At 40.8% G+C, this 57,056-nt stretch overlaps 2 protein-coding genes across 2 annotated transcripts; both read left to right on the top strand.

Moving 5' to 3' along the window:
• Positions 1 to 3,868: 3,868 nt before the first annotated feature.
• On the top strand, positions 3,869 to 8,946 carry LOC131572379 (cell surface glycoprotein CD200 receptor 1-B-like). Its single transcript, XM_058825551.1, has 5 exons — positions 3,869 to 4,007; positions 5,857 to 6,171; positions 6,940 to 7,194; positions 7,964 to 8,063; positions 8,877 to 8,946. Exons 1-5 carry the CDS (start codon positions 3,869 to 3,871, stop codon positions 8,944 to 8,946), a joined length of 879 nt encoding a protein of 292 aa, XP_058681534.1.
• A 22,501-nt stretch (positions 8,947 to 31,447) lies between these two features.
• LOC131554705 (cell surface glycoprotein CD200 receptor 1-A-like) lies at positions 31,448 to 48,783 on the top strand. The gene is made up of 6 exons (XM_058800257.1): positions 31,448 to 31,565; positions 42,608 to 42,922; positions 43,686 to 43,940; positions 44,731 to 44,836; positions 45,792 to 45,840; positions 47,122 to 48,783. Exons 1-6 carry the CDS (start codon positions 31,478 to 31,480, stop codon positions 47,242 to 47,244), a joined length of 936 nt encoding a protein of 311 aa, XP_058656240.1. The 5' UTR covers positions 31,448 to 31,477; the 3' UTR covers positions 47,245 to 48,783.
• Positions 48,784 to 57,056: the final 8,273 nt, after the last annotated feature.

Below are 57,056 nucleotides of genomic sequence, written 5' to 3'. Positions count from 1 at the left end.
GTCAGAGAAGTGTAGCTGTGAGACCAGCTGGAGATGGAGTTCTGGGAGAGCAGTGAGGTGCATTTGGGACAGTTGGTTTATGTCCTGTGAACCTAAACTAGCCGAGTTCTTGAGTTTCATTTCCCCTTCATTTCCCTTCCCTTCATTTCCCTTTCCTTAAAAGTGGACCAAATGTTGTCACCAGGAAGCACGCTGGAAAGGACAGGGCGAACACACCAGCCTGCCTGCTTTCTTTTGTGACATTAACAGCACTACTGACTGTGTCTGAATCTGTGCTTCCCCTTAACGTACATCTTATCTTTTTTTCACTTGGAAGGTGGTGTAGGAACTACATCTACTAGGGTGTGGAGTTTTAAAGGCCAAATTATTTGTATAAAATGCTAAGAAGCTCTGCATTTTCCTCTATGCAAACTATGCAATTGGGGGCAGGGTGAAATGTCTCTAGTCCCAAGAAGGAAATCAAGGCCACAGATGTCTCAAGGGCAGGATATTCTGAGACTTTAACAAAAAATAGTTAAACAATTAAAATGCTCATTATACACATTAGTGGAAAACGCTTTTTTAAAGGTTCTTTAGTAAAGAAATGAAAGAGAGTCATTATTATTCATATGGCAGCTAACACTGCTAGCCACAGCTGAAGAGTCGTTTCCACCAGTTTTACAGAACTGAAATACTCTTTTCAATATCTGTTAAATTTGTTGGGCTTTTTTTTCTCCTGGACCCAAACTTATAACATCAGTATTAGAGAAAACCCAATTAACACCTCTGAAAGTGTAGTGGTGCTGTGAGGGTCCCCAGGATGAGGTGAGAGATGAGAATTTGACTCCAAGTTCTCAGAAGGCTGATTTATTATTATATTATATTATATTATATTATATTATATTATATTATATTATATTATATTATATTATATTATATTATATTATATTATATTATATTATATTATATTATATTATATACTAAAACTATACTAAAGAAAGAGAAAGGAGACATCAGAAGGCTAGACAAGAATGATAATAAAAACCTGTAACAGACTCAGGGAGTCTGACACAGCTGGCTGTGATTGGTCATTAAGAAAACACAATTCACATGGAAGCAATGAAAGACTCACCTACCACATTCCAAAGCAGGAAAACACAAGGAGAAGCAATCAGATAACTATTATTTACATTTTTCTCTGAGGCTTCTCAACTTCCCAGGAGAAGAAATCCTGGTAAACAGATTTTTCAGAAAATATCATAGTGACACTGAAAGTTAAATGTTTTGGGGGTCTTGGCTGTTAAGTGAAAAGAAAAAGAACTTTTCAAGGTGAGTGCTGTTGCTTGCTTTGAGCAGGAGATGGAGAAGAGAGCACAGCTATAACATGGGTCAGCAGCAGCATGAAGCCAATCTTTGCAAAACTCTGCTTTCTTGGGGCCTGAATCACTAATGACTGCTAGGAGCTTGCTCTGAAATGTCCAGGATGGCAGCTAAAACTAGAATTTGTTATGGGGGGTTCAGGGGGAGGCTAAGTCACTCTCCCAGAGGTGTGATGTATGTCCAGAGCCAGAAACAACATAAAGGAAACAGGATGTCATGGTGACTGTGAGCTATGAATTCAACTAAAGCAGGGTCTCAGAATGCAGAAGCCTTCTGAGCTGAAACCAAAACAATCTAACAGCAAAGGACACTTGAAACCAGTTCCAGGGCTGTGCTGGAGGTGATTAGAGAGCCACCAGGTCCAGCAGCACAGCTGCTTGGATCCACTGCCCGGGACACAGCAGTGGTCTTCTTGAAACAATACTGCCAGGCTGTCTGGCTCCAGTTTGAGTGTTGGACTGAGAGTCTGGGCTTTGAAAACCAAAAACCTCCCAGCAGTCCTCCCCCTGCTAAATCACGCACAGACTACCTTTCCACTGTCCACAGTCATGCAATAAGTTTGTGTGATGTGGACAGACTGTAATCCAGAGACTCAAATCCCAAAAGGCTAATTAAAGAAATACCAACATGATTTTCCAGCTATCACTTTGAATATCAGATATGAGGGAGAATCTTTATCAAAAAGCCCCAGACCCAAAACCGGTAGGCCTTTCCCCAGAATAACCAGACTAGGTTGCTCCCATACTGAAAGGAATTCTCCCCATTTATCAGGAGTTTTCCTGCCTTAGTTTCTAAAATGACCCTAACATTCTCCAGGTGCCTGGGTCTGTTGCTCCTGATTAAACCCCCAGTGATTAGGACCCTAAAATCTTCTGAGTTTCATGACTTGGACCATTATTTCATGCTGCCTCTGCCAGGTAGTTCTGAACTGCCTTACCCACAGACTGTATAGTTGAAACTATGGTATGTCTCACATCACAGGGATCTACATGTGATCTTTGCACCTTGGACCTGCCTTGAATCACGAGTAATGGTTGTTGCACTTCACTGCTAAACCACAAGGTGCTGGAGCAGAAGCTGTGTTGAGGATTTTTTTTCACGAGATTTTGCTTTTACTATGTTGAGCATACTTAAAGTGGTTAACTAAAAATATCCTTCCCCTAATTCAATGATAAAATTCTTATGTGAGTGTTGAAAATTTTATGTTGTTTGAAATAGTTGTTTGCTTGAAATACACAGAGTTGTTAGGCTGGAAACTGAGCTTTTTCTGAACTATGCAAATATGTTGTGTAAATTGAAGATGAATTGTAGTGAAATGTGGAGATAATAATCTGAATATTCAAGGTAGTTATGACTGGTAAGCCTAGGAGCTTAAATATTACTTTCAAATTAATAGCAAGAGTGGCCAGCCCATAGATTGGGCACTGGTGTGTGTCCAGAGCAGGGCAGCAAAGCTGGTGAAGACTCTGGAGAGTAAGTCATGTGAGGCTGAGGAAGCTGGGGTTGTTTAGCCTGGAGAAGAAAACACTTGGGGGTGACCTTATCACTCTCTTTAAGTATGTGAAAGGAGGTTGTAGCCAGGTGAGGTTTGGCCTTTTCTCCCGGGCAACAAGCCACAGGACAAGAGGACATAGCCTCAAGCTGTACCAGGGGAGGTTCAGGTTGAACATCACAAAGAATTTCTTCACAGAAAGGGTGATTAGACATTGAATTGGACTGTCCAGGGAGGTGGTGGAGTTACTGTCCCTGGAAGTGTTGAAGAAACCACTGGGCATGAAGAAACCACAAGGCAGTCAGTGCCATGGTGTAGCTGACACGGTGGTGATCAGTCACAGGTTGGACTCAATGATATTGGGGGTCTTTTCCAACTTAATTTGTTCCATGATTCTGTGGTATGAACTGTAACAGCCATATTACAACAAGGACTATGAGGCTGACCTAAATCCCCACTGACACTGATGTGGGAGGATGTGAAGATGATCATGTAGCAACCACTTGGTAATGGAATGGAGAGCCAGTAAAGAGTGAGAAGATCCCACACCCTAATGTGGCTTTGGGTCTAGACTGTCATGTGAGGGATAGGGAATCAAATTGTAAGGGTATAATTGCTCAGGAGTGTCTTTGTGCCTGGACCCTCTTTTGAGGTCGTTAGCTTGAACTGCCAGATGTCATAATTGATCTGTGCCAATAATCCTGCCAAGTGTAGACAAGAGCCTTGTGTTAAAAATTTTGTTAACAGCCAGATCCAAGCGAAACATGAAAAATCACACTGGTCAGGCTTTGTGCAAGTTCTGCTGTAGACTTTGTCATTCCACAGTAACACTGGGGACGGTGGGCTGGAAGACTGCTGGGAAGAAAGCAAATACAAATACCACTTCCTCTCTGCTCACCAATTCGCATCAGAGAAAGGCTCATGCTAGGAAGAAGAATCAGCTCTTTGTAGCTGCACTGTGGGACTCTCAGGAGTAGAGGAAGAACAGTGGCTCTGGCTTCAGGATCACTGGCAGGAATGCTGGGGAGCTCACAGCAAGCTGGACAGTGCAAGAAAGTCTTCTCATCCACAAAAGCAAGAGCTACTTTGAAAGTTGTCAGGAAGAGCATTTGCACCATTGTCCTTCTCACTATTGCTGCAGTCACAGGAACTACAGGTATTGGTGGTACTTTGGCACCACCTCTCTGTTAAGGGCAGGGGAGGAAAAGGCAGGGTATCAGAATGATATGTACTCAACTCTGCTTTGGGAAAGAAAAGCCTGGTTGAAGGGATCTTTACAAATTGCTGAAGGGACTTTTTGATGGAAAAACCAATAATCTGGAAATCAAAACGTTTCTAGCTGCAAATAGATTTTTTCTTTTGTCGACCAATAATGTGCTGAACTCGGGCTTTTCAATGCTTTGTTGAAAACTGATAATGATTTTCTTGGATTATAATATTTTTCATTATAATTAACAAATTTATTACAAACATAATTGATGCGAGGTTTTATGATCAGTATGATCACCCTGTCAAGCTCTACTCTTAGGTATTAGTGACTTGTGCTGACAAGTGAGGTATCATGAGATTTTATGACACAAGATTCAGAATGAAAGTTTCAGTAAGACTTAGAAGAGCGAATTCCAAAAATATGGGATCTGAGAATGCAGCTATAATCCTTTTCCCTCCTTGATCTACATTAATTATGCAAATTCCTGGTTCTTTTTCTAGTTTGCTTTTATTAGCACAGGTGGAACAGGTCACAAAGTGATCTTGAGTCTCTTGAGGATCTCTGCACCTAGCAGCAAACAGGAATGGGTTTTCTCTCCAGTGGAATGCCCTGGACTTCTCAACTATTTAATCTGTCACCACTATAATCAAGGAAATTGGTTATTAGAAGCTATGGAGCATCAGGGCAGAAATTGTCACCTGTGCTTGACTACATTAAAAGGACAGCCTATGTCCAGAACAAAAGTGGGGTGGATGTTTTCAAACTTTGATTCTGCTGTACGGGGCAATGATGTTGAGGGAAAAGGAAACCTGAGAGATTTTCTCCTCATACACAGCTTTCAGACTGTCACTAAAACCATTACTCAGCCAAAGGAAAGAGCAACTCCTTTTCCACTACTGACAGAGAACTGAGAGATCAGTGGTTTACTGTCCCAAAGTTTAATGGCCACCAACTAAAAGAGGAAATGAGTGAAGTGATAAAGAGAGGTTTGTTTGGACTACAGCTGTGGGTATTATTCCTATAAACCCAATAATTGTGAAGTTTCATTCACAAACATTGTGAAATCTAGGGATTGCTTGCTTTTAACTTCAGCAGAAGCCAGAGGACACAAAAGTCCCATTCCTTCAGCTACTCTTCACACTGGATTACAACCTGCTCTCAGACTCTTCTCTCAGTCTCACAAGTGCCTCACAAAAGAGGCTGCCTGTGTACATGTAGGCAACACTAATGCACATATAAGAATACCCTGAGCCATGAGGCAAAATTCTTCCCTCCCACACAAAGCTCCACCAGTGTTATGTGCACCTGTGTAATGCCTGAAAGGTGTAGACAAGGCCAAATCCCACTGTATGGGATTTCATATGAATGCAGAAGTAAAAGTTGTTTATTTTGTTGGCAGCAACAGTTAGAGAGAAAAGCCACTGTCGTGTGGCCAGATGCAAGAGTCACATTCCTGTATTTCAGGCCCCATGAGCAGCCCACTGGAGGATTTGCTGACACAAGCACAGCCTTTGGATGCGGAACCACTGAAGACAATGGGCAGGAGTAGGGTCCTGTTCCAGTATCCAGTCTTATCCACTAAGATGATCCTCAGTGGGAAATTTGTATTGCAGGGTTTGGCTGTGACAGGCCACTGGATCCATAATCCACGGCTGTAGGAAGAGATGACAGACAGCGTGCAGATGAGCACAGCCGTGGCCTCACGCTTGTTTGTAGCACTGCAGACATTTCCCTGTGAAGTCCAGACCACAACTCCTGGGCTCCCTCTCACACATTCTCTTTTTTTTCTCCTCAGGGCACAATTCCTCAGCCTTAGTGATGACTGTAGGTAACAGCTCAGTTCTCAACTGCTCTTTCAAAGGAAATATAACTCTGCTTAAATGGACAATAACCCCCAAGGCTGGAGGCCTGTGCACCTTGGTATACAGGGCTGATAAGAAGAAGACACACAGAACAACCTGCAGTGACAACATAAACTTGATATTCAGAGCAGATCTGCCTCCTGCCCTTGAGATATGGCAAGTGGGACTAGCCCAGGAGGGAAATTACAGCTGTGATGTGGCATCAGCAGAAGGGAATTTCCACAAAAGGTACCACCTGACCGTGCAGGGTAAGGAATGTGTAAAAGTGGAGCTGGTTTTTTTTTTAGACTAATGAAGGTAGGGTTAGATTAGATATTAGGAAGCTATTTGGTATTGTGAAGATAGTGCCACTGGAACACTGATTGTCCAGAGAAGCTGTCGACATCCCAGTGTTAAAGGCCAGGTTGGGTGGGACTTGAAGCACCCCAGACTTGTGGAAGGTGTCCCTTTGCATGGCAAGGTGGTTGGAACTAGAGGATCTTGAAGGTCCCTTCTAACCTAAGCCATTCTGTGATTCTTGCTGGGATAAACGCATGTATTTCATTGGGAGTATCTCTGTGTCTCCTTTCCCATCACTCTTCTCCCTTCTGCTGCTCCCTTTTTCCACTGTCCAGTTAGAAATGACAGGCACAAAGGAATTTCCCATGTACACACAGAGGATATGAATGGCTGTGATGAGGCTCAGCTGGATGGGGGAGAGTTGGGCAGAAGGGAAAAGAGAGCTGTTCTTCATCCCATGTGTGTTGGGCCTATGTTGTGGATGGGATGGGATGGGATGGGATGGGATGGGATGGGATGGGATGGGATGGGATGGGATGGGATGGGATGGGATGGGATGGGATGGGGTGGGATGGGGTGGGATGAGGTGGGATGGGGTGGGATGGGATGACAGCCCAGCCTTATTCTCCTCTTTTCACTGGGTTCAGTTCAGGTTCATTTTGGGCAGAGGACAAGACCAGCCCAGCCCGGCTGTGCCAAACTAACTGCATGCCTGTCCCCTTGTTGGTGCTTTGCAGCCCCCCCGAGGCTGAGCCTGTCCTGTGACGAGCAGGGCAGCCCCGTGTGCGAGGCAGCAGCGGGGAAGCCGCCGGCTCAGCTCTCCTGGGCCCCAGAGGGCAGCTCCACTGCAGAGGAGAGGTGCCACGACAACGGGACAGTGACTGTTCTCAGCAAGTTCACAGCATGTAGCACCAGTGTCACCAGTGTGATCACCTGCATGGTGTCCCACCCAGCTGGGAACTGGAACCAGTCCATAGCCTGCTGTCCCTCAGGTGAGCTTCCCTTTGTGCTTTCAGTGTTGAGAGCCCTGTTCAGCGCTCTGTTCATGTACCATGCAGACATGAGTGGCACTGGCAGGATTGCAACAGGAAATGTGGCAGCTGAGTTTCCAGTAAGAAATTTGCTGGGAGGGGGAAGGATAAACACAGGTACTGTCAGAACTATAAAACCCTTTGTGAAGTTGTAGGAAAGATGGATGCAGTGGATTTGCCATCCACCTCCAGGGATGAATGGAAAGGGGGGATTAATTCAGAAGGTCATGACACACAAATGTGTCAATGGTACGATCACCCAGATCAATGTATTGTAATCCAGTGGTGCCATTACATGTTGCTAATTGTTTGGTTACGTATGGGTTGTGACAGGAAGACTGAAAGCCAGTTTACAGCTCTCAAAGCTGGCTGGTAGGTGAAGGCTTTAGAGGCTGAATCTTAAGATGTGACTGGGAAGTTGTGTGCAGCCATATGTAATTGACTGAAATACTCATCCGGAAGAGAATGAGAGCTGAGATTTGCTGGGATGCACATGCAAAGTCTGCAGCAGTGCTGGGGCAGGAGTGGCCTTACAGTGAAAGACAAGCTTCCTCCATGAAGGACTTGGGGGGATCCCAGTTGTGTGTCTGGCACTGTATTTGAGCTGTCTTAGGTCATGCTCTGAAGTACAGCACACAGAGAGTATTGTCCAGGAGATGCCATCCTGGCAGAGGCACAAGGGAAGCAGGGTCTGTGAGATGTACCTAAAAGAGCATCTATTTCTCCTTAGGGAAGACTGGATTCTTTCTTCTCTGTGTCATCAGCCTTATCGGCCTTTTGAGTCTCCTGTTCTTGCTGGCTGCTTTTGAGCTTGACATCTTCTCTAATAGGTATGTATGGGACACAATACACATAAACCCCTTTGGCCAGTCCAGAGGAGCTTAGAAGGACTTCTGGTACTAATTAATGGCATGCACGGTCACCTCAGTCTGTCCCAAACCCATCAGTCCTGCACATGTTCATGGAGTTTTGTCCGAAGACTGGGACAGCTCAGTTGAGGCAGACATGAAGGGAGGGAAGTCCACACCTGGCTCTTCCTGCTGCCATAAATCATTCAGAAGAAAAAGTACAAAGGGAATGGTTAGGGGTTTTTCACCTGATGGAGGGATCTGAATAAACATTGCCAGGCAATGAAGATTAAAGAAGCAGCAAAATACCCATCTGAGCTCAGAGCCAGTCTTTTGGCATCCTTTTTGATAGGCAAAGCAAGCCAGGGAAGGCAGGGTCAGTATAGAAAGGCAGGAAATACTGCATGAGAGCTGAACAGGTCTGCTGCTGTTGTAACTGCTGGGAATTTCTGGCAGCTTGGCCGATTAGTCTGTCTAAGCTGGCCTCTGGCACAAGGTGCACTTGCTGCCTCGAATTCCTCTGCAAACACCAGAGGCAGAACTAACTGCTGTCTTTGAGTCACAATTTAGCTCCACTCTGTGCCAGGGCTCTTGGCACCTCTCATTTGGGTGCTGGCTGGATCATGACCAGCTCTGGTCATGCTCATGTGAGACCACAGACATGAAGCCTTATGGTATTGGGTTTCTCTAACAAATAAAAGGGAGGAATTCTGTTTTTACACTCCTAGAAACCAAAACTGCATTCCAACAACAGCCTTGTCCTCACATTTATGGTGTTGGTGCCTTGTTTCCTAGGACAATGTCAAACTGGTGCAAATCAAGGCAGTTCCCACCTGCAGAGGTGTCTGGGCTTGAGCAAAGATGAAAGAAAGTGCCGTTATATGTCAGTGATGCAGCCTGCAGCAAGAACTCAGCAAGAACCAGAGCTCTCAGAAGAAGGAAGCAAACATCTACAGTGCAGTCAGTGTAATTGTGCAGAAGCACAGCTTGCAAGCTAGATCCTCCCCAACCCTGCCAGCTCTGTCTTCCATCCTCTCTCTAGTGCAACTACAGGTGCTGTTACCATGCATGCAAGTATCAATCTTTCTGTATAAGGTCAAATCTAACATATATGCAATTGGAAATTAACTCATGTTGTATTAAATTAAGTCATTCCATTTCAGGTACCTTTTATTCTAGTATTTAAGTAGCATGTCTTCTAGAAAAAAAAAATCCAGAAAAAATGTTTATGTGTAGTGTGGAGGAATGACTACATGACAGAGGTCACCTAGACATTTTCATGTTAGCTGACTCAGGGCTGGAAAAGTACCGAACCTAGCTAATCTAGTTCCTACACCTGCAAAGCCATTGTAGCCTTGAAACATGGCTGTATTGTGATAAGAAGATGCAGTAATTAGGAAAGAGATATGAGAAAAGAGAGATGTAACTCCTAAGGTATGAGGAAGAGCTGATATTGTAGTATAACCAATCGACTGCTTAATTTACAGCATATGCGTGAACTTATTACTTATTGTGCATAAATGTCTGATGCTCTTATTAATAAATGAAGCTTGCTAATTCTCCATTGAGCATCTCAAGTTTCCCCCTGCATCGTAACAGTGTAGTAATTGAGCAGCAGCTTTCCCAGGATGACCACACAGGACTAAAGATAAATTTGAACAGCTCTCATTTTTGCAATAAAAATTTTGAAGTGTTTCACCACCAGCTACAAAAAAAAAAAAAAAAAAAAAAAGAGAATCTTTTTGAGCTTGAGCAGTTATTTCTGTGCTACACGAAGCACAGAAATTATTCCAATCCTGAGATCTAAGGCTCACTCTAATTTATCCCTTTGCATAATCCAGAGAGCTGCAGCCCACAGAACACAGGTCTTGAATGTTAATTATTTAAACACATCGTACTGGTCCTGTCACAAAGGAACCCTCGAGTTTAATTGTTCATCTGATGACATACTGCCATTGCTAAGCCTCTGAACCATGGAAGAATACTTGTCTAAGGCTGAGTTAGTTTGCAGGACAAGTGCAAGGAGGAGGAGAGGGCAGAAACCAGAGAAGTCTAAGCTGGAACACGACCTAGATCTTTGTTGTTCCTTCACTGCTTCTACCCAGGCCTGACCCCATCTCTCAAGCTTTGTGAGCCTCATTTCACATCTGAATCAGCTACTGAAGGACTCAGGGCCAAACCCCTCATCTAAACATCGAAGATCAAAAAATCCTACTTTTCAGCCTCAGCACAGTAACGTATGCAACAGTTATCCAGCTTAATACCTCAGAGGAAATGCTGTATCACTGCACTCCCTCTCCTGTGCAGCTTTTCTACCACTGACCTGCTGCCTCTCACCCTTTCCTGGTGCAGCCAATACACTGCTGTAATCCCTGCCTGAGGAGGCTTTTTGCAGGACACCAGCAGGATGCAGACGGTGATTCTGCTGGCTCAGCACCATGTTATTGCTCCTTTCACATTTACAGACCCAGCTCCATTCTGTCCATCTGTTAACATATGGAGCTGTTTGGTCACAGCACAGTCTGCATTCTGCAGAGCTGACATGCAATGTGAATGCACCCAGAGATAAGAGCTAGAAGAATAAACAATTCAGAAGCTAAAAACAATACTGCTAATTCTTTATGATAACCTAGCTACCTGGAGGCCAGCAAGCAGAAAACCACAGGGACTTTAGCAGGTACTTGTAGCTTTCCTGGTTCTGAGTTCTCATCAGCTGCCTGCCCGCAATTCGTGCTGAGCTCCATCTCCTCTGTGCAGCAGCTGAGAGCTCTGAGCAGCTGCCCCTGCACAGCTTGGTGCTCAGAGCTTCTCTGCTGGCAGGCTCGCCCTGGGGCTGGGCCGTCCGCAGAGCCGCAGCTCTCACGGCTCTCACGGGCTGTGTTACACACAAAGGGACCACACAGAGAGGGTCAGCTCCCTTCCCTCTCTTCACAGGCTCCAGGGCACATCACAGTTTCAGAGATATCAGCAAAAGATGTGACCTAGGTCAGCCACAGCCATCAGTGTCCGTGGTATTCAGGACATGTTCTTTGTGAGCTCCACTTACTGGGTGTCTTTAGCTTTTCTCCAGACTGGCCAGGTCTCCAACCCGAAGGAAAAATAGCTCATAGCTTTTGTTACAGTTTCCATTCAATTAAGTCAGGGTCTCTCTTTCCTCCATGAGGGTAAAAGAGATCAGATTCACATACCAGAGTCCACAGGGCTCTGTAACAAGCCTTACCCCTTCTCCTTGTTCTATTTACTCTCAAAGCCATCCCAAATCCTTCTGCCGGAGAGAGCATACAACAACCTGAGCATTCTGGAGTCAGAGTTTCAGCACAGGCTCCAGGGCAACTCCCAGAGCAGACAAGAGCATCTCTCCTTCCTCTCACTGAACACTGCCCTTCTTGCTGGTGTGTTCATTACATGATGATGACAAATTTGGTTGGCATGTGCTAGATTGAGTTTATAGACATGACTGCTGTTCAGCTGTTAATCAGCATGCAGCATACCCTGGGAGACATTTGGCATTATGGCATTTGTCTTCCCAAGCCACTGTTATGCCTAATGGATCCCTGTTTTCCTGGAGATGGCTCAACAGCCGTCTGTTGATAGAAGGTAGTGAATGAATTCCTTGTTTTGCTTTTCTACACATGCAATGTTGTTTTACTATTAAACTGTTTTCTTCTCAACCCACAAATTTTCTCATTTTTACCCTTCCAATTCTCTGTTCAATCCCACCTGGGGAAGTTGTTAATAAGCAAGTAGCTGTCAGAGGGCTTAGTTGCTGGCCAGGGTTAAATCACAACAGCAAAAAAAAATTGCATGCATTTTTTTTGTGGTACCTGTCTTTTGTTGTTGTTGTTTTCACATATACCAGTATTAAACTATTGTCTTCCTCAAAAAAAGCCAAACCAAAATAAAACGTAAAAAAACCCACAAACCCCAAACAAAAAACTATCCAAAACCCCTAATACCAACTAAAGGAAATAGGTTCTAACAAATTCAGGTTGTTGGCAAGAGTGATGCCCCTTGCTATTTCATCCATGACCCCGTGGATTGACCTGTTTGGGGGCAAGGAGCTGTCAGAGCTGGAGGTCAGGGAAATGCACACCAATTTCTTCTTAGCATTGTGGTCCCCACTGCTGTTGGACACTTGCATCAGAACCAGGCTGCTAATCAGCAGCTCAATGGAAAAATAAAAGAAGAATATTCACTGCAGGAGCTACAGTATGATGATATTGGCCTGTGTTCTCCAAGAATTGGAAGTCTTCCAGAAGGACAGGGCCAGTCAGGGTGTTGACTTCAGATTTCCTTGTCACAAGGTCACACTGCAAACTCACAGCAGAGAAAGTATCACAATGACCTTTCTTCATACGCTCTTGGAAGAAATGGGAAAAAAGAATTAATGTCATAGGGGTTTGTTTTTGGGACAACAAGTGGCAGGAAGCAGCTTAGGAAAATGTTCATCTTGTGTTAGGAAAACAAGAAGCCCCAAATCTAGAGGTTTCCAGTGACATATCCATGTGTGCCAGTTGCTCTTATGTGACTTTTTGGCCTGATGTAAACTGATGATTTCTCTGTGTTTGGGCACTCATAATTAGATTTTCCTCAAAAAAAAAAAAAAAGGTATGCAAAAGATTAATATTAATAAAATCTCATAACTGAAACTGCTCAGAGCAATGTGCATCAAACTGTGCTTTTTACTGACATGTAAAGTTGAGGACAGGAGGTTGTTCTGGAGCAGACTGCAGATCCAAGTGGCTGCTTGGGGCCCCTGCCCAGTGAGACACAGGCTGAGTTACATGCCTTCAACAAGGCATACCAGATTTGGGAATCATCGAGAAAAACAAAAGCATTTTCTGAACAAAACACGGTGCACATTTTAAGTGAGAGAAATTGTGCACTCCAGGAAATTAATACTTCTGTGAGGGCCTGTTGGTGTTTCATGCATGCCCCTGCAGCACTCTCACTAGTGATAGCATGGGCTTCAGCAGTGACTGTGTAGCCAAGGTAGGGACTGACTTGCTCTGGGCAGCAGGGAGAGCAGGCAATGTTGTATGCCTTCTCCTAAAAACTTTTGGCATGATCTTCTACAGCCTTCCTATGGACAAGCTGGAAAAATAAGGGCAAATAAGTGCACAGTGACATTGATGTACAGCTGCAGAGCTGGAAATACACCCTTATGATTAATGTTGAATTTATGAATGCCTCAATTTACTTCAACCAAAAATGCCTTAGAATTAAGTATTCAGATTCAACATTTAGAAAGACCTTTGAATCTTCCCTGAAGTCACCCAAAAAATAAAAAAATGCACAACCCCCCCCAAAAAAACCCCAAAATCCCACTGTTAATCAAGTGCTGTTTTAGCTTAGTTTAAACTCTCTGTCTGCCCTTAAAGATAAGTGTTGTTATTTGCCTGATTCATAAGATAGAGATTAAAGAATAGATAGCATATTTAGAACTGTTACCTTGGTTTTACATGTAACAAACACATGAGAAAGAACACTGGCAAGTCTATGTAGTCTTATGCACCAAGATATGAATAACCAGATTAAAAAATATCTGGAGGCTTACCAATAAATGTATTCCCATGCAAATGTAAGAGAAATAGAATTTTCAGTCCACTTTTGAAGCAGAAAAAACGTTGGAGGTGAAAAGAACATAATTTCTCGCCCACATTCACCCAGCTGCTTAATTGTTCTGTATGTCAACTCATGATGCAGCAGCAAAATATTGTACTCATATAGCACTTGGCATTATGCTGGTGAATGTAGTCCTGGGTGAATTACTTTCTATGGTACAGTCATTCCTAATAATGCTCTGATGAAGTGTACAGCCTGAGACTTGAGACAAATGAAATAGCCATGTAAATATAGAATCTTGGAATTTATTTTAATTGGATCATTGCTTTTGTTTCTTCTTCAAACCTAGCCTTTACCTCACCCTTATGTGCAGAAATAAAAGAAACATATTGTAGTAGCCCTGGTGAGTGAGCTTCTGTAGGAAAACAAATATAGCACAATGGAAGCCACTCAACAGATTTGAATCAGTTGAGCTTTGCACATCCTGTCAGGACTCACCTCATTAACAAGTGTACTTGTTCTGAACATTTCATTCAACTTTGAGCCCAAGCAACTTGGTACAGCCAGGAGCCATCACTAGTCCGGATCAAAATTTCCAAGTGCCACATAGAAGTTGCTCTGGTCGTTCCCTGCTAGGGTCTGTCATGCTGAGATTGCAGCAGTAACATCATCACTGCAGATGGGGGTATCCAGCCAGAGCATGAGAGAAAAGAAAGCAGTAGCATCTCTTTTAGAAGCTCCTTTCTACAAACCCAGCTACAGGTTTCGCTTCTCTCAATGACAGCAAGGCTCAGCATCACATCCTGGAACCCACAGGATCACAAACAGACTTTGGAGCTTTGCCCATTTGCAGATAATCCATTCTTGAACTCTCTTGGGGGAGGAAGGAGAGTGCACCTCAGACCAGGAGAACACACTACTCCAAGTTCCAGCATGGGGTCAGTGTCAAGCAAGTGAAAGGCTATCACCAGACCTTCTAATAAAGCTGCTTCCCGTGCAGTTTCTTTTCTCCTACAGACACCATTTGCCTCAGCTGCAGGTCATTCCAGTGAAGGCCCAGCCACAGATGGTCAAAATAACAAAGTCCCTTGTTAATTCTTTCTGCATAGTCTTTCCCTGTGGTTTGTGTACACTGCCACATTCTGACTAATTACTGACTGTAAAATAATGCACATGTGCTATGCAATGTTTGGGCCTTTTCTTACTGCTTCTAATTGCCTAATGTTCAAATCTTTAATAATGTGCATTTAACATATAACTTTCTTTGCTATTTTTTCCTATTATCATCTTGATATAGTATATAGTATGTTCACACTAATGGTGCAAAGTGAACAAAGAGTAGGTGGAGCTTCTTGTGAGAAAACAAGCCATTGCTTCTAACTTTCCATTACCAAAAGAGAGATCAGTAAGTTTCAAATCTTCCCTTGCCACAGATTGCTTATTTGCAAGGGAGAAAATCTGTGACCACAGGTTCTTTTAAGTTTTACTTAATGTATCTGTCCATCAGGGGATTTTGAGAAATCCACCCCCATATTTTCAGTGTGTCAGCTCTCCAGAGAGCTCTGTTCTATTTATCCTACGTTAGCAATACGTTGCTAGGTAAGCACCTCTTAATCTTCAGCATGTTTACTCTCACAATAGCACTTCTAATATGCATAGGATTATAGTTAGAAAACTACATGCAATTACCTGCTCAATAGAAAACAGGAAGTCTGAAATCTGAAACAAGGCTGAGCATAGGTTAGGCTACAGAGTGTGGCATCTTGATCCAGGGACCCTTTTCTTTCATGCAGTGGGCCTAATGGAAGTCATAGAAGTGGCTTCAGGACCTTTTGCTTAGTGAAATGTGTCACTTTGGAAAGGGATTAGATTAAAAAGGAGAGGCTAAAAAGCTTTATTCCAGAAAAGAATGTCCTGAAACATGAATAGGAGAAAAAGCCTTTTAGTCTGGTGAAATTATACCATGTTCTTTTCACAAGTAGGCTCTAGGCAAGCCTGTGAAGAATCATGAGTGAGTGCTTGTAGATAGGATGGGAACAATCAACTCTTAAGATTGTGCAAGAGTTCCCGTTATAAAAGTCTCAGTTTATAATATTATCAAATGTTATGAGTCTGGGCTGGAATTCACTGTGGTAAATATCTGCCTCAGCCTGATATTTTTTCATTTACTTTTTCATTTAGATTAACATTTTTCTCATACTAGAAAGTGTGGATAATATTTAATCTGAAAACCTGAAGCAGTGACATATCTGAGATTTGGTGGTAAATGTTTTGTAGTCTTTGCCTTTCTATTAGTGCTGAGTTCTCATAAAGGCCTGGCCAGAATTAATCAGCAGATAAAGACTTCATAACTGTACAATTCATATATTCAGTGCACTATTCACTGAATCTTTCTTCCCAAAGAAGACAGTCCTGTATGTTCCTTTCTTCCCAAAGGAACATCCAGAGAATGAAAGCACAGGTATAGTCCAGTGCTGCTATAAGATTTTATACTCAGATATGTGAGTGTAGACCCAGATCCTAGGAGTCTTGGGAAAAGCAATTATATAATTTTGAAACAGAAAGATTACTGGAGACAGGAAGATATCTGTATAAATTGAAATTCAAGCCAATTATAAGCTTTTAATTAGGTGCAAAATAAAAACAAAGGGCTAGGCCTGCCATTTCCAAAAAGGGAAATGGAGCAAGAGTGACACAGCCTTAGGTGAGTAACAGGGCAGAGAACAAGACTCTTTGCATTTCCCAAGTCAGGGGGATTTGGGATTGCTAGATTTGTCATGAGCCGCCAGGGTTCAGAGGAAAAGTCCCATAGGAATATCTCAAGAAGAAACCTATAGCCATGACCATCAAACCAAATCCCAAATAGTCATGAAGAGCAGGAAGGAAACTGAGGAAGAGTGACAAGCAAGTGTCACTCTTGTCACACCATTTAGTCCATATGCCCCATGCAGAATGAACTTGCTTTAGGAACTTGCTTATGAATTTTTTCCTTGTAGATCAAATAATCCTGAAAGAGAAGTCTGTGTGCCAGAAAGATGAAAAAGATGAAGAGCTGTGAAAAAACAAAGTCTAACTTTACCTGCCCTGTGTGGGTCAGTCGCTGTCCTGAGAGCCTGTGGCACTGAGATCCTTGGCTTCCACTTTACAGAGGTATTCCATGTAGAGACACTTTTCTCAAAAAATGGGTCAAACCCAGCAGAGCCAGTGGTTGAAGCAGAAAGTCATGACCCAGCTTTTCTTTCTGCTTTTTGCCTCTAGCTGTGTCAACACCATGACCAGTGGCAACTACTTCTAGCTGGCCCCTTCTAGCCATTGATGAGAAGGAGCAATGCACAGTTTCATTACTGGAATTACATGTGTCCATGTGAAAACCTTAATTTCATTAAGTATTTTGTATCTCACTCACTCTCTGGGAGGCCTCTAATCTGCCAATGAGTGTGCACCTCCAGAAGGGAGACATTGCAAGGATGCTTTTTCTACAGAAAAATTCTATGGTTGTTCTTGCTTCTGGGATATAAATGAATTGAATTGTTCTTTGGAAACACGCAGATGCTCTGGATAGGTTTATTTCCATTTTATTTTGTCCTGTATCACTGAGCCACATGAAGTTGCAACCAGGGTTGGGAATTTCCACAGAAGCCATAATATGTCTGCATTGGATAAAAGACCTCTTTGTTTTGTTTTTCTTTTTGCATGCCTTGACATACCAAGCTCTCTTCTTATGACCAGAAGAATGACCACATTGATGACTACATACAGCAAGAGACAGAGATAAACCTGTTGTGGTCTGATTTTAGAGGTTTTGACATTCCCTGTGCCCCAGACATTTCTTATGCTTTTCCCCTCACAGCCACTCTGTTGTCAGCAGTACATCTGAAGAGCACAGGCAAAAGTAAGATTTCCACCTAATACAATTGGTAGGTTGACTGTTAGCTAAAAGAAGCTTCTGCACAGACCCATCTGTGTTTTATTAATCATTTGAGAAATTATAAACATACTAAGAGGCACCAGCTAGGCATGCAGGCTTATATGTGTGCCTGTGTTGGCACTAGAGTTTCTAAGCAATGTAAACTGTTTTTTAAAAAGTGTGTTTTTGAAAGTTTCTTGAAAAAAAGACAGTGTGGTGTGTAAATCAGACATCAGAGCAAAGCGAACATTTTCCTTTTGCACTGAGAAGTAGCACAGTAAGTACTTCACAAAACTAGATTGGGGTTGCTATTAGTTCTTTGTGGTAATGCAACTGCATGACTGAAAGCCACAAAGAATCCTGTAGCAGAAAGCTACACTGCCCTGAATATATTTTAAATTAACATGAAGATCAAATCTGCAGTGAAAGCGGTCTTGCTGCAGCAAAAAGGTGCTTGATTATTATAAATGGGAATGCTGAGCATGTATCTAAGCAACTAACTCTCTACCATTGGGAAAAGTAATGAGATTGTTTTAGTATTTCAGAGATGGGAAGCAAAGAATGCAAACCTAGGATATCCTGTCAGGCCTGCCAATAACTGCCAGAAGTGGCAGGAGCAAATTACAATAACAGAGGGTTCTTTCCAGCACAGCTTCTCACGTAGGCAAGTATTCAATGGACAAATAGCCCTGACAAGTGCTCCAAGCTCCCCCAGACCGTGTGATTTTGCTTCTGATGACGCTGAATTTTCCAGAGGTAGACAGTATGCACTAGAAGAGGCATGTGGAAGAGGATTGGTACCAGTTGCCGAGCTTGAGGAAAATGTGCCAAGTGTCCATGGCCTCTGCTCCATTCCTTAGGTTCTCTTGAAGTATCTGGGAGGCCTTCAGTTTCAGGACACTGGCTCAGAACTCCACTCTTGCTAATGCCTGAGTACCAGTTCACTGCAAAATCATCAACACCACAAACATAAGAAACCATATATTGTTACCATTTTGTAGAAGAACTGGAGAGAAGCTGTGTAATTTTCACATTTTCAGTCCTAAAGAAAAAATATGTTTTTTCCACAAGCTCAGAATAAGAAAACTCTCTCTGATATGAAACACAGACAAGAAGAAACAGCTACCCCATTTGAGATTTGCTGTGGGGTTTATCAGCCACAAATCAGCCCCATAACAGAGGCAAGGCAAAGAAGGTATAGGAAGCCCAGCTCTGCAAAATGACACAGGGTGGAAGCTGCCCAGCTTCAAGGACCTAATAATCCACCAGAACAATGGGGTTGTCATGGCACAGAAGTGAAGAGAGAGACTTGACTCTGGTTGTTGAAGATGTACTGCACAACAGGAATATGGCACAAGCCATCTGTATGGAAGACCTGTGTGAGACAGAGACAAGATCAAGGCTGAATATGAAGTGCAAAAGCTGCTTGTGCCTTGTATGAGAGGAGCACATGTGCAATGGGCACATCAGACTATTCTTTGGAACTGCTCTTCCAGAGATAAACATGCTCCAGGATAATTGGATGATATGACAGAAAAGGCTGACTAGAGATCTAAGTTCTCTGGAATTTAACTGTCTTCAGCCTTGAAATCTCATTCAGATACATAATTCTAACAGCCAATGGAAACTTTTGTCCTAATTGTATCAGTGATTTAGACACTTTTTTTTCCCTTTAGGAAAAAAAAAAAAAGAACTGCTGAAGAACTAATGTCATAAGAATGCAGCCACCATCCTTTATTGCATTATCAGTGAAGATTTTAGCTACTATTAAAAGGTTTTTATAGTGCCCAGCTTGGCAGAACAGCCATAAGGCTATGAGGTATCTATCAAGGTCTGCAGACACCCATGTATCTCCTTCATCTGGATTTCTCTCAGTAATGAGACTGCAAACACAGTAACACTACTGGAGTCAGATTTAGCTCCTGTTTACAACAGAATAAAAGGTCAGAATTTCAACTACACAAATATCTGCTGTAAAAGGGAGCTAATAACAAATTTGAGTTAGGTTTTTTTAAATTGCTGTTTGTAGGATCATAAAATGGGCTGTGTGTCACTCATGGCTACCACTGAGCAGGACATCCTTGGTTCAGAGGGCTGCGTTTAAAATGCACATAGTGCTAGGGCTTCATATAGACTTTGTCAGCATCCAGACTTTTATTCACAATTATACTTGGATTTGGCTTCAGTTGGATTATTCTTTGGATAATAATCTGCCTGGAGAGAGCCCTACTTATCTCTGTGCAAAAGAATTTAAAAATCTACAAGCTCTAGCCTGCAAAAGATCTGGCTGGGATGATCTCAGAGATTTGGAACTTTCTGGTGTTAAATCCTCAGCATAAGATTGCAAATGCTCACAATGCACCTGGTGGAACAATACAAAAATGATGGTGCCTGCCTAATCTTCTCTTACTGCTGTCTTTCAATGGCAGGCTTGTTGGCCCTTGCTTATTTTTGCTGCAACTGGTATTTCAACTCATGCATGTGAACTTTTCCCTATTAAGTGATTTGCTTAATATCTTTACATCAGAAGTTTATCTTACATTGAATCAAGTAAAGTTTACTCATTTAATGTTTTGCCTGATAATGTCATCTAAACACAACATGTTAAGAGACAGGGCAAGCAACAAACAACCCTCTAAACCAATGAGTCTCAGCCCATTACACCAGGAAAAATATTGAATTATCAAACTCCTTCCTATTTGTACCTTATCACAATAAAAACTGTTCCTGTGTTCTGGCCCATTTATTGAGAGGTAACTACAAATTCAATGTTTGATTTGAAAACAATGATTTAAATTACAGCTATCAAGTACATCAGAGACAATGTTCCCCTGATTCAATTCTGCTTGTTTCAGATCTTATGCCATAGGGTTGAAGCATGAATTCTTACAATGCCTAAATTCTTAAGTCTTTAGACTTAATGTGAAAAGAATTCTCATTAAATTCTATTTTGTCACTTTTCTTATTCTCAAATGTACAGAAGAATAAACTTACTTTAAAAAGATGAATCTTCACAGTACTCTAAATAGGGGTGATTGTCTGTATGGATTTTAAAAAAAATCTAATTAAAATTTTCAATTTAAATACTTTAAGACAAACCTGCATATAATGATGACCAATTATTATGCCATACCTGTTCAAGCAATTACATTAGGTAAAAATCATATGGTGGTACATTCTTTCTCTTAAAGTTTCACAAAAAGTAGACCTTCAAAAATATTTTATCACCACATAACCTTCACCACATTCTACTCCTTTGAGCAAATAAAATTTTGGGCTCTGGGCTGAATAAAGTATTTTATTTCAATTTCATTTTAATGTATATTTGAAACATTACAGCATCATCTGGAATGACCACAAGGTGGTGATGAAAAGGTAACTGGAATAGGTTTTTTAATCTACTAAAATCAACCTCAAGTCAAATGTGTGTTTTCCCAACTGCTTGGTCTTATGCACTGAACAATGAGGAAAATAAGCATTATCAGACAACATGTTTTGAAACAGCTGTGGAAGAGACATTTTGGATCTCAGTGGATTCTGGCAATACCCAGGGGCTAGAACAGAGGGAAAAGGCTAGTTTTCTCCTCTGGAACAAACAAAAGACCCATCTCTCAGATCCTGCTGCTACAATAGCTGAAAAGTAGGATGGGATGGAAATAGATACAATGGGAGAACTCTGCAACATACAATGATTAATTTTAAAGTAATTTCTGGTCTTTCAGTATTTCTGGTGAAACAGGAGCTTGTGACACATTTCTCAGCAGATATATCAAACAAGGAGAAAAGGCAGGGTAAATACTGATTCCTTCTCACAGATTATATGGGTGGTCAACTTCATCAGGTTAAAAGTCCAATGCAACAAATATTAATTATTTCAGCTGCCTGGGCCAGGTATTTTTAAGACAGTTTCATGATTTGAGTTCTCAGATAATTTTTTTTTACTCAAGACAGTACCTGTAAAAAGATTTGATGCATTTGTGGGGTACAGAGCCTGGGCTGAACTCCATGTTGCAAGTGTTCTCCAGTGACTTTTGTTCTGTTTGTTCTGATCCTTCTGGATTTGATTTCCTCAAAGAAATCAAATACTAATATGTGCTGAAAAGCCTCTGTGGTTTCAAGGCATTAACTATCTATGCCATTTCATATACAGTCATTCTTTTTTCTAGATGGTATTACTGAGCCAAATCTTGCCAGGGAAAAGTTGGGAAGCTTGAGCTGGTCTGGGTAATGAAGTAAATGTATGCATCCCAACATACCCTGAAAGCAAGCAGAATTCTTAATCACAGAAGATTTAATTATCTGTTCAGACATTATTTGGATCACAATAATATATTGAAAAGGGGATCTGGGGAGAAAACAAAGCTGCCATGCTCTTGCTGCCTACTCACTGAAAGCCATGCAAAACTCATTAGTAAGCTACTGTTGGTATTTATAGCTTATCAGGGTAAACAGTAAGTTCCCTTTATAATCAAATGGCACAGGGTTTAGAAAGGCAGCCCAAACTGGGAAGCTTAAAATGCTTCACTCCGTACCACACGTGTCTCATCAAAATTAATGTTGCAGCATTTCCTGGATTTTAGTGCTGTTTCATTCTACTTTCAGCATTTTTTTTTTTTATTTCAAAGAGTAGCTACAGCAGTTTCTAAAGAAAGAACAGAGCAGCATGAGGAAGCACATCCCCAAATTACAATTTTTGATCTTTTGACTCACTGTCTTTTTCTTCTTGCTATTCAGACAAGTTTGCCAAGTGCTAGGATGTTGAAAATGTCAAATGTCATCACTCGTATTCAGCAGTATCTAGTTTAAAAATCCGTACCCGATTAAAACATAAAACCCCAAATTTATTGTCACTACCAGCATTGTACCATCATGTTCTTTTCTTCACCCAAAGTGTTGTCATTATTGCCAAGTTCCCAAATTAAGTGATATTAGGAATTTTGCTCCAGATGGAGCCATATGGTTCTGAGAGCTCATGTTTTAGCCATAGTTGTTACAATGAGCAAAACCCAAGCCAATGCATTTCTTTGGCAATGATATGAATAGTGGACAGCAAGCTGAGAAATTATTTTTCAGTTTTCAGGGATATCCAGGCTCTATTTTCCAGATCACAGAAATGGCATATACTACCAGTGTGTGCCAGATAGGCCTCATTTGCTCCGCTGTAGCAAGCAGGGCTGATTTCTTGTTGTATGTTACTATCAGAAATAAAGAACTGCTGGGTTAGCAAGTCTGCTTACATGGGAGAAGCCCATGGGTTCTCAATTTCCAATTTATGTGTCTCCATCATAGCACAGGCATTGTAGGTATGGAATATATGTAGCCTTGGGAGTGGAGCTTCTCTGAGACAAAAATAATGTTTATAATTCACAATAAAAAGTAAAAGTGACAGAATGAGCCTGTGCAGAAATTGGAAGAGAGACCTTTACCTCTGGACTATCTGGAACTGCCCAGATCAAGTCTACTTTCCTCAGAAGGTATCAAGAACAGCACCATGAAATCAGGAAGTTCCATTCTGCACATTAAAATAATTGGGACTATCAAGAAACTCAAGACTTGATGAATAAATTGACCTTTCTGGAGTTATACCAGAGATTCTTTTGGATTTGCACATCTTAATTAAACCAACATTTAATTAACTATTGAACACTGATTTTATGCCTAACACAGCTGTAATGGACTAGTCTCAACTCATCTCTTACCAATTCAAGGCAGGAAAAGGAAGTAATTTTACATTAGCACATAAATGCGCTGCGTACATCCTTATCACCAGATATTGAAACAAGAAAGAAAGCAAGCCTGCATAAAACATAAATAATGAATTATGGTAAACATGAGAAATTAGAACAATGCAGACACGGTACTGAAAGAGATACTAAGTTTTATGTATTGTCCTTTAAACCAATGCATAACTTTTGAAGATTAGAAAACATCTTGCACCTTTGAATGATCTGATGCTGCACTTGAATTTCTTCTATAGAAATGTCCACTCTACTAGAGTCATCTGCTCTCACCCCTACTGCAAAATAAGATAGAAATAACTGTCCAAACATGCAAAATCAGGCAGAAGAATGAATCTCCTGCTTCTGTCTACATGTGTAGCACCTGTTGCAGAAAATGAAATTAATACATCTACCCTGCAAACATCTCCATCCACCTGTTTCTTTCCACTAATTTCCATTGACTTATGGCAGAAAAAAATTTCCCACAGATTTCTCATGTTTTCTTAGTCTGGGTACTTGAAATAATGGAGGATAGATCACATACAGCCTTGGTGTTCTGTGCAGCCACAGTGGGGATAAGAGACACAGCACAGCATTGAGAGCAGTGCCAAGGTCAGTCCCAAACTTGCTGAGCTAGCAGGTTTCCAGGCCATATCATTGGTGTGCTGCAAAGGGTTTTCAAATGCAAAACTTCCTGCTTCCTTAGCTTGCCTATTGTGGGAGATTGCTAGGGAGCATCTCCACTGGAAAAAAAAATTGTCCCACTCTTTGCTGTCAAGGGAAGATATACTGTCCATCTCTCAAGTCAAGCATCTAAGGAATCAGAGAAGTGAAACATCTTCCTGTTGTTCAAGTAGAGCCTTAAAAATTCCACATTTCTTTTCAGCCTCCTGACCAAAGATAAGAGGGGCAGACTCCAGTGCTTTGGGCATCCAGAAGTGAGAGGAGTTAGGCTTCATCTGGACATTCCTGCCCCTTTCCTCTCATGAAACACGTGTCAGTTCATCTGGTCCTCTGAGCCACTTCCTCCTCACTTTTCAGTCAGCTGCTCTCAGAGCACTTTTGCAAGCAAGCCCAGTCTTCCTTGCACAATCTGGAGTTGTGCTCAAGGGGAACCTTGCTGGGATGCAGGCTACAACATAACCACAGCATGTCACAAAATAAAACTGCTAGGCATTTTGACCTGCTCTAGAGCCTGGACAGGTGAACATTTTAATGCTGATTTCAAAAGAGCCACAACATTTCACCCCAGCAGGAGCTGTGAGCCTTTGCTGTGTGTCAGTGACCCTGAACTGGCTCCAAGAAAGCTGACAGGCTTGGATTGCGCTGGGTGGACTCTTTCATTCCCACCAGGTAGCACAGAGTTGCACACAGAGGTTTCTGTGCCCTGGCTGTGTGCAGTGCTGTGCTGACTTCCCTGCACAGCTTCTGTGTCTGGAGCCAGCTCAAAGGCAGCCCAGGGAGCTCTGCTCTGTCAACATCTGCACAGCACAGATCTGGCCTGCAGAAGCTGTTAGGACAGGACTCCCAGAAATGATGGGAAGTGGAATTTCAGACTAGGCTGCAGGGAGGCCTTTAGTACTTTTATTACCTACAATCAACCTCAGCAGTACTTTGAAACATGAGTAATATTTTATTTACCTACACATGTGTATAAAGGGTTCCCAGCAGCTCTGAATTCAAAGTCAGGTCCCCTGGTTTCAGTCTTGTTATTTAATGTAAGCTTCCCTGAACAGAGAAGGAATCTGGGAATGTGGGCTTCACCTCAACCTTACCTACCCTCCAGTAGGAGTTGTGTAAAAGGAAATTTATTCTCATCAGGACTTTCAGGTGCGTGGGTGTTTCTAGGAATAAGCAACACCCAACCACAGAACAACCAGGAAGAGGTTTTATAAGCATATTGTGCCACTTTGCTGCCACAAAGGTCATAAATTATATTTTCATAGCCAGCCTGCTGCATGATGCCATTCTGCTAGGGGACTTGCCATGTGGTGGGATCCGTGAGCTAAGAAATGACCACTGCACTCTGGCCTTCACAGCATGGTGAACACAAAAGCTCAGATTACAGAGTCTGCAATTGCAAACATTCAGGCAATCAAATCTGAGGCTGACTGTCAATCATGTTCCAGGTAGACTGGATGAACTCGGTTAGAGTCAAGAAATGGAATAGCTGGAGGAACATCAAAGTGCATCAGTTAAGTAGATAGAGAAGTTTTGCATCTGCCTGCACAAAAGAAAGATGCTATGGATACTTTCATTTTCTCTTTCACATACCTCCATATGCAAAATTAAAGTATTTGTTACAGAATATGCAAATAAAACTACTGAAATTCTTTTCCCGTCATTGTAACAAGATCTTGGTTCTAAGACAGGTCATCAAAAGGTAGGAAATTCACTGACAAGTGTGACAGACACTGCAATCTCTGAAATAATTAAATTGGTTTTAATGCCCTATATCTTGAACAAGGTTTTTGCATACTGTAATCCAGCCTCAATTTTACCTTCTTGCCAAATTTCTGGACAAAACAAGTGTTGGGGTGAGCACTTTGTGTCTGAAACAGATCTGTCAGTACACAGAGAATCATGATCCTTTCCCAGAACCATTTCCAGCTTCAGAGATTTACTAATTTATTTGCAGACCATCAAGCTATATGAATCTTTAGGATTCTCAGCTGACATAGAAAGAGACAGCAGGGAGAATTCTCACATGAAGAAAGTCATGGAACCTTCATGAGAAGTCAACAAAACCAGGCCAGCTTAAGTTTGTACCAGATGGGGTTCCAGCACTCTGATAGTCACGTCATCATTGGAAACTCAGTTCCTGGAGCAATTTTATTTCTGTCTGCATTTGGTTAAAAGTTAAAAACCAGCGTTACCGTTCTTGCACTTCTTGTTGAATTCGTTATTAACATGGAATATGCTCTCAGCAAGGACTTTAAGCTGAGTAAAACCACTTCAAACAGAGCAGATCACAGAGACTGCCAAATAATATCTGATGACATTTACGATAATTAACATGAAATGGCACTGCAATAACCCACACTGAAAACCACAGGCAGAGCCCAGATCTGTGCTCTTAGAACTCAGAAGACAGGGAAAGTTCAGTCTCCAGGTAGGTTGTGAAGATTCTTCATAGCACCTTGAACAAATGACACTCGAGTTTCTCTTCTGCTGTGTGGAAATGGGCACTTACTCAAAGCATATCTTTAGTTGCATTTGTTGGCAATGTCTTCATCCTCAACTGTGTGTCAGGCTTCAGCTATCCAAGCCTCTCCACTTTTCTTCCTTTACATTAAATGCACACTGTTTCTAATTAATGCAGCCAGCAAATCTTAACAACTTTCATTCCTCTACATGCACTATTTCTTGTCTAGGTCATCCTCTGTCCCAGTCTCTCCTTTCTCAGATCAGATGTGGCAATCTGGTAAAGCCCCCACTGACTGGAAAAACAGAAACATACTCCCATCTTTTAAAAAGGAAAATAATGAAGACTCAGGGACACTACAGGCTCAGTCTCATCCTCTGTGCCTGACAAGATCATGGAGCAGGTCTGCCTGGAAATTATACCAAGGCACATGAAAAGTAAGGAAGTGATTTGCAACAGCCAGCATGGCTTCACTGGCAGATCTGAGGGCCTTCCATGGCGGGTGAGGGCATTAGTGGATGAAGAAAGAGTAACCTCCTGGCCTTGTACAAGCAAAGCACATGACACTGTCCCACACAACATCCCCATCTCTGAAGTGCAGAGGCCCAGCCCACACCACAGTGGAGAAGGATTTGGCTGGATGGTCACACTCAGTGCAGCCCCTGGCTCAATGTCCCAGTGGAAACCAGCGTTGAGTGCCATTCCTCAGGGGCTGGGGCTGGGACAGAGGCAGTTTAACACTTTTGTTGGCTACAGGGGCAGTGGGACTGAGCTCACCCTCAGTGAGTTTGCCCACAACACCAAGCTGTGAGGTGCAGTCAGCATGCTGGAGGGAAGGGATGCCATCCAGAGGGACCTGGACAGGCCTGAGGGCTGGGCCTGCACAGGCCTCATGAAGTTCAACAAGGCCAAGCACCTGGACCAGGGCAATCCCAAGCACAAACACAGGCTGGGTGGAGAATCAATCAATAGCAGGTCTGAGGAGAAAGACTTGGGGGTGTTGGGAGATGAGAAGCAACATCCTCTTGCAGCCCAGAAAGTCAAACATATCCTTTTGCACACCACCAGGATGTGCTTGGCTTTCTGGGCTGCACCCAAAGTGGTGTAGCCAGCGGGGCAAGCAAGGTGATTCTCCCCCTCTGCCCTGCTCTGGTGAGACCCCACCTGGAGTCCTGCACCTAGATCTGGGGCCCACTACATAGGAAGGATGTGAACCTGATGGACAGAACCCAGAGAAGGGCCACCAAGATGATCAGAGGGCTGGAACACCTGGACTATAAAGGCAGACTGAGGAGAGTTGGGGTTGTTCAGCCTGGAGAAGAGAAGGCTCCAGGGAAACTTTAGAGCAGCCTTCCTAATGGCAACCTGCTAGAGAGCTGGAGAGGGACCTTACAGACCTTACAGGGGCATGTAGTAACAGGACAAGGGGGAATGGCTTTAAACTGAAAGAGGGTAGGTTTAGGTTAGATATGAGGAAAAGATTCTGTTCTATGAGGGTAGTGAGACACTGGAACAGGTTGCCCAGGGAAGCTGTGGATGCCCCATCCCTCAAAGTGTCATGGCCTGGCTGTTTGGGACTTTGAGCAACTTGATCTAGGGAAAGATGTCCCTGCCTATGACAGGAGGGTTGGAAATAGATGATCTTTAGCGTCCCTTCCAACCCAAATAAATCTAGGTTCCTATGAATTCTATGTCATGGGATCCTGGTTCTCATTATATAACTTGAAGAAAAGTCTGCTATGATTACTCATCAATGCTTGTGGTAAACTTGTTTTCTGTCATGACCTTCTACAGACTACTCATATCTCACTTCCCAAATTCTGCTGCCCTCAACCAGAAAGCTGCTTCCAAAGAATCTTAATGACATCTTAAATTGCTCTTCTTTACCTAAAGTATATAGCTGTCTCCTTTCTGGTTCTGAATGAATTTCTATAGTAAAGATCTTCCATGATGATAACTTAAAGTTGGACTTTTTTTATTTAGAAGAGAGTTTGCTCTCTTCCAAAATCTCCTCTATCCTGTTGCATCTCTTATTTTTTTGCTTTATGCAAATCCAGTACACTGCAAGTCTGCACATTTTCTATGTCTTAATATCCTCCTGTCTTTGCATCAGATTTGAGCACCACTTCTTTTACATTTGAGGCCTGACACTGCTTACATTTTGCCTATTTATCTCTCCAGTCTTCTTATCTTTACTTACATAAACATATCTTCCTCTCCATGCCCTCATCTAAAACAAAGCGATGGTATCTGTTCACATGCATTACTAATTCCACAGTCAGTGGTAAATACTCAGAAAATAAACCAGTGTTACTGTGAATAGCACACTGAAAACCTCAGAACAGTCAAGAGGAGTGTCAAAATCCTATATTGAATGTTAAAAATCAAGTGGATAAAAATATACAGAACACCCTCCCACAAGAAGCAGTAGTCAATGAGATGTTCCTGGGACAGAGATCATCCATCTGAATTTGTGTTTTGCATTATTTTCTTTATAGGATCATTATCAGTCTTTCTTTTACTTCTTTAAATAAGACTTTAATTCACATTCCTCTGTTCCAGTGAACATCTATGCAGACCATTTTGGAACACCAGTCTGATCAAACAAAACTAGAACACCAGACTGCATTCATCAGAACTGTTTAAACACAGTGTGCAGTTCAAGTGCCTGAGCAGTTCATTTCCTGCCAACTTTAATCTGTTTTCTGTCTTTTCCTCTTATGTCTCTGTCCTCATTGCTAATTATTCTGACTTGGAGCTTTAATAGCTGAGGCCTTTTCTCTACCACTGACCACAGAACTGTGCTGGGGAAATGCTGTGGCTTAGGAAAGGAGAGGGACCCTGGAGTTTAAAATTATTGTATCAGTGAGGAAGTGGAGAAACAGATACAATATTATTTTAAAATAACCCACACAAGAGTATTCTGAAAAAAACCCAACCCCCAAACATATTTTTCAGTGAAAGATGTGGGCGACATTCAATTTCTGGTGACAAGTATTTAACACAGACTTTTCGTTCTGAAACAGTGTCACCCTACCTCTCTCAACAAGAGTCTCTTCTTCATTCTGATTGCAAGAGTAAGTATTACCTGTCCTTATCCACAATACTTGTTTTTTCCATTTTTTAAATTCATAAACAAGGAAAAGAGAAAAACAGTTTAAGACAAAGCTAAATGAAATTCATCACTTCTCTTTAAAATGCTGATTTAACCTCATATTTTTGAGGTAGCTTTTCCTCAAAGGGCACTCCAGTTTCTTATTCAAAGACAGTATTTTCCCATGGAAATTTTCAGTAAAATTAGTGTTGTCAGTAGCAGAGTGAGCCACAGGATTTTGCAGCTCTTAATTCACCCTGTACAGAACTAACATAATGCACACATGTGCTTTACCTAAATCATTCTCATCTGCACAAAACTCCTGTCTGTCCTATTTGTGTTCCCACACTGCTCAGCATCTTCCCCATGGTACCAACATTTATGCTGTTTTATGCATCCAATTTTTTATACTCTCACCACACTCACAGTCTGGCTCCTCTCTTCTTCATGAAGCATCTCCATTTTTGCTGGTGCAAAAGTTATAGCACTTGGTGAAAAAAAGGTAAAAGGAAGGAACCTTATTAAACTTTGTAAACAAGTCTCTGTGCACAAAGAGTGCTACATTTCTTTACAGCTTCTAGTACCCATCAAATTTCACCAAATGTCACCTGGTGAAATTTCAGCATACAAACTTCTCCACTGCTGCTCAATGGATAGCTCATCCTCTGGGATAACACATTTAAGCAGTGGGGGGCAATGGCCAAGCAACTTCACCTGGCAAAAGGAGTGAGAATATGTGAAGGAAACAGCCCTGCAGACACCGAGGTCAGAAAAGGAGGGGCAGGAGGTGTCCCAGGTGCTGGAGCAGCAATTCCCCTGCAGTCCCTAGTGCAGAGATCTACCTGCAGCCCATGGAGCAGCCCCACGCTGGAGCAGGTGGATGTCTGAGAGGAGGCTGTGACCCCATGGGAAGCCCGCACTAGATTAAGGGCACATAATAGTGAATTGTTTTTTGTGTTTGTTTTCCAGACAAAAAATGTAATTTCAGCTGTGCCAAAAAAAAAATTGCTCAATATTTCAGCTTTTGTACAAATTTTTTGCCCCCTTCAAATTAGATCAGTTTCTAAACAAAACCATCATTTAAATGTGAAGTATCAGTGTTTCATTTTGGAAATATTTACTGCTTCCTTGTTTCAAACCTCCAGAATGAGACATTCTGCAGTTTTCCTGAAAACTGTCCCATACTCACAGTATTTTTTCAGATTCTGCAAAAAATGAGTTTTGGATTTGTAATATTTTAGCTGGCAAGGGTGGATATGCAGTAAGAGTACACTTACAACTTATTTAGGAGTTCACAAGGTCTAAAACTTAAAAGTTCACATGAGGCTGTGTATATATATGGGAAGTGTAGAATTCCATGTGCTAAGTGGGTGCCTAAGAGAGAAATAATTAAAAATGTCACAATAGAGAAGATTTTAAGACTACTTTTTTTTTTTTTTTTTTTTTTTTTTTTTTTTGAGGAAGACATGTGGAAGAATTTAAGAATTTTCTTGGAGGTTGTGCCAAAGATGTGATAAACAACTAGCAGAAGTAAAAGCAGTGAGAAACATGAAGAAACATGAAGTCTCTCTCTAGTTTCCCAAGACTAAGATTTCCTTTTTGATATTAAACTCAGCATTGAATAATCTCCTCTGGTTTTACTCTCTGAACTCTGCTGCAGCGTTTATCTTCAGTCATCAGCCTCCTGAGGAGAGCCAATGAACGGAAGGCAGAATGCTCAGCCTGTTTCCTCAGTGTTTGCCTGGGTTCTCAGCACAGGAAGCTCTGAAAAGTCAGAAGGAGGAACCTCTCCAGCTTTGAGGAGCCAGTCAGCCCAGAGCATGCACAGCTGAAGGAGAGGCATGGGAAAGGGGAAGAGGAAACGCTGACGCTGGCTGCTGAGGATGTATTGGCAGGCTAGAAATGCTGCCCTGACCACAGTTAAGTTGGTGGAGGGATGGATGGAGTGAGGGAGCTGCCTGAGCCATGAAAGCAGGAACCAAGATGAAGATTGCTGGGAAGACCGTGTATGTTTTTGTGCTGCTCACCATCACCATGGTCATGAGATTAGCAGGTGAGTCTAACTGGACCAATTGGCCATTGGGATGTAAGAATGGGAAATGTGCAAAGCTCCTTTCTTTATAAAAGCTATAAATAGTTATATGTCTTGAATTAAGTGCTAAAAATTGTAATGCACAGTTAAGATAGGCTTTCCCAATACCCACTCCTGCTCATCTTTTCTTAGTGGTCACAAGGCTGCCAGGTATTTCCCTGTGACTTCTATATAGGCAACTATGTAGTGACCCTTAGCTGGGAGCATACAATTTGTCACAAATAGCCTTTTTACTAAGACCTCCAAATCACATCATCTGAGAAAATGAGTCTTTCAACACCCTAAAAATATGCCTGGGAAAGTGTTTGGGAACTTGAAGCTTTTGGACATATAGTTTCTGCTGAAGAGAGGCTGCAGGCACTCTGAAATAGGGCAGGGATCTCTTGGACCTTTCAGAGAAGTAGAAAGTCTGATGTGCTGATAGAGGGGAGGAGCTTCTGGAATTTTGTTCTAAGGTACATGGCCAGTATCAAGAAGGGAAAGGCTTTTGTACTAAGGGCAATGGCAGTCCAAATTTTCTGTCTTTCAGTGTATTTACTTCATTTTAATACAGTTTAACTACAGCAGTTAATGTTTCTCACATACTGCTCATTTGCATTTTCAGAGCCTATATTTTTCCAGACACCATAAAGCAATCCAGGGATTTGATGATGGGGCTAAGGATTTGAGGAACAGTTCCGGAAACTTAAACTGTTTCTGTACGGGAGGAGGAAGACAGATATGCCTGTGAGATCCAAATTCAACTTTGGACATCTCTGTATAATATGTAACACGCATGTGTCCATTCCTATTTTGGACAGATAGAACTAAACTTCATGGACATTGGTCAGAAAATAAAAATATCTCCTTTGTGGTATTTTAAAGCCAAACAGATGCAGTCATTGTTAGCAGTGATGGAACACCCATCTATAATGTCTGGTGTGATGAGGAGGGGTTCTAAATAGTTACCCCAGTGCTACCCACTGGAAAAAATTTAAATACTTCATGAACATTATTAACATTATTTGGATCATTAACCTCCCAACAGGCACACTGGTGGTAAAAGATCTGTCCCTATTCTCTAGGTAAGAACTGTCTCAAAAGAATACTGAGGAACCTGCTCAAGTTCATGCAGATCAATTATGGTAGCATTGAAGACAATCTACATTTTTGAAGACAGTTGCTCAAAAAGTAAAGGAGTGTGAATACATCACAGAATATTGAAGAAAAAGTGGGGAGACAAATAGAAATCCTACTGGCAAAAATTATTTTAAAAAATTCACTTTGCTGGAAATATTTTTAAAAAGTCCAATGCCAAAAAGTGGAGAGTTTTCACGCTAAGGTGTTTGGATTTTAACTTATTGGTGTCTTAGTTAACCAATTATATTGCCCTTCAAAGAATATAAAAAAGATGTTCCATTGAAATCTAATTTCACACCTGAAACCTCTTTCCTCAAACTGCTCCCAATAAAAAGCAGCCTACATTTGATGGGAAGTTTTTAGCTAGCACTGCTCCTTAACTTGTTTCCTTCAGTATGAGGGTGGCTCTTCTGAGTAAGATTTAGCAGCAAGGGTTTTTTCCTTCAGAGATCACAGGCTAAATGTGTCAAGCTGATCTAATGTGCATTTTCTGTCCAGATAATTTTAGTCTTCAGTGTTGCATGAAGCTCAGAAGGAACTATGTCCCCCCCTTCTGAAGACGAGAGCAAGCTACTCTGAAAGAAATGAAGTCATGGAAAATTTGTTGTATGTAACCAGACTTTATCTCCATTAACATTTTCCTTAACATTTCCTCAGCGTGTTGTTTTGGGTGACTGGGTTAGTTTTTACCACAGAAGATGGAGCAGCTCAGACAAAAGGATGAGGTTGCTTCCTAATTGTCATACCTAGATCTGCCCTCAGGTAGAGTTGGATAATAAACCACTGAAGTTGTTGGGGCATGATCTCTACTAAAAATCCTTTTGTGACAATCTTCAGTAGCAGCAGTGAAAAAGATTCAACATTAAAATATGTTTGCAATGCTCTGAAGGTTTCTCTAGTTAGCTAAGCACACACAACACCTCAAATGGTTGTGTATACTCCAAGGGAGAGTGGTAAGGACAGGCAAGGACTTCCATGAGAAGTCCATGCAATAAATCTCTTTTGTTTTTGAAATAACATTTGCAGCATTTGACTGGGTATGTACTGCCTCTGTAGTTTATCCTGTGACAATGGATATGTGCAAGAGCTTTACAGGAAGTTGCAAGATATCCATTATCAGTAAAGAGATGTAATTCCCTGTGGTTGTTCAGTTTTATCAATAGTGAAAAATTGAAGTCAGTGACATTGTGCTGGAATAATAGACTATGAGGTGAATGAAAGTAAAGTTAATTTACAGAGCAACCTAGCTACAGTTCAAGTTTGCCTGCATATATAACTTCCTTGAATGTTACTGCTTTCATTTTGTTTCTTTCCTTAATAAAACCAGTGCATTCTTTTTCACTAGTGTACTAGTATTTTATTGCCTTTTGACTATCTCTGCCCTAGTATGTTTCACTGCATCTGTCTCTGTTGACTTCTATTCTAGTTTATGATGGAATCTTGCTCCAGATACAAAAAATCATAGCCAAAAAATCTATTATGGTAAACTTACATTTGTCTTCATTTCACTATTTCCTTGCTGCTTCTTTGGGACAGTGTGCAGGAATTATTCTGACTTCTTTTACTCTAAAAGCATCTGAACGCAAGCAGACTGTTTTTCTCATCCAAATTCTTTAGAAAGAATTCTGTACCATTAAATAAAGCAAAAATTTTCATAGAACACATCTAAACTGCCATAGTCCAATCTTCAAAACACATCCTTATGATACCAACATTTTATTTTGCTGTGGTCCAAACACAGAGTGTGTTTTTGCCTCAACTTGTGTGCTGTCAAAACCATGGAAAGAAGGAAGTTCAGTCTTCTAAACTGATCACATACTTCATAACTTACAAAGCAAGCAGATTTTCTTTAACTGTGAATGCACTTCTAGAGGTAGGTGCTACTTAAAACTCACAGCTGATATATTTTGTAGTTAAGAGGTGCAATCATTCTTAAGAAAAAAGCATAGAGGATTTTCTTATGCTGCCTTGTCTTGGTGTTGAATAAGACAGTGCTGGGATGAAAACTGCAATACTAAAGGTAAGCACTAAACAAGGTATGACTGTGCTTTAACCATATAAAAGTGAGGTCAGAAGTATGTTTTCATAGCATTTTGTTATCTGCTCTCTGCAAAGTATGAAAAAGAAGGCACACAACCTACAGTTTCAGAAAATGATCTATTTTTGTTTAGAATAGTAGGAAAATGCTGCTTAAGCATGAGTGAAGAGTACTTGGTTTATTTTTCTTCTCATGTGGCCGAGAGTAAAAGGCCAAGTTCAGCACATAAAACAAAATATAAAACAATCTGTATCTGTTTCTATACTGAGAACTGGAATCACTTTGTCACACATGGTGTCACAGTGCTACTCTGAAAGCAATACTACCCAAGGCACTTTGACATCAGGTGCAAATCCCTTTTGCCCTCATCCATTCCAGCTCACATTCTGCAAGAAGAAAGATTTACTTACTTTGCACAGTTCAGAAGTAGCAAAGTTCAAAGTTTACTGCCAGACTGATATACTGTGTGACAGCTTATTAAGCTCAGTGATGATTTATTATCAGCTGAGGATATAACAGTGTTTGTTCTCTTCATTTAAGAAATGTACCTATCCTTTTTTTTTTCCTACAGTCATATTATATTGAGACATAACCTATTTACATGGGGATAAATCACTGAATTGCTGGATCAAATTGAAGGCATTTTATTAGAAAACACTTTTCAAAAACAATTTGATCATCAAAACAAGTACCCATTTTATTGAAAAGCTGGTTTAAATACTGATTAAGGCATGGTTCTGTATTCGACTTTCCAGTCAAAATTTGTTGGACTACCTATTTTTTATTATTACGACATTTTTAGCGTCTAAATTTCAGCACATATCTAACATTCTACTTATCAAGGTCAACTGATTTTTCTTGTGTGACAGATCAACTATTTATACTAATAACACTGTGTTCTTCCTGCTTTCAACAAATTTCCTCACATGCTGCTGATACAGCCAATGCCTCTGTAAAAACTTAAATAAAAACTTAAATGGAATTTCAGCAAAAATCAGCTGCTGAGAAATATTATCAGCAAGCTATCTTAAAACTGGCACCACCATTTAATTACCTTTTCTTTCTCTCCTTAACCCAGTTCTTTATCCATCCTTGGACAATTGTAGTCTCTGTAGTTGTCCTTTATTCTTTCAGCTTAATTTTTTTTCAAGGGGACACTATATCGAACACATCTCTACCTAAGTGAGCTTTAGCATCTTTTCATTGCCTTCAAAATTAGCTGTCTTGAAATACTGCTTGAAAAGATACTAGAGAAAGCGTAAGAAAAATAGAAAAATTACACACTGGAAACTGGCAACTGGGATATTCCACCTTGAGAGGGAAGACTGAAACCTTGAGATCCCAATTGACTGCTATCAGTGTCCTCAGCGCTCTGCAACATATAAAGTCATGTTGAAGTTGGCAATCTTAAAAAATCCAGCCATTCTAGGAGTACTTCATATTGCAAAACCAAAGGCAAAGAGCATGAGAGTACTATCTCAGTTTGCATGAAACAGCAAGAAAAAGTGATAATACTTAATACTTTTCTTGGTGGTAAGAAAAGTACTGCAAGTGGCATGGTAGTGGTCACAGAAAATAAATGTGTTAAAAGAAGAACAAAATAACAATTTTGAGTATGAGGAAAAAAGGAATTTTGAAGATAAAGGAAATTCCTAACTAGAATGAAAGGAAAATAAAACATCTTTTCAAGGAATAATGATAACTATGGGTAAAAGACTGTGAGTGTGAAACTAGCAATAAAGGTATAACTCTGTTTTAATATGTCCTGTTAAAGATACATCCGTGCTCAAAAAGCTGTGATCTAGGTTTCAGGAAACAGAGGCTTATGAACTTAGGTCAGCTATTTGATGTGTTTCTATAATGAAATTTAAAGTCATCTAACTACTTGCTTCTCACCCGAAACACAGGAGAGGTTTTTAGCCCACACTCCATCCTGTGCTGTTGTGACTGTGTTTTCAAAGTCACAAAGCTACACTATATAAGAATCTGTCAGTACATCAGCAATTCCTACCCTAGTACAAAGCACTTCTCTTTATCTTTCATTTCATTCCAGACAAACCTTGCTGGGTGTCGCAGGAACCCTGTGGCAGTAGAAGGGGAAAAAAGATGCACAACGCAGACTTGTATCTGAACTCTTCCAAGCATCCAGTGCTGCCTTTTTGCTTACAACTTGCTGTGACTCATATACTACATTCATTCCAAGATACAGTTAGTCACTGGCTGTGGTATGATCATTGTTTCAGTTCATTATATCTCTAAGTTTAATACCTACAGAGGGTGTAGGGGGATGATGCATCAAAATGCTCTGGTAAATTATTACTGTAAGAAATAAAGAATCAAGAGGATGTCTGAGAAATATGTCTGAGAAAGTAAAGTAGTCTCTTTAAAATGCAAAAAACTCTTTAACAGTTAAATTTTGCAAGAGACTGTCATGGAAATTGAGGCAATAAAAATTTCTACTGTGGTTTAAAACCTGCTATGAAGAATAACAGAGGCTGGAAATCTTTCGTGTTTGAAAGTAGCACTTTCAACCTGCATAGCTGTCTCTGATTTTGCAGTGATTCCCCTCAGAAGTTTAGTGGCTTTTCACTCAAATGTTCCTGTTTTTAAAACCTTTGTTATTTTAGTGTGAGAAAGTCTCTGAGAAATAGGAGAAATGACAAAATCAGTGATACTGAAAATAAGCTGGTGCAACTAGTTATTCATGAGAGCTTTCAAACACACTGCAAAAACCACACTGAAAATAACAGAGCAAATTTTTTCCCCCAGTCTTTTCAAATTATAGTAAGCTTACAATGACAACAATAACCAGCACATTTTTGAAACACAAATGTGAACTCCTCAACCAAGTTTATTTTTTCCATAAAAGTGGAATCTGTCAGTGCATTGGAATGTGCACTCAGTGCACTGCAATACAGCTTGAGAACCTTCTCAGACATGGCTTGAAGTCTTCTGCAAGTCAAGGAGAGACAATGAGATGGCATAATTGGATTTCAGAGGCTGCAGTCAAACTGGAGAACCTCAGTCTAAAGGCCTGCTACTATCAGATGAGTCTCCAAGGTGAAACCTGGTCACAATGGATTTGCATTCACAACCAAAATAAAATGGTTCAGTTTGGTGCTGTACAGAACTCCCAGAACCTGACTCCTCTGTTTTCCACATCAGTGTGACAGACAGTACATACTTCTGGTTTCCTGAGCTTTGCTCTTTCTGGCTAACAGAAAAAAACAATTGCTGTTTTCCAGTCAACTCAATTGTGAAGAACATAACTGAAAATGAGATGTTATTTACAATAAATATGCAATCCTTTATTTCATATCTCTTGTGTGCGATGAAATAACAGTGCTGACATTTAATTACCATCCCATAGTTAGCACTGCACCAAGATGAGCTTGATAGCTCAGACCTTCAAATCTCTTGTTTTCTTCAGGCCCACAGAAGTTGAGGCCTTGCTGCACTAATTATCCCCTTTTTCAGCCACAGCAAGCTGTCGGTTCAGTTCAGCTGTAAGATGAGATTTCACCTCAAGAGCTGTAGCTGTGCAAAGTGCTGGTCTGAGCCTTTGAGCAGACAAATGCTGATGTGGATGTCATAAATCTGCCTTAATGCATTGGTCACAAACCAATTGGTTATCACAGAGGAAACAGCAGCAAATTACTTTTAGCCATTTTGCAGCATGAAAAGACCATTCCAGAAGACAGTGGTGTGGTGAGAGGTCTGAATTAAAATACTTGCAGCACTGAACATTTTCTCTTAACAGAAGTGGAATACTGTGCTGGTTTTTAGCAGGGAGAGAACTCATTTTCTTCATAGTGGTTTCTATGGAGCTGGATTTGTGCTGGAAACTGTGTTGACATTACAGAGATGTTTTGAGCAGTGCTTACACAGAGCCAAGGCCTTTTCTGATTCTCACACCACCACTGAGTGGACTGTGGTCCAAAAGAGCTGGGAGGGAACACAGCCAGGACAGCTGACCCCAGCTGGCCATAGGGATATTCCAGACCATGTGGCATCATGCTCAGCATATAAAACTGGGGGAAGAACAAAGAAGGGATGCTTGGAGCTATGATGTTTGTCTTCCCAAGTCACCATTATGCATGATACAGTCCTGCTTTCCTGTAAATGGCTGAACACCTACCTGCCCTTGAGATATCTTGTTTTTCTTGTGTGCATAGCTTTTGCTTTACCTATTAACCTCTGAGTTTTCTCACCTTTCTGATTCTCTCCCCATCCCACTGTAGGGGGAGTCTACGAGAGTGAGCTTGTGGCTGTGTGGGGCTTTGTTGCCAGCTGGGATTAAACCACAAAAAACACTTCTGTTTGTTTAGTTCTCCTGTAGAGGAGACACACACCCTCTAGGTTTAGTGAAATTCCCAGAGGAAAGGGGAGATTGCACCTTCCCTCAGAGGTCCTGAGTACATATCCAAGAGCACAGGCTGGGGCAGGCAGCATAAGGAGGACAAAGGAAGCAGATCAGGAGACCTCGGCAAAGGGCTTGATTGTAGCAGGCCCACAAGAAGTCATGGAAGTGAGGGAAAAGGAGCCCAGGTGTGATCTTGTAAAAAATGTGCAACCTGACAAGTCAGCAAAAAGGTGTGGAGTAGAAAAGAGGACTGAGGGAAGGAACCTGTTCTTTAGGGACCGAGGGACCAAAGGAGATTTATTTTCATGTCTTTACTTTCATAAGTAAAGCCAGCAATTCTGTGTCCCCTGCAGACCTGTCACTTTATGATGTATTGATTTATATTCTAATAAAATATACTTTTAGATACTTAATGGTTTTTGGTATGCTGATTAGAAAGAGAAAGTAGAATATGTCCAACTTCAGTCCAATGAGAGGTCCTACCAACATCTTCAAAGAGGAGGAAATGCTAAGGCTGACCAGGAAGGATGGGATAGGGATGGGAATAACTTCTATTTAAGGAACTGCCTTTGTGCTTGAGGATCCCATAGCTATTTACACATTAACTTCTGAGAATATACATTTTGGATTGCTTCTGAATAAAGCTAATTCTGTGGTAAGATCTAGCAAGTTTTGACATTTCCTGGGATAATATCTTAGTTTGAAATAGAAGGTTCATCAGAAACTTCCATGAAAATAGATGACATTATTCTTCATGGTTTGGAAGCTCTCCATCAAGTATTACCCAGGTCCAGTCCTATTTTGCTTGTGAGTCACTTCAAAGTCACTTCAGAAACACAAATTAACCAAACCTTTAAGGATTTTTGGCAGACACATTCTTTTGTAAAAGAAATCAAAAGATCATGTTTCTAGCAGCATGTACCCAAAAAAAAGCAAATCAAGGAAGAAAATTCACAATTAATATTTACACTAATGCTGCTTACTTGCACTCTAGCAATAGAAGAGGGCAGTAAAGTGAAAGCGGTTTAACCTTTTATATTATAAGACCTCTTTGAAAAAGTATGAAGCTGTGTGGCTAGGATAAGCAAGATGATTTTTTAGTAATTGATGTGTCATCTGGGGAAATTCTTAAAGTCTTCCGAATCAATAACAAGATACAGGGAATTTCATAAGCCTTCTACAAATTTTCTGTAAACCTAAAATTGTATTTAAATTGATTCAGCAGATTCTAAGCTTTCTGATGTGGTTTCTTATTTGAAGTGAATGGTACCTGATTCATTCAGAGGAGAATATGACAAAAGGCATAGCAAAAAGCACCACTTTCACTGCCTCTTTCTTTACAGCCTTGAAGCTTGAAAACCCATTGTGTTGGGGAACTTTTACATTGCAATGAGCTGCTTAGGAGATGCTGAGTTGAAAGACAAGTAAATTTCTGCTGCTTTAATATGTAAATGGAAGTCTACCCAGTTCACTATGCACAACACTGTCATTCTTGCTCAACATTTGCAAACATAATCCAAAAAACCCCCAGCTCCAACACAGGGGCGGTTTGGGTGCTCAGGTTTGCTTAGTCATTTTCAGATGAGGTCAGCCATACTCTGCATGACTTGGAGCTCCGAGGCTCTCAGCAATGTTAAAGCAGGAGAGGAAACACTTTGCTGTCCAACTCTCAGAGGCACTCCTTGAACTCATCCAGAAACTATCACGGGACAAAAGACTTCTTTCAATTCCGCTCCTGGTAAAATCATCCGAGTTTAAAACACATACCTCACATTTTCTTGAATGCCATTTGGGAGAAAAATACTTGTCATTTAAAAACACCTCCAGAGTAATAATGTGTCACAGAACATTCTTAACAGCTGAAGTGTCTTCATCCAAAGGATACTTAATGCTCAAAATGAAAAGGCAAAAGCATTTGAAGGAATATGTAAGTTGAAATGCAGTGAAGTGTGCTCATTTTGCAAGTCAGAAATAATTTCCCCAGAAAACAGTCAAACAAAACCAAAAGTAGTTGAGCTGGAATGGTTCATTCGCTTAGATTCAAGAAGATAATGAGATATCAGACAATATTAATATGGTAAAACCAACAGTAGTTTTCTCAAAGAGGTCAATAGTAATGATTTGACTAATTACTTAAAGTTGATGCTCATTAAGACCACTTCCTATAGCATTGTGAATGTTTAAGAACTGGGCTTCACAGCGTGCAGGACAGCAGAAATAATATAATTCTGAATCTGGGTAAGTAGTAGCAAAACCCAACAAAGTCAGATCTTGTACCACGGAGGAGGATTGAAAGGGTTTCATTAATTCATGCAAAAATTGAATCTTATAATTCTTTGCACGTTCCAGATGTACTTTCAATTACTGCTTTAGTGTGTTTGCTGGTAAGCTTTGGGGAGGGGATTAATATTTTTGGAATGATGTGGGAAAAAATTATTTGTCAATAATACAGTACCAATCAGATTGGTTAACTTGAGCTGTCTGTCCAGATTAATATAGGTTTTGAAAGTAGTGCTCTGGTTTTCTCCTCACACATGGCTTTCAGACTAAAGCCATTACTCAGCCAAAGGAAAGAGCAACTCATTTCCACCACTGACAGAGAACTGAGAGATCAGTGGTTTACTGTCCCAAAGTTTAATGGCTGCCAACTAAAAGAGGAAATAAGTGATAAAGAGAGGTTTGTTTGGACTACAGCTGTGGGTATTATTCCTATAAAAGAAATAATTGTGAAGTTTCATTCACAAACATTGTGAAATCTAGGGATTGCTTGCTTTTAACTTCAGCAGAAGCCAGAGGACACAAAAGTCCCATTCCTTCAGCTACTCTTCACACTGGATTACAACCTGCTCTCAGACTCTTCTTTTCTCTCACCTCACAAAAGAGGCTGCCTGTGTACATGTAGGCAACACTAATGCACATATAAGAAAACCCTTAGCCATGAGGCAAAATCCTTCCTTCCCTCCCACACAAAGCTCCACCAGTGTTATGTGCACCTGTGTAATGCCTGAAAGGTGTAGACAAGGCCAAATCCCACTGTATGGGATTTCATATGAATGCAGAAGTAAAAGTTGTTTATTTTGTTGGCAGCAACAGTTAGAGAGAAAAGCCACTGTCGTGTGGCCAGATGCAAGAGTCACATTCCTGTATTTCAGGCCCCGTGAGCAGCCCACTGGAGGATTTGCTGACACAAGCACAGCCTTTGGATGCGGAACCACTGAAGACAATGGGCAGGAGTAGGGTCCTGTTCCAGTATCCAGTCTTATCCACTAAGATGATCCTCAGTGGGAAATTTGTATTGCAGGGGTTGGCTGTGACAGGCCACTGGATCCATAATCCACGGCTGTAGGAAGAGATGACAGACAACGTGCAGATGAGCACAGCCGTGGCCTCACGCTTGTTTGTAGCACTGCAGACATTTCCCTGTGAAGTCCAGACCACAACTCCTGGGCTCCCTCTCACACATTCTCTTTTTTTTCTCCTCAGGGCACAATTCCTCAGCCTTAGTGATGACTGTAGGTAACAGCTCAGTTCTCAACTGCTCTTTCAAAGGAAATATAACTCTGCTTAAATGGACAATAACCCCCAAGGCTGGAGGCCTGTGCACCTTGGTATACAGGGCTGATAAGAAGAAGACACACAGAACAACCTGCAGTGACAACATAAACTTGATATTCAGAGCAGATCTGCCTCCTGCCCTTGAGATACGGCAAGTGGGACTAGCCCAGGAGGGAAATTACAGCTGTGATGTGGCATCAGCAGAAGGGAATTTCCACAAAAGGTACCACCTGACCGTGCAGGGTAAGGAATGTGTAAAAGTGGAGCTGGTTTTTTTTTTAGACTAATGAAGGTAGGGTTAGATTAGATATTAGGAAGCTATTTGGTATTGTGAAGATAGTGCCACTGGAACACTGATTGTCCAGAGAAGCTGTCGACATCCCAGTGTTAAAGGCCAGGTTGGGTGGGACTTGAAGCACCCCAGACTTGTGGAAGGTGTCCCTTTGCATGGCAAGGTGGTTGGAACTAGAGGATCTTGAAGGTCCCTTCTAACCTAAGCCATTCTGTGATTCTTGCTGGGATAAACGCATGTATTTCATTGGGAGTATCTCTGTGTCTCCTTTCCCATCACTCTTCTCCCTTCTGCTGCTCCCTTTTTCCACTGTCCAGTTAGAAATGACAGGCACAAAGGAATTTCCCATGTGCACACAGAGGATATGAATGGCTGTGATGAGGCTCAGCTGGATGGGGGAGAGTTGGGCAGAAGGGAAAAGAGAGCTGTTCTTCATGCCGTGTGTGTTGGGCCTATGTTGTGGGTGGGATGGGATGGGATGGGATGGGATGGGATGGGATGGGATGGGATGGGATGGGATGGGATGGGATGGGATGGGATGGGATGGGGTGGGATAGGATGGGATGGGGTGGGATGGGGTGGGATGACAGCCCAGCCTTATTCTCCTCTTTTCACTGGGTTCAGTTCAGGTTCATTTTGGGCAGAGGACAAGACCAGCCCAGCCCGGCTGTGCCAAACTAACTGCATGCCTGTCCCCTTGTTGGTGCTTTGCAGCCCCCCCGAGGCTGAGCCTGTCCTGTGACGAGCAGGGCAGCCCCGTGTGCGAGGCAGCAGTGGGGAAGCCGCCGGCTCAGCTCTCCTGGGCCCCAGAGGGCAGCTCCACTGCAGAGGAGAAGTGCCATGACAACGGGACAGTGACTGTTCTCAGCAAGTTCACAGCATGTAGCACCAGTGTCACCAGTGTGATCACCTGCATGGTGTCCCACCCAGCTGGGAACTGGAACCAGTCCATAGCCTGCTGTCCCTCAGGTGAGCTTCCCTTTGTATGCTCCATGTTCAAACCCCTGTCCAGCTTTCTCAGCTCTTGTTCTTTCTAGGAAGGAAAATCTCTAAAATATACAGAAATCTTCAGTCAAGTCCTATAGAGACAAGAGTGTCATCCCTGACTGCCTTTGTCCAGAAACATTACTGGCTTCTTTGTGTTCTGGACATTATTTCCTAATGCTTTCTTCCCTAAGGGGGATATATATAAGTATGGTAGTATCCTTGTGGTAGTGGAAATGCTTATGGAAACAGGGAGAAAGCAGTCATTAACTTTGTATTCAAATAATCACTTGGAATGAGAATATTAGGATTATTTTTTTTTTTTTATGCAAACTTTAATATCATGGTAAGAGAAACGGAGAGCCAAGTCTCAAGTGGCTGGCAGAAAAAAATTACATTCCTTCATTCCAAATTGTGAATGTCTGATAACATATGACCCTTGGGTTCTGTTTTTTTGTTTTCTTGTTGCTTTTGAGAATATTTATGACTACTGAGAAATGATGAGTCCTTGAGAGGAACTCAGATGTGGCTTAGTGAAAATATATTATGAGTGGCCATTGTGACACTAGTGGAATCTAGTTTTGCCTGTGACAGATACTCCATTTGTACTTCTCAGCAAAGTTTCATTACTATATTCCTTTCTGCTGAAGGACATTCTATTTGTTTTACAAGCATGCTGAAAATGCATGTATGTTCTAAAGCAACTTTAATCTTCTACTGAAATAATACAGAAACTGAGCAGAAGATATAACTGAGACTGTCTCTTTATATTTAGAGAAAATCGTCACCAACGTTTTCCTGTATGCCTGCATCATTACTTGTGTTCTGATCATTATCACCTTGCTGGCTGCCATTTGCTATTTCAAGCTTCATGGTGATAGGTAGGTACTTATGCTAAGGTGCTAAGGAAAAATTGTCTAGTGCTAGAAGAAATTTTAAAATACTCTTTGTGTCTTGAAATCACATGATTCTGTCAGTCTGTGCTGCTGTGATTAACCAAATTAACTACATCAAATATTTCTGTACTGAAGACACTGTGCACTGTGCATTGCACACATCTTCACAGAATGATTCCCTGAGTAAAATATAAATGGGAAGAAGTTGGGCAAGGACCCTGATTGCATTGCCTCCTAAAGGGGAACACTTCTTTCTGATAGGAATCTGTGAGAGTAAATCTTCTTCAGATACTGTCATAGTCTGCCAGTATATTTCTTGGTTAGATCAGGGCACTGGTTCTGCTGACTAATAAGTTCCACTAAATGCCAGAGGACTGAACAATGCCAGCCTGCCATATGAGCAGAAGGGACAGCAGGTCTATCTTTATTTACTAAAAAATTCATTGAGTGAAGCTGGGCTCTGGTCCCTTTAGGATTTCCTATGGAAAGGAAAAAAAAAAAAAACCGAAGGAAAAAAAAAAGTAGTTCTGAGGAATACCTACAGAAATAATTTGTGGAGTGGAAGGATGAATTAGCACCTGTACTGAAAACCTCAGCTAGATTCCTCATTTGCCTGTTACAAACTGTTTTTCTCTCAGGCCTCTTCCTTCAGAGGTAAAGAATTAGTTCAATACCATTTCACTAACTGCAAAATGTATATCCTTACAGAGGGATTTGATTCTAATCTGCTTCCAATTTATGTATAAGCACCCACAAACATAAGAAAAAACTTCTTAAGAAAAGTAGGGTGCTATAATTTCAGGATCAAATGTCAAGGAGAGAGAGACATGAGAAGGTTTTACTCTTGAAGACAAGAAAAATAAATGTTTCATAAGCTTTTGATCAAAGAAACCAAGCTGTGATCCAGCTAAACATATTTTAATACCTTTCTTTTTCACAGACCATGCCACAGAACCAAACCTGAAATTGCTCCCATACATTCCCAACAGGTAAGGAGAATTATGGAAATTAGACCATCACCAAATCATGGTGATTCTGGTAGCCCTGGAAACATGATCAGTGAAAGGAAAACATTAGATTTTTACTCTCAGCTTTCAGCAAGTACTAGGGCATCTGATATATTTACTCTTAGCTCTTTATAGGACAAAATGAAGTTATTATCTTCACCATAACTTTGACTTGGAGCAAACACTAGAGGTGTGTTCCAACAGCAAACACTCAGCTAAAGCCCTCCTTTAACAAGGAGACAGTCCCCCCATATTTCCCTTGTCATATCACATACCCTGACCACAACTGCTCTCCAAATAATAGTCAGGAAGGGAGACAATAGCATGGGTTGGGAGGTATTAAGAAAAGTGTTATTGAACAAGAAGATTAAGCAACAAGATTAACAGACACCAAAATCAAAAGAATATCCCTTTTGGTGTCCAGAATGATAATTGTGTGAATTTTGAAGGCCACTCTTTATCTTGCATGGTCAATCCACAATTAAAGCAAAAATCATACTCAAGAACATGGAAGGAGAGCTGAGCTGCAAACTGGGAGATATTTTTGGATATCCTATGTTGTTAGAAGCTTCCTGTGTAACTGAGAAATTCACTTGTAAGCTGTCTCTGTTCTCTGCTGCCGAATCCAAATAACAGCATCTCTACACATACAAGATGTGTTACAATTATATTTTATCTGTGCACCTACAGTATACACTAGACTCAAATTCTGCCATCAACTTAAAAAGATGCTTCAGTTCCTAAAGAGACTTAGTCAATTCTAGTTATTAGTATTCCTGCTGTTCTGCTGGCCTCCCTCCCAGGTGCTGCTAACAGACACAGCAGCATTAATGTAAAATAATGGTTTAAGTACCAGCGTTCTTGCTGTCATGTCGCAGGACTTTGATTGGCATGTCTGTAGACTGAAATGCAGACTGATTAGGAATGAATCAAGGTCAAGACTATAGCCTATCATTTGCTCTTTCTAGAGAATCAGATCCTAATAAAAATTTTTTTCAGGCCAAAAAAAGGGAGTGGAAAGGAAGATAAAGCAGGCAAGTGAAACAATACCTCAGCTTCACACTCCAAATCTTTGATAGAAACAGCAATCCACATTCCTTGGTAGAAAAAGAAATGGAGGGGTTTTTTTTCCTGTAGCTGAAGAGGAGTAAATATGAGAGCACTATTTCCCAGTTATTTTCTTCAGTCCAGATGAAAGATTTGCAGAGCCTTGCCAAGCTAAATTCCTCCTTGTATTCACAGTTTTTGGTTTTGTTTTGCTAGGATGACACAATGGAAGTAGAACCTTATACTACTTATGTGCAGAAGGAAAATGTAATCTACAACTCAATGTCTGATCTGACAGTGGGGCAGGATCTTCCTCAAGACTTGTGTCCAGGAACATGAATGATTCAACAACATCAGAAAAGGAAAGAGATTCTTTATGGAAGACTGGTTATAGAAAGAAACCTGGAGGATTTCTTCAGATTTTGGGGCAGCACAGATCACTAGGTCTGTTTGAACACCTCTGCTTGCTGATGAGTCCATAATTCTTTTTTTCTCCCTGTTTTGCTTTCTTCCTTGGGAAAATGTGTTATTCCTTGGGAATATATGACTGACCACACACCATAGTTTTTCCTGGAAAAGAAGTTGTGACCAGTCTTCCTTTTGCTGTTGTTGGCTGGGGATCCTAGCTCTGTCAGTCACTTGTAGTTGTTACTTTGATGTGCTTGACACTATGATGTACACATTTGGGAGACCAGAGGAGTGTTCTGTCTGAACTGAAACAAAACACTCTCCCACCAACAGCCACTTTTTTCTAATACATATGTTAATAACACATGATCTGATGACCTACTGATCATCACTGAATACCTCAAACACCAGAAAATAATGGTAGGGAAGACTTAGATCTGAAAATGGAAATAAGGGGTAAATTTAGAAGGTCATCCGCTAAGAAGAAGACTGCACTAGCATGACTAATTCACTTGTTAGGTTCATATCCAGTATTTCATGCCATTATGGAGTGTCATCCATAAGAATCTGGACAAGTGGTGCTGCATCAGCTCTGGGGTCCCCTGCACAAGCAGGACATGGACCTGCTGGAGCAGATCCAAAAGAGGCCATCAAGATGATTAGAGGGATGGAACACCTCTCCTGTGTTTCCTCCTCTCTCAGTGAGGAAAGGCTGAGAGAGTTGGGATTGTTCAGCCTGGAAAAGAGAAGGCTTTGGGGTGACTGAGTTGTGGCCTTCCAGTACCTGAAGAGAACCTGCAAGAAAGACAGAAATGGACTTTTACAAGAGCATGAAGTGACAGGGTAGTGGGGAATGGATTCAGAATGAAAGAGAGTAGGTTTAGATAAAATATTAGGAGGAAATTCTTTTCTTTGAGGGTGGTGAGACATTGGAGTAGGTTGACAGAGAAGCTGTGGATGCCCCACCCATTGAAGTGTTCAAGAACAGGTTGGATGGAGCTCTGAGCAACCTGGTCTAGTGAAAGGTGACCCTGCCAGTGCCAGGGGCATGCACCTTGATGTTTTTTAAGGTCCCTTCCAACCCAAACCACTCTATGACTTTGTGATTTCCACTAAATATGTTCATTCTGTGTTTCAGATCACTAGTATGATTATTTTTCTATAAGATTCCATGAAGATATGGCATTCTTCTCTTTCTTAAGAGTATAAGCATTAAAATAGTGTAAAATAACCAAAACCAAAGTAAATATTTCACAAAACAAAACAAATACATATATATCTTATACAAAGGTGCAATAATGTACAAAAAAGATAAAATGCTTGCTAGTTGTAGTAATATTTATTTTTATTACCAAAACTGAAGTTTCGTTTCATTTGTATGTCTAGATATTTTACTGATATTCTTTTCAATGTACTTTCAAGTTCACTTTTTTATATGCAAATTAGCTTATGTAACTTATTGCATCTCATTTGGAGGTTACTTATTCTCACCTTCACAAAATATTCCTTGGAAATAAGTAAAATAAATTGTCCCCTATATAGTAGCAGTTGTCAAATTTTTTTTGATTGATGCCTTTCTAGTAAAAGTATGAACTGATTTTACAGTAAGAATAAAGAAACATGTTTATAAGCCTCTGTTGACTACCTCTTATTTCAGTATTTTAAAAGACTGACTGGGTACTGAGGCTGATTGCAGCATCAGAAGAACTGGATTTTTCCTTTAGATTTAGAAATAGCGTTTGACACACATTGTTAGAGCTGTCTTTTGAGCTAAGCTCCCAAGGACTATGACACAGTGCTTGGAAAACAGACTTCTAAGCTAATTACAGTTCCTAAATGTATTACTCATGTAAACTGATACAGTTGGTTATTTACTTTCACTCTAGAAGCTATCAAACAGCCACTCTTGCCAGGTGCTTTTTGCCAGCAAGTATTGCTTTTCTCCATTTTTGCATGTCATTTTAGAGTGGAAGGGATCAAAGCTGAGTATCAAGCAGCTACAAGCAACTTTTAAAGGAACTTTGGTTTCCAGCAACTGACCAAGGAAGAAAGCCAGCCAACACAGGCATAATCCTCTGAAATTCCTCACTTAAAATAGGTGTTATACTGACCAGTGATCTGTTTTTCCCACTCAAAACCAGAGTGACATCACATCTTAAGACTGTTTTTCTGTGGACTGGAAAGTGTTTTACATTGTTCAGTGTTCATAAATGGGGTTCATCAGCTCTTGAAGGTAGATTGTTGCCAGTTCATAAGCAATATATATTCACTGAAGTGTATTACCTGCAAACCTGCTGTCTAGCTGTAGGGTTTTATCATCCTTCACAGGCCTATTACACTGGACTAAATCACATAAGTTCCACACCTGAACATTGCTAAGTTGCTCATTGGTTGATTATTTTCTTTGTCCTTTACTTTGTTCCACATTCAGACCTGCTATGGGCAGAAAAACAGAATTTTAGATTGTGAAAAATAAGATTGAGTTAAGAGTCTTATGTATACACACATGCACAGGTATGCTCTTGGTCCCCAGCAGCACGGAATTCTAAAGCAGTCTCTTTGTGCACTCCTCTCTCTCCCTCAGGTGCTTGCTGCTCCTCTGAGCACCATGCTGCTCTTGTGGTGCAGACATCCTCCACACAAAAGTGCTGTCTTGGCTGACTCTTAGCAGTCAGGCCAGCCTGCCCTCTGAACTCCCCAGGATGTTGCAAAGTCACAGGAAGAAAGTCAGCAGCTTTTCAGCTCATCCCGTACAGAACAGTTTTGGCTTTCACCACATTTACCAAGGCTCTATCTCATGCTGCAACTTTTAATTTTGGCAAATTTGCATCTTGCACTTTGACTGCCGTATTTTATCTTCACAGGCATCTTTCAGTCTCCTGACAGGTTCTAACTGCCACTCCTGCTCTAGACAAGCAGTTAATACTCGCAGTTATCTTATGACTGTAGAGAGCACCCAGCTCACACGCACAGCACGGCAGCACATTCTCTGAGTGAGTAGCTGCTCACCTGTTCTTTAGGATGACAATGGAATGCTAAAAAATGGATGCACCACGAATCCTGCGGCTGAACATAGCTTCAGTTTCTGGGTGTCTCTAACTGGAAATTGTTTCACAGGAACAAGGTCAAGCCCTTCACCACTGTAACAAAACCACATAAGATTTGTTAACATTGCAAATATCAGCAGAAAGGTAATTATATCCTCACTTACCTGCTTCAAACAGCTGTCCTAATAACAGAGTCCAGTCAAAGGGGTGTTTCAGACATTACTCAGTCCCTGAATCCCAATGACTTGCAGGATTTGCAGCTATGTTCTGCCAGTATCGCTCACTCATATTTGATGGTTTACTACTTACAGCCTAGTTTGTAACCCTGCTGTCCATTGCAACCCTTTGGTTCAGTGTGAGACTGCTGAAGTTCTGCTCAGCTTACTTTCAGTTTTGAATTAAAATAACCTGAGGATCTTCTGTGTTTATCCTCTTGGCTACAGAAATTTAAGTTTTCCTGTTAGAGCTGGGTGACTTTTACATTAGCATTCTCCCTTTAGATGTAGCAGGGGTTTCTTCATACAAATCCAAAGAATAAGTGTACTTACACAAATCTTGAGAATGAGTGTATTGGCAAGGGAATTCTAAATAATTTTTTCAAAACCCCCAATTTATTAAAATGAAATTTTAAAAAATCTAAAATCCCTAGCAGAATAAAAATGGATTCAAATTTAATTGGTAGGGAAATAAAACTGTACAGTGCATTTAGTCATAACTAGAAAGAAAGATAAAAAAATGCATTTGCACAGGAGTTATGCAGTCAGATCAAACCTATTCACAGAAAATACTAAGCAAAGAATATTCACTACTAAATATATTTCATAATGAATATGTAGGAAAGGCTTCCATATCCCTTGCATTCACCATTGTGAAATCTTTTCTCTCTGATGGACTAAAGATGACAGCTATTTTTGACCATGCGTTAAGTTTAAAAAGAATCTACCTCAGTAGTTGTTCTCAGTCAGGAAACTGCATAAACATTAAGAAAGATGTTTTTATTCAATACCTTTGTTAAACTTCTTCAATGACATCTGCTCAATAGCAATTACATTATTGAGTGTGTGGGTATACTGAAATTATTTTTAACTACATAAAGACTGTCTTGTAATTTCCCTGTTATCCCCATCATCTGCCTCTGTCAGCGCTGCCCTTCAATATGTGCTTAAAACTTTAAGTATTATAAGGCAGAGATATCTTGAGTTCTGAGTTTGCAAAGCACCTTGAATAAAGGAATCCTAATTCAAAACTAGGGATCCACCACCTTTTGAAAATACAAATTATAAACAGAACCTGGAAACCAAACTGGACAGGAAGTTAGTTTGCTAAGTGCTAAGTATTATGATTTATATCAGTATAGCCAGTTCACTCCAGGAGATACTGTTTGCATAAAAGCTTCCTTACTCATCACTACAGATTAATTTCTCTTTCATTAACAAAAATCTGAGAATCACAGCTGCTTTGAGTGTCACAGGTACTACCTGCAAGTGCTAATGCTATGGAGTAATATTCCAGCCTGAGTCATCAAACTCATAACACTGCATTTTGCTCTGCCAATTTTCCTTTTTTTGTAAGAGCATATTCTTATTATACCATGTACCAATCCTGCTGTTCTTCACATTTATTCACTGAACTCCAGTAGTTATTATGTAGGTGTCAGCATTACCTTTACCAATCAGCAGCAGCAAAACACTGGTACACAAAGAAGCTCAAAGTGAGGAGATGCACACTGTCAGCTTTATTCTGACAGCATTAACATGCTTGTTGCAGAGTAGTTGAGACTGACCTGTAAAATGACTGTAGTGGGATGACTATTGAGAGGTTATTTTGGTGGCCTATTTTAGCTTCAGTTGTCTTGATCTTTAGCCTCCCACAGCTGTTCAGTAAAGCAGAAAGTGATATGTCACTGTGGCAAGTTGTGGGAGAAAGAGGAAAAAGGGACTTCACAACTTAGCTGCACCAAGTTTTAAATTTGTTTATGAAAGATTCTAAGGCTTTTAACCTCCAAGCCTTTCAGACACTTTTTTTTTCCCTAGCTCAGTATTTTCAGGTATGCTTCAGTATATTTCATCCTGGGTATAAGAAATATTCTGGCTATATCCAAATGAAAACAGTAATTCAGGAACAGATTTTGACCACTAGATGACAGTTTTACCTCATCCTATGAAAAACTGCCACAGAGAAGCATTAGTTCTCTCACACCTTCTTATTAGATTAGGGATAGTAACTAATTTTCTTACATTTCCTACATTTTCCTACATAGAGCTTAATTTGTGGCAGAATGTTCCCACAAAAAGAAAAAAAAGTAATTTTCTTGCATATAACATCATTGAGAAATAAGGCAATTCAAAGGAAAAACAAGAGAAATAACATACCGTACACCAAGAAACTAATTCAGAAATCATTGGAAATTTCTCCATGGTAAACACAACATTCAAATGCTCAGTGGTAAGTTGGTTCTGAGGGTACGGAGAAAAAAATAGGGAAAAATCATTGGGATCTCAAGGGCTGGCATTGCAAAAGGCAAATGAGGGGAGTGATTAATGAGACCTCAAAGACTGCAGATATCAACAGGAGTTCCTTTCCATTTTCAGTGCTCCAGCTTTGCAGTGGAAAGGCTCATTCTTCTGCTCTTTATTTTATTTTTGACTCTTCCTCTGCACCTTATGGCCCTTTCACAGTGACAACCAGGGACCAAATACTATTAGAAGTTTTCATCCCATCGCAGTCACACACCTTAATTCCCTTCACATTTCTAGTGAGTGACCACTTCATATCCTCAGTTCAACCCACCCCTCTCAGCACTCAGACCTCTCAGTACTGAAGTGCTGATAAAAATGTTGGATGCTGCCAACAAGAGGCTCCTGTATCACCACATTCCAGACACACTGTGGGTGCCTGATGACATGCACACTGGGCTATATAATGTGAAAAGCTGTTTTTCCAAATAGAAAGCAAACAGATGTCTGGGCATGGACTTGTGTGATCCCTCATGCTCCTTGGCATGCTGTTTCAGGAAAGGGAAGTGGGTGGGTGTGAGGTCCCAGCAAAGAACAGGGACATCTGGGTTAGCTAGTCCTGTTAAAAGGTGGGACCAGCATAGTCTGCAGGAGAAACTTTGGGGAGGTGGTTTATAGATGAATGACTGTAGTACCATGCTTTTTAGAAGTGCTTACTACTGGCTGGGTGCAATGCAGCTGCCTCTTTCCAGCTCCAGAACCTCTGCTTGAGGAAAGCAACTCAGCACATAAATCTGCTATCAAGGTGAAATCTGATTGAGAGAATATCCAAACCAAGATGCTGCTGTCAATGCAGGAACTGCCACTGCCACAGCAGAGCAGCATGGGAGGTGGCAAAAAAGTGATTCCTTAAAAACCATAATTTCCTTTACTTTGTTAATCCAATAAGGCTCATGTAAGTAGACAGTCATGGCTCTTTGGGTTTAGTATCAGTATTTCAGGAGCAGTCCAGAATATTGTAGCAAATGAATAATATTGCCTTGCCTGTCATTAAATACTTCTGAGCCAAAGGTCTTGCAGCACTTCACCATTACTTCTAAATGTAACTTTATTATTCTGCTTTGAATTATCATCAGTATGTTAAAATTAAAACCAAAACATCATCACTATTTTCAATAGACAAGAATATAAAGGGAAATAAGGATTCAGTGATTTGCATGCCACCACCAAGAACCACAGTTTGCCTACTCTAAAGTCAGGACAGATCTACCACAAGAGTAAACAAAAAAAAAGAAAAATTAGCATGCTCTAATCTTCCTTAAAAAAACAACTTTATATGAAATACTTTATATGTAATACTTTAATAATCAAAAGCCAATTTCATCACATCTAAAAGCCTTGTTTTTCCTTCAGGTAAAAGGGTAATGACACAGACCTATTTTGTGAAGTGCATTGTCTTCCATTTATGACAGATATTGTGTAAAAACTAAGTGTTACTTTTATTATCAAAGCACAGCAACATCTGAGCCTAAACAAAGAAAGCTGAGAAAACTACAAATTTATTTAAGAGTCCCAGAATAGAAAGTGAAAATTGTATTGTCAAACTGAAACAGGCAAGTCAAGTTTAGATGACCAAGCTGTCCTTCAGTCCCTCACATTTGCATCGTGTCATAGAAGTGTGTATAATGTCCTCACAGAGAGTAATCATGAGCCTTTAATGGAGAGAGTCTTCATGTCTTTTGGTATTTGATTTAAGATGTCTTATCAGCAAATAACTCACTGTCTTTTGTCTGTTTGTTGGGCAATGCTTTCCACAGGACACTGGCTTTTGTTTGCGTGTTTGTTTTGCCATGGTCTCCTCGCTTGAGGCTGACCAGTGCCCAGCAGTGGTTTGGCTGCAGGAGCTGAGGAGCTCCTGCCCTGGAGTGGGAAGGTTACACAAGACTCAGCTGCTAACACTCCCAAGGCTCCAAACCTACAAACACTGCCACGTGTATGTGGGGGTGGGAGTGTGGATTTCAAAAGAACTAGGAAAAAACCCTGCAAAACCAATGTACAGTATTGAGACTTTGGTTGTTCATCATCTGCTTTCACTTACTTTTTCAGGCTCTAGCCAAACGTAAATAATTATTTTTTTCCTTTTCCTATCTGTAAGCATACAACAGGACACAGAAAATCACTTAGATGGACACATGACAGTGAAAGAGAGATTTAGGGAACTAAAATACAATAGGACAACCTTGAAGAATTTTAGGTATTATTCCAGGTAGATATATGCTGTCCTTGGTTTACTCTTCACACACCATCAGAGGAAGGAAAAGTGGTTCTAGAAGTGAAAATGTTACTTTTGGGGGAGTAAAGAGGAGAGAAAGTTAGTAAAAATTTCCATAGTGATTTTTCAGCTTATAACCAGATTCCATGAAGCTTATTCATCCCATAAAGGGGGCAAATTTCAAGTCACATACCAGTCCAACAGATGATCACTTAAATACTTTTATTGAAGGAGGATTGTATTTCCCATGCCCTGGCTAAAGATTAAAAGAAAACTATTAGAGCTGGAAGTGGACACCAAAACTTTTTTTTGTGCCAGCTCTTTTTTCAGACTTTCCTCCAAAGCATACTTAATTTGGCAGCCTACAGAGGGCTGTGAAATCATAGAGAGCCAGTGTCCAGTTCTTACCTCTGCAGGACAGTGGACCAGATCTAATCCTTGCAAATTGCAGCTGTTTTGATCAAAACTTTTTTATGAAACAAAACATTCTTTTCTTTTTTCCCCCCTGCTTTTCTAATTTTGTGTTGTTGTCTGGACTCAGAGGGGCTCAGATGACAAATTTTTTCTAAGAACTTTTGAGGTTATTCTCTTACCTTTTTTTAACCACATAAAGAAAAAATAAGAGATGGGGATGGCAGGGAAGGAGAAGGTGGAAATGTCATGTGCTGAAAAAAGACTGAATGAATGGCACAAGGGAAGATGAGGCTTTGCCTTTATGCTTCTGCTTCAATTCTGATCTGACTGATGATTCCTAACTGCTTTGTTTATTATTGTAATGTCTAGGGACTAATCAAGATGGACAAAGATTTAGTAATTACTATGTAAACAAGGAGCTGTAGACAGTCCTTGACCTAAGGAACTTACCATTTAAACAAGCACACTAACATGACAGAACAGGATGTTATCAGTGATGTTGGAAAGCATATGCAATTGTGGCAGCATGTTTCATACTTTAATGCCCAGTCACATCTTCCTGGATCAAAGAGAAAATTTTCCAAAAGGATATGAGATAGGCAAATGCACAGAGGAAGCTCACCTTAAATTACTGACTCTGTGAGCTAGTGAAGAGATAAAGTCTTCACTGAGAGTTTCCATTTCCCTTGCAGCCTCCTATAGAAAAAAAATGCTGTATCTTGTGCCATTGAAGTCAATAGGGCATTTTTCTATTTAAAAGCTCAAAGCAGAAATAACAACCAACATTGTTATGGTGACTTTTATCAGGTAGGCATCAAGGCAGATTATGGTGACTTTTATCAGGTAGGCATCAGGTAGGCAGATGTAAGCTTCTCTGTATCCCTATTGAGGACTGGGGAAAGTAGACAGCACACAAAATTTAAGGCATGAAAGATGGGACAAAAATTATCCACAGATACACAATCATTTGGAATTAGATTGGCAGGCCAGAATTCAGGGTCTGTCCCATAATCTTGAAGAGTGATCAATAGACAGTGTATTGTCAGAAACCTAATAATTGCAGGTAGACTGAGACAGAGCAGAATTCATATGTAAATTTAAATAGAATAATCCCTGGACTAATAATCCCCTGATCTTCGAGTGCATGAAATTCTCCCTTTGAAATTATGTTGCAGTACTGGCAGTGATTTAGTATAAAGAAGACTGTGCAGAAGTTACTCATATGAGGAAAACAAGTGAATTTCAGCTCCAGGGAGATTTATGGCACTTTTTCTGGCATCATACTCAAATTTTAATGCCTTATGAAGTCAAATTTTAGTCACTGTTGTCTACTAGGTGTTAAAAGACAATGTTGTAATGCATGTATGAATTGTATTCCCCTTTGATCTGCAATTTAAAAACCCCTATGCGTCACTAATGTGAGAATTTGATCTCATGAGACAACTGAAGGGCAGATAAGCTAAAATCTAAACCAAGTAAATAATGTTCTTTGGGGAATAATGTCTGGCAGTTTACTAAGGAAATTCAAAAGCATAAATATTTACAATAGGAGGT

This window comes from Ammospiza caudacuta, chromosome 2 (genome assembly GCF_027887145.1).
Source record: "Ammospiza caudacuta isolate bAmmCau1 chromosome 2, bAmmCau1.pri, whole genome shotgun sequence".
Lineage (NCBI taxonomy): Eukaryota > Metazoa > Chordata > Aves > Passeriformes > Passerellidae > Ammospiza > Ammospiza caudacuta.
The sequence above is the reverse complement of the archived record's forward strand: the minus strand, read 5'-3'. Positions and strand labels throughout refer to the sequence as shown.

Excerpts from the sequence above, each read along its gene's own strand:
- LOC131554705 (XM_058800257.1), top strand. The coding sequence starts at position 31,478 with ATGAAAGCAGGAACCAAGATGAAGATTGCTGGGAAGACCGTGTATGTT. Across the intron at positions 31,566-42,607 it reads CATGGTCATGAGATTAGCAG|GGCACAATTCCTCAGCCTTA; the intron begins GTGAGTCTAACT and ends TTTTCTCCTCAG. Across the intron at positions 43,941-44,730 it reads CATAGCCTGCTGTCCCTCAG|AGAAAATCGTCACCAACGTT; the intron begins GTGAGCTTCCCT and ends CTTTATATTTAG.
- LOC131572379 (XM_058825551.1), top strand. The coding sequence starts at position 3,869 with ATGCTGGGGAGCTCACAGCAAGCTGGACAGTGCAAGAAAGTCTTCTCA. Across the intron at positions 4,008-5,856 it reads TGCAGTCACAGGAACTACAG|GGCACAATTCCTCAGCCTTA; the intron begins GTATTGGTGGTA and ends TTTTCTCCTCAG. Across the intron at positions 6,172-6,939 it reads GTACCACCTGACCGTGCAGG|CCCCCCCGAGGCTGAGCCTG; the intron begins GTAAGGAATGTG and ends GGTGCTTTGCAG.